The sequence below is a fragment of the Chelonia mydas genome, chromosome 24 (genome assembly GCF_015237465.2).
Source record: "Chelonia mydas isolate rCheMyd1 chromosome 24, rCheMyd1.pri.v2, whole genome shotgun sequence".
In the NCBI taxonomy this organism is placed as follows: Eukaryota; Metazoa; Chordata; order Testudines; family Cheloniidae; genus Chelonia; species Chelonia mydas.
The window spans coordinates 3,138,231-3,199,178 of record NC_051264.2 but is presented as its reverse complement, the minus strand read 5'-3'; the positions used below and the strand labels follow the sequence as shown (position 1 = coordinate 3,199,178).

Below are 60,948 nucleotides of genomic sequence, written 5' to 3'. Positions count from 1 at the left end.
CTTCAGAACTAACATTTTACATATTCGAAAACTGTTATCAGGTCTCCCCCTCAGTCTTCTCTTCTCTGGATTAAACATGCCCAGTTCTTTCAACCTGTCCTTGTAGGTCATTGTTGCTGCTCTCCTCTGGTATCTCTCCAATTTATCCACATTTTTCTTAAAGAGCGGTGCCCAGAATGGACGCAAGACTCCAACTGAGACCTCACCATTGCCGAGCAGAGAGGGACAATGATCTCCTGTGTCTTACCTACAACACTCCTGCTAACACATCCCAGAATGGATGGACGGTCTAGATAACACTTAGTCCTGCCATGAGTGCAGGGGACTGGCTAGATGACCTCTCAAGGTCCCTTCCAGGCCTATGATTCTACGATTCTGTGACATTTGCCTTTTTCGCATTGTTGACTCATGTTCAAGTTGTGATCTATTAGAACCCCCAGGTCCTTTTCTGCAGTACCCCCAAAAATCTGCAAATCTCTGTCAAACAAATCAACCAGCCCTTCACTAGAGGGCAGCGCTAAAGGCTCCCAGGCAACATGCTGCAAATTATCCCTCAAGACTGACAGTATCCCCCCAGACTTAATCCCATCCCCACAACATTCGCTCTCTGTGCAAGTAACGAGATGGCTGTAAATTCCAACTTACCCAACTCGCTAACGGGAACACTTGAGGTTGAGTGAAGCCGTTGGGAGAACACTGAGGAGCTGAGTCCTTTTATAGGGTTCCTAATAGGGCTAGGGGAAGGAGGTGCCTTCTCTGTATAGAGCCCTGATTCATCTTTAGCCAAGCCCAGCTGCACCTTTATGTCCTCAGATAGGGTGTTTGACTCATTATCCCTTCCACCTATCATTTTACCCCAGAAATAGCAGCTGCAGTGTGAGAATTCTAGTGCCGGTGGGTCCCACCTAATCTGAATTGCAAGGTCATTTTACAGGAGGGCTGTATTTTACATTTTTTTATAATGAAGAATGCATTTCAAGCAGCCAAACTTGGTAGGCAAGGACCGGTGGAACAAAGGGATTTTCTGTATAAAGTTACCCAGGCAGAAAAGGCAGCCGTTCCTAACACAGGATGAAATTCTGCTCTGCATTGCCAGGGTGTGTGTGTGTGTGGGGTTTGAAGTTGATGGAGTTAATTGAGATCGGAACCGGGACTGTACTAGAACTGTTTGTCTACGGCATGGGCCCGACACTGAGAAAACGGCAGAGATTGGTGCTTACGCACATGGTACGTCTCCACTGCAGTCAGAGGTGTGATGTCCCCACGTTAGAGCAGGAGCAGTGAAGCGCTGTCACCTGGGTTTCAGCGTGGGCTCAGGACGCTGGGGACTTACTCTGGCAGCTAACCCGTGCTGAAGTTCCTGCTGGGATGGCTTCCCTGCTGAGCTATGCCTAGCTCGGATATAGGTCTACACATGCTGCAATCACACCTCCAAAGGCGGTGTAGACATATCCAAGTGTAGTCCCATAGCACCTCGGCGCTGGAGTCAATGGACTTTGGATTTGGCTTTTCGATACTAAGGGAGGAGCACAATACTTGGCCCTGTAGATACACACAATAGCAGGTGCTACTCTTGGTAGTAAGCGTTTGCCAAATAAGGTCCTAATTAATTAGACATTATGGGCTAAATTCTCTGCCGGTATAAACTGACACGGCTTAATGGATCTGTGGGAGTTTACACAGGTAGAGACGTTGGCCTAAGTACTTGAACTCAGAGAGTCATTTCCTGCTGTAGCTCTTACCGGAACAGTCCCATTGAAACCCAAAGAGTGTAACTGAGAGGAGATTTCAGCCCCAAATTTCTTTTTTAGAAGCGTCTAACCCATGTAACGTAATGAGGCTTCTCCTCTCCCTTTCCCTAGTGCAAACTAGGAGTAACTCTACCAACACTGAAGTTAGAGCAGGGTGAATCCAGGAGACATGAGATCAGAAAGAGGGCCAGTTCGGACTGGGCGAAGAGCAGATTTCTCCGTTCACTAGCAAGTCTGAAAAAAAAATATTTTGGGTTGAACCAAAACCAATTTTTATTTTGAAATTTTTGGTGAACCGAAAAGTAAAAAAACCAAACCCATAGTTCTGGGTCACACAAAACAGTTCACAATGAAATGTTTAAATGTTTGAATGAAATTAAATGTTTAAATTCCAAAAAAATTGAAAGTTGTTTTGAATAAACCCCCCGAAACATTCAGATTTGTTCTGTTGTTTTTTTTTTCCTACCAGAACAATATGTTGAAAGTGACAAGAATTAGCAAAATATTTCAGTGTTGCCAATTCTACATTTTTTGCCAAAAAAAGTTTCAGACCAAAAGTTTCGCCTGGCTCTAAGGCCAGCATGTCGTCCTTCTTTATTCCTATTTCTAGTCAAGCACCATGTTTTCTCAATTATTTACTAGTGGTAGCACCCTCTTCTTAGAAGTTGTATGGCTGCAATCGATCGAAGATGATCATCTTTTGTTTTTGCTTCTGAGTCTGTAACATAGTGAAAGGCATTTGGGTGTACGGGGATTACTGAAGTATTTGGAAAATCATCTGTAACAATCAAAACCAGTAATGATCCTAAAACGCTGGCTGAAGTTTACAACAATGGGCTCAGACATATGATTGTGTTACTTTCATTTGTGCCCAGAGTTTGAAGACTGATGCTTTAGAAACCATAACAATCTATTTGGATCCTAATTTCTCTTCCTCTATCTGCAATATCTAGCTATATAGAGCACGCCCATCACCTTGGTATATAAGCACCTTTAATGACCTTTAAGTCTTATGCTAGTTATCAAAGGGCCTGAGCTCTGTGTAGCTCAAAAGCTTGTCTCTTTCACCAACAGAAGTTGGTCCTATAAAAGATATTCCCTCACCCACCTTGTCCCTCTAATATAAGAAGTGACAGATTTAAAAATGTGAAGAAATAAAATCAATCAGTTCCACATATCAGCTAACAGGTACCATTACCTGTGTTCGATTTTCACTAGTAGAGAGGAAAAAAGTAGAATTAAATTAATTGGCAGCATCAGAAAATACCATTCTAATACTGGGGAATGGATGATTCAATCCAGGGCTAAGATGAACTTCAAAATCCATGAGAAGAGTTTTAAAAACTCATTATGGAAGCAATAAAATTGAGGGAAATCTTCACGAAAGATTCCACCTCTGGCAACCTACTCTTTGTACAAAGTAACCACTTGAATGTGTCCTTATTAGAGCTGGTATTTTTGGCAAATAGTTCAAAGAAAATGAAAGTATTGGTATTTCTCATACAACTTTTCAGGTTTTTATTGAAAAAACAACAAACAAACAAACAAGAACCACAACAACAAAATGTTTTTTGGTTGTTGAAAACCAATCCCCCCCCCCCCCCTGCAGTTTTTGGTTTAAAAAAAAAACGCTGAAAAATGTTGACAAAAATAACATTTTGTAAGAAAATGTCCATTTAGTCCATTTTTTTTCCAATTTAACTTTCATCCACATGCTACTTTCAGTTTAATTTTGTTTGATCTTTAATTTAACAAAAAATACATCTCAGCAAGGTGAGTGAGTTATGCTTGATCCTCAGCTGCTTGTTTAAGGCAGATTTTTCTGTGATTATTTTTGGATTCTTTTGAATTTTTTTACATTAAAACAGCAAGAATAGACCAGACTAGAACAGGGCCCAGATCTGTGTCTTTGTTCACCCCAAACTCCTTTGGAAGTCAGTGAAAATTTGGCATTTGCTAGCCATGCTGTCCTTAATATCGTCATAACCGGTGGGATCTCTCTGCTTTGAGAGGAAGTGTAGGGTCTAGGAGCCAGGACTCCTCAATTCCATTTCCAGCTCTGTCACTAATTTGATTTGTGACCCTTGGGCGAGTCCTGGAAGTGGCTCCCTTCTGAGATAATACTGAGCTAACTGGGTGTTCTGAGGTTTAAGAAATTAGTGTTTGTAAGGCCCTTGGAGATACTCAGGTACATAAACGTGAAGGGTTATTACTTACGATTCTTCATTTTTAACCTGTCTTTTAAGATAAAATTATACATGTGCAAATTATACCCTGCCCAAGGGGTAATGATACCCTTGAGGAACAGTAATTTTATGGTAGATTAGTGTTGTTGTTAACATGAGAATATTGTAGAGTAGTCAGAGCACGTAGATTCAGTCTTGCATAACAGACTTTATAATCCCACCTATGGGAGGGCAAAAGAATACAGACAACCAAGTACTGTTAGGGTGACCAGTCCCCCCTTGCATTGCAACCCACTGAAAGACATGATTTGTTTAATGCATAGTGAAATAATCTTTCTTTCTTACGAATTTCAGGGCACTCATCACCGTATAAGGATAATCCTCAGCGCTGTGTAGTTACAGTGTACAGAACTTTACCTTTTCAAGGCTGCGCTACATATGTTAGCTAATTAACCCGCACAAACGCCTTTTGAACGGCAGCATTGTTATCCATCTTTTGCAGATGGGGAATTTAAGGCACAGCTGACATTTTCAGAAGCGGCCACTGATTTTGGCTGCCCTCAGTTTTGGGGAGCTCGACTCGAGATGCAAGAGGCTAGATTTTCAGGAGAGCCCACTGCCCTGGGTACTGAGCTCTTTTGAAGATCTGACTCAAGCTGTCTCAAGTTGGGCATCCAACAGTGAGACATCCAAAATTAGAGGCGACATTTGGAAATCTGGTTGCAAGTGCCTTGCCTCTGAGAGTCAGCGTTGTGTTTAGTTTAGTTGGGGTTAGAGCTCAGAAGCTCATGGGTAACTAGGCTACATTGCTTCTCTGTTACAGCACAGCGGCCTGTTGCTGTCAACTCTGATGATCTCTGGAAGAACTCACTGGATTAGCAAATAGTCAACAGATTTAAAATATGTACCCTTCTCTGCGCGTCACTCTCAGCCGGTTGCTCACAGCAAGATCTCTCAGGAGCTGAAAGCACCTTGGGTGAAATTTTTAAAAGCAGCAAAATGACTAAGGAGCCTGCATCCCATTTGCAAAAGTGACTTAGGGACCGATTTTTAAAGCTATTTGGGTGCCAGAAGATGCAGATAGGCACTGAAGAGTATTTTCAAAAGTGCCTAAGCAGGTTAGGCACCTAATCCCCACTGAAATCACACACCTTTGAAAATACCCCTCCGGACCTAAAGCCCAGATTCTCAAAGGTATTTTGGTGCTTCAGAATTCTTCTAAGTCATGTCAGTGCCTTTGAAAATGTTACCCCTTGTGTGTAAGACTCCTTACAATTTGGCTTTTACCTTGCTGTGCTGGAATGGCCACCTGCCTTTATCTAGAGATGCTTCTGCCTCTTTTGCAGGATCTGGTATTGGGGATCTGACAGGGGCTACAGAAAAGAAGAAGGAGGAGAATTTTCATCGGATGGACTTTTGACATTTAAGGGTGAGATTGTTTCTGGTTTTGCCCTGGTGCAGAACTGGTGAGAGGGACCAAAGAATCCCTCAGCTAGGTTGTGTAGCTGCCAAGGGGCAGATAAAATCTTGGCTCTTTTGCATCTAGTCTGCAAGGAGCAGGGCTGTCTAGCTCTGACAACAGCACTGGCTACCCCAGACTGGATAGCAACGCCCTCTGCCCCACGTCCCCCGGTTCTGCACAGGTCAGTGGACCAAGGCCAGGTTGGGGGAATGCACGCTACTGCACTTCAAAGGGTATCCCATCTGCCACTCTGCCATGCAGCCCATCATGGCTGCTGGTGCCATTGCAGCTGAGTCATTCAGAAGTCCTCCGGTGACTGCTTCTGGGGAGGAGCACAGCCACACCCCTGCCCTCAGTGTGGGCTCCAATTGTAAAAGCTGCAGTGGGACACTTAAGTTTGTTTTGCAAGGATTTATGACACTGTCGAAACCGCTGGCTGTGATAAGGGACACAGCAGACAAAGGATTATTTGTCATTTATTATAGGGCACAATAAAGAGGCAGGTTATTTCACAGTGTGCTAAATCAGAGAACATCCATGCCTTGCACTGGGTGTTTCTCTTTCCGCGCTGTCCAGGCTCATGTGATTTTATGTATGCACTCATTGCAGCTGTATCCTGCAGATTGCACCATAATGTGCCCATTTTAAAAATATGACCCAAATATAACACTCTGGATGGCTCAGGTGTCATTATTAGGAGTAAGGGCTGTAATTAGTAAAGATGAGGTTAGAGGCTAATTCAGCTGTATACAGGACATTCTTATTCAGCTGACTTCCACTTACACTCTTTGCTCACAACATAGAAAACCCAGAATATTTTTCTCTCCAACTCAGGGTTAATTTACAACTTTTCTGCATTTTCACATGGCAAAGAATGATGGGTGTCTGAATTGCAGGCTAATTTAGTGTTTATTTTTTTCCTGATGGCATGAGGGGCGATATAAGTTCATGTTCTGACCGTTCCCATGTTAACTAACCACTACGGTCATTTCACAGCTCATCCTCTGCCATTAAATCCAGTCACCACTGGGTGGCTCATGTACATTGTGCAATGTTGTGATGGTTGCTATATCGCTTTGTATAACCCTGGCACCGAATCATACAGGAGACTGTGTCATTCAAATCCACCTGACCAATAAAAGGCTCGTCGGGGGAGGGGGGAGAAGGGATTTGTAAAGTTTATTTTTGTGAAACCTGCTTAAGGGATCACCCAAGATACTGACAAAGATCCGTTCCATAGAGGAGGTGGAATAGATTTGTATCTGATACGCCTGGAGATGTCTTTGGACTGGTCCCTTAAGACAGCAGGTATCTAACAAGGGGGGGTCGCTTGCACAAGAGACACTGTCTTTGTTATTTCGATATAACAATAGGAGTGCAGAGTGGTTCACAGACATAGAAGTCAAGATCCTTGCCAAAAATCTGTATTGAAGTCAGGCAAAACACATGATAAACAATGACAACAGATGGGGAGGGGGCAGGGAGTGAAAAGACAATGGAAAACAATAGGAGATGGCGTTTGCTGATGGGGGAGTATTGGTTTTGTTATGTTAGATTCTTAAAAGGCCTCTACATGCTAAACAAGAATTTCAGCCAGGGAGCTTAAATTCATAACTTTGCTAGACACTAAAATTCATGGCTTCAATAAAGACACCGGACTGGTGGCTCATTGCAACAATCTGTAACCCACTAAACTCCCTTTTGTGTCCTATGACTGCACAGGTGTTAACAGGTCACTCCACCTCTTACAATATGTGTTAACTGCTTATGCTAAGCAATCCCTTCCACCTTGTATTTAGCTGTGACCCTCGGATTACTTTTCCCAGCCCCGAAGAAGAGCTCTGTGTAGCTAGGAAGCTTGTCTCTTCCACCAGTACAAGTTGGTCCAATAGTTTGAAGATATGACCTCATCTCTCTAGTATCCTGGGACCAACATGGCTACAACCACACTGCCAACAAGACTCTATTTGTATGTCTACACTGGAATTGGGGAGTGTGAATGCAGCGTGTGTAGACATCCCTGAGCTTTGATCTAGCATAGGAGGCAGCCATCTGAGTATGGTCCTGGGCAGGTCAGGCTCGTCTGTGCAGCCACAGCTTCACTGCTGTCGTTATTTGAGTTAGATCTGCTCTAGCTAGTGCAGAGCTGTGTCTACACAGGCTGCAATCACACCTGATTCCAATGAGGAGCTAAGGTGCCAGGGTGGTGGTGCATGGGGCTGGTGGGAATCTAGACGGAAGAAGTTCCTCAAAGGGAATTCTAAGTGGCTGGACAAGGCAGTGGACAGGAGGGTGGTAGTATCAGCAGGCGGATGATGTGACTAGGAGGACAGTCTCAGGCAGCCAGCAGATAGGGTAGTGGAGTCCTTCTTACCGTGTGGTCCGTGCACCATCAGTAGTGCATGAAGCCCTTTTTAGTGTACCCAAGGGCAGACAGAAAACTCCTTGGGGAAGGTTGGAGAGTAGCTGGGCCATCCTGGGACTGCTTGCTTACAAACCCGTCTGCAACTTGAGAGCCCAATGCTCTGAGGTTTTGCGTGCCTTTAACCCTTATTAAATGCAATGGGTGTCCAGTGCAATTGGTACGGCCCAGGGTCGGGCCCCGGAAGAACTGAAGAACGCTGTGTAACAGTTTGTCAGGGTTTGCCTGAAACTCCTCCCCTTCTCCCCGGGTGTTGGTCCTGTTGGGGAAGGGGTAAGCGGGTTCTCTTGACTCACTAAGGCCAGGAGCTCATTAGCCCACCCAGAGGTGAGGATGCTGGGAGTGGCTATGTGGGGAGAGAGGATCTGTGGTGTGGGCTGAGCAGTCCAGAGAGAGGAGCCCAAAGAGCAGCCGGGTCTGGGGAGCCGGCTGGAGATGGATTTTATGTTAATGTCTTAGTTAATAAAACCCAGGGACGGGGAGATGGGTGAGTTTGGATGTTGCATAATGTGTGGCCTGTGTTTGCAGAGCAGGTTGGGTTGGGGAAGGCTCCCGCTTGCACACTGGGTTGGTTGGCAGAAGGACAATATCAGGGCTGCCCGTGAATGAACAGGGTTGCAGGAAGGAGCCAGGTATTCAGCAAATGCACTGGGCTGTATCCCTGTTTCCCGCACCTTGCAAATAAGTTGTGGGGGGACGGGACTGGAGTACTCTTTTTCAAATGTGCATTGGCTGGGTTATTAATGTGGGCTCCTTTTCCAAACTCTTTCTGGGAGTTCAGCTACTTTGTCCATTTATATAGTAACTGGGGAGGTGTTTGTCAGGCTGTTTTTGGTTTGATAGGGGAATGGTGGTGGGCAAACCCCCTGGAAAATGTCTCAGTGTCTCGCAGAGCAAGGAGACAGCATGGTGACCCGGAGCACTGAAAAGACAGAGAACACATGAGGAGCAAGACACCGTTACACTGCACATTGAGTGTTGCATTCAGTTTTATTGCCTCACTTACAAAGACAACTGAGGAAAAGGTGAGGGTGAAAGTATCTATCAAGAATATTCATGCAACCAGTACATAGCCGCAGTGCAAAGCTAAGGGCCAGAGAGGAGCAAGAAGCCATCATTTAGACAAGACATTAGAAATGATAAATGAGAGCCATTGTGTTACTGGATAAAATTCATCCCTGTGTGTCCTTTAAATGTGACTGAGTCCACATTGATGTCAATGTGATTGACTTCAAACGGGCCCGGATTTCACGCTCAGGGCTTAAGCGGAACGTAAGTGGTGTACACACTTTGTGCTCACGCTCTGCCTGTCCTAACAGGAGCCCAGCAGACATGAAAGGAACCTCAAGTTATATTGGGTGTCAAAAGTAAGAGGGTTAAAAATGTACAGCAGCAAACCCCCAGTGTGGCACTGGACCAGGTTTTCCTGTCACTTGCCCTGGCATAAGTGAGAGCTAACTCCAGCCCACGTAAGATCAGTGTGAGTGAGAGGAGAACCAGGCCAGCTGTATCCCAAGTAGTGAAGTCTTAGCAGCATATTGTACAAACCAGTTCATACAGTCTCAGCCTCACATCCAAGCGCAGCACCCAGCTAAGAGTCACACTGAAGCGGGGGGTGGGGGATTCTGGTTCTGATCGGGAGATACAAATTGACAGAACCAGGCGGTAGATAATGCAGAAGGAATTGATGCTGTCTGGGCTTAAATTTCACTTCAGAAATAATCATTCCTTATCCCAGCTCCAGGCTCAAATAAATCACGCAAGGTGAAATTCACTCCTGTGTGACATAAACGTGCCTGGGTCTTGTAAGTGCCCTTGGCTGAGGGGTCAATTTTACCTAACGTCTCCATCCTTATCCCTTAGAAGAACCCATTCCCAGACCAGACAGAGCCAGATTCTCAGCTGGGTTGAATCAGAAGAGCATCATTCAAGTCAGTGGCATCAACTGTGGGTCTGGGCTAATATCAACTTAGGCCTTGTTAGATAAAGCGCTCTCAGGTTGCAATGTTTCACTTTCCTGCCCTTGACAAACCACCACTGTGCTTTCAAAATTCTCCTTGCCCAATTTCCTGCTCTCTGCTTGAGCAAAATTCTCCGACTTGAGTTGTGCTTCATTAAAGAAAATGTCTTTCCTGCCTCACACACTCATACCCGACTCGCGCAGCTCCTTGCTTTCAAGAGCCAGTATGAGACAGAAGGCGTAACTCCCTGGTCACAATTTGCAGATGACTTGAAAACTGAGGGAATGGTAAATAACAAAGAGGGGAGGTCACTGATTCAGAGCAATTTGGATGGCTTAGTAAACTGGTTGCAAGCAAAAAAGCGTGCATGTTAAAATGGCTAAATGTCAATGTATATATCTAGGAACAAAGGCTGCGGGCCATACTTACAGGATGGGGGACTCCATCAGGGAAAGCAGTGACTCTGAAAAAGTTTGGGGGGTTCTGTATTTGGCCCTGGTGCAAGTACTGCTGGAATCCCATATCCAGTTCTGGTGTCCACAGTTCAAGAAGGATGTTGATAAATTGGAGAGAGTTCAGAGAAGAGCCACAAGAATGAGTAAAAGATCAGAAAACCTGCCTTAGAATGATAGACTCAAGGAGCTCAATTTATTTAGCTTAACAGAGAAGGTCAAGGGGTGATTTGGTCACACTCTACAAGTACAGACATGGGGAACAAATATTTAATAAAGGGCTCTTCAGTCTAACAGAGGAAGGTCTAACATGATCCAATGGGTGGAAGTCAAAGCGAGATAAATTCAGTCTGAAAATAAGATGTACAGTTTGCACAGTGAGAGTAATTAACCGTTGGAACAATTGACCAAGGTTTGTAGTGGATGCTCCATCGCTGACAGTTTTTAAATCAAGATGGGATATTTTTGTAAAAGATCTGCTCTGAGGATTATTTTGGGGGCCTTCTCTGAGTTCAGCCTAGCTGATCACAACGGTCCTGTCTGGCTTTGAATCTCTATGCATCTATGAAAGCGTCTGCTCCCCCGCTGTCAAATCAAATCCCAATACATTAGGGGACAAGCCTGGGTGCTACACCAGCTGAGAGCTTGTTCCCTAATGTATTTTATAGACAGTAGCAGGAAAACACTGCAGGAGAGGTTTGGAGCCATAGCAAAGAGGCTGTGCAGAGAAAGACCATGCCCTGATCACCAGCAGTAAGTTTGCACTAGGGTTACTTGGATTTGTATTGCATTTTCTGCCTCAGTTACACAAGGAGCCATTTTGGCCCTTACTTCTTCGGTGGCCACCAGTGAGGAAAGGGTAGTGGTTTCTGATAATGCCAGGAGTACAGGCACTGAGATGATTTAGAGGCTTGTCCTGCAGCAGGTTCTCTTGGGTCCTGAACACCTTGGTTTCGCTGCTGTGTTGGTGGAAGTTCTGTCTCACTATGGTTCAGGTCCTGCTCTGGTGTCTGGGGCTCCAGGTCCTGGTGGGGGCTTGGGTTCTGCTCTGGTATCTGGGGCTCTGAGGCCTGACGGGGACTTGAGTCCTGCTCTGGCGTTTGAGGCTCCGGGGCCTGACAGAGGCTCGGGTCCTGCTCTTGTGTCTGGGGTTCCCGCACTTGATGGGGGCTTGGGTCTTGCTCTGGTGTCTGGGGCTCCGGGGCCTGACAGGGACTTGAATCCTGCTTTGGTGTTTGAGGCTCGGGGGCCTGATGGGAGCTCGGGTCCTGCTCCGGTTTCTGGGGCTCTGGGGCCTGACGGGGACTTGGGTCCCACTCTGACATTTGAGGCTCTAGGGCCTGACGGGGACTCGGGTCCTGCTCTGGTGTTTGAGGCTTGGGGGCCTGATGGGGGCTTGGGTCCTGCTCTGAAATCTGGAACTCCAGAGCCTGACGTGGGCTCAGGTCCCTCTCTGGTGTTTGAGGCTCCGGGGTCTGACGGGGACTCGAATCCTGCTTTGGTGTTTGAGGCTCGGGAGCCTGATGGGAGCTCGGGTTCTGCTCTGGTTTCTGGGGCTCTGGGGCCTGACGGGGACTTGGGTCCCACTCTGACATTTGAGGCTCCAGAGCCTGACGGGGACTTGGGTCCTGCTCTGGTGTTTGAGGCTTGGGGGCCTGATGGGGGCTTGGGTCCTGCTCTGAAATCTGGAACTCCGGAGCCTGACGTGGGCTCAGGTCCCTCTCTGGTGTTGGAGGCTCCAGGGCCTGACGGGGGCTCAGGTCCTGCTCCGGTTTCTGGGGTTCCAGTACTTGATGGGGGCTTGGGTCCCGCTCTGGCGTTTGAGGCTTCAGGGCCTGATGGGGGCTCGGGTCGTGCTCTGGTGTTTGAGGCTCGGGGGCCTGATGGGGGCTCGGGTCCCGTTCTGAAATCTGGAACTCCGGAGCCTGACGTGGGGTCGGGTCTCGCTCTGGTGTCTGAGGCTCCTGTGTGTGCTCCCCACACTTTGCTTCTCCCGGGGATGCTGAGCGTTCACCGTGGCCTGGTTGCTGACCCTGGCTTACTTCCCTGTAACAGGCCTTGGCCACCTGGAACACCAGCACAAGAAACCCGTTGAAGTCAAGTCTGCCATCACTGTCAGTGTCCAGCGGCTGCAGCATCTTGTCTATGGTCTGGAGACCCGGGGGGACCTGCAAGGAAACAACACCCCGACCAAAACCTGTTAACCCTTTGTATATTCTCCAGTTAGAAACAACACGCCAGCTCGGTGGTAATGCCTGGGTGTGCTTACACTTACGGCGGGGTGTAGATTACAGACACTGCATCCAGCTGACATGGGTCTAAAGAGCAGTGTAGCCTGTGCGGCCTGGCTTAGGCAAGTAGAACAGAGTGCCCTACACCCCTGAACCCCCACAGCTCTCTCCACACCCACGCTCTGCCTCCCACTGCTATCTCTGGCAGAGTGTCCCGCTGCCCCCCCTCTCCCCCCCACTGCTGTGGCCTTTGCCCCTGCAGTGAAAGGCACCGGCCGTGAGGAAAGGCTCCGGCGGTGGGGACGCAGTGGGGAAAGACTCTGGCAGCTCCCCGCTGCTGGAGCCTTTCACTGCGGCAGGTAGTTACACGTGTAATGCCTCTGCACGCCACCCTAAGTGCCGGCATAGTCGCAGGGCGAAATGGCCCGACAGTTTGGACTATGGAGGTGTGAATTCCCCAGAAAATCCAAGAGCTGCGCTGTAGCTCCCGTGCATGGATGCTGCAGGCACGTGCAAAAAGGTTCCTAGTTCACATCCACGTCAACGGGAAAGGGAAATGCTGAGAAAAAAATCCCTTCAGAAAATTCTGTTTCAGAGTGAAATTTTCAGTTTGAAATGTATTATATTTTTTCCTTTTTTACATTGGTTTTATGATTTGCACGTTATTTCATGACATGTCAGCAGCCGTTGTGCATAATAACGCATCTCATAGCGTGTCATGTCATCATATGACATAATGGTCAAAATATTTATTTTATTTTAAAATATATTCAGGGCAGCTGCTCCTTAGCACAGATTGAAACGTCCCTTCCTTAGCGGCTCAGCGTGTCAAACTGTTTCATTACGACACAAACCGGAGAACAGACTCTTGTGCAGTCTCTTACATCAGTTCCCAAACATGCGTCCTAGAAGAGACACTCGTTGCATAGACCTTCCCCCTCCTCACTCCTGAGCCTAGTAACTAGCACAGGGATCGTGGCAGTGCTCACCACGGTCACATCAGCAAACTCCTGGCAGATGAGCTGCCTCAGCTCCCCCTTGCTCAGCGTGGGGCAGGCGCCATCCTTCTTTGCGGACACGTAGAAAGCATTGATAATGCCTTTGATATTGCTCAGCAGCTGAGTCATCTCCCTACACGTTCTAGTGAGCCTGGAAGAGAGGAACAGACATAATTTTTCCCCAGTGACACTAAACTCAGGTTTAATCTCAGATCCCACGTGGATGTGCATGATGGAAACAACGAAGTGGCTAAACAGATGGACTAATGAACAGTCAAAAAGATGGGTAGGTGGAGAGGTGGGTGCCTGGATGAGCAGACAAATAGATAACGCCTAGCTGAGCATATGGAGAGCTAGATAGATGGACAGCCCCATGGATGCATGGCTGGAGAGACAGACAGATAGATGCCTGGACTGGTGGCCGGAGAGCTAGACAGATCAATGGATGGCTGGAGAGGTGGATGGATAAACAATTGGTGAGATGGAAGGATAGTTGGAGGGATAGACAGATGGATAGACAGTTGGTGAGATGGAAGGATAGTTGGAGGGATAGATGGAGAGATTGACAGTGAGATGGATGGAGCGTTGGAGGGATAGATAAATAGCCCCCTTTCCTCATTTATCTTTTTGCTTCTGACCACAGATTAAATACAGTCGATTGTTATTTCTAATTCATGGTCTGCTACAGTCACTGGTTGGAAAAAACAAATAGAGACATTCCTTTAAGACAGCTCGGCGCTGATCCATCCAGGAACCTATTCCTCATTTATATCGGTCCTGGTTTACTACCACCAATAACATTCAACCTCTGTGAAAATAACAAGATCCCCGGTATCCAGACTTACCTGGTCCAGTAACAAGAAAAGTGCAGTAGAGTAGTTTGGAGTGGAGCAGAGATCTTATATAGGGTTCTTAATCATACCCTGTGTATCTGCCAAAGGAGACACCCTCGACGTGCAATGGCCTGATTCATTTCTAAGCAGTTCAGCTGCACCTTTCCCCCTCTGCGGCTTTATTTATCTCTTGCTTCTGTTGTACTGATTTGCTGCACCAGTGACTGCAGAATATGTCCAACGCTAGCCCCACCCTGGACGCCTTGCCAAGGCATTTTACAGAAAGGCTACTTTTAATTTTGCTTTAGGTGTCACCCAGAAATGTCTCTGAATTTCTGTGGGGAAACCTGTTTTGCAAGGATCAGCTTCTCAAAGTGATGGGCTTTTGGTGGAGAAGCAGGGGAAGAAGCCACACATAACATAAAGGAATATGCTGTAAAATATATTCCTTAGGGGACGTTCTCTGGCCTATGTTACACTGGAGGTCAGACAAGATGATCACCAGGGTCCCTTCTGGCTTTGGAATCTGTGGAGTATTTTTTGAAAAACGATTGTGATATTAAAGTGACTGGAATCGTTTTTTTATGAGCGGGTTAAACCCAACTACTCTCTTCCCACTGCTATAGTGCTTTCGGTCTCTGAGCGCAAAATATGACAGCGTTAGTTCTTGTAAACTCTGCCTGTAGGTGCCTTGCTGTTAGGAACACACAGCTGTGTGCGCGCCGTGGAGGGGAAATGTTGTCAGTGACACTCTTCTGCATAAGTGTCTGTGTGTGTTGGGGGGTAAGTATCCTTTGGATCAGTCTTCTGAGTGCGTGTGCGTTGAGGGGTAAGTGTTAACACCCTATCTGTGCTTGTTGAGGGCGGTTAGTCTGGTTAAAAATGCTCCTCTGGGTGTGTGGTGAGTATCATTTAAAAGATTTCTTATTTGGGCTAACTTTGAACCTGCCTGAACATTGTAGATTTAAAAATTTGATGCTGACACATTGAAGAAGGAGCAGAGAGGGGCAGAATTAAAGACAAACACAGAACCACCCCCATCCTGGTAACGATATTGATTTGAAATTGACACGGCACCTCTGGCCCCCCAGGCACTTTTAAGAGAAGCTGAAATGTCAGAGTTAAGTCCCCTACTTGCTCCCTTCTGTTCTGTGAGGTCAGGTCTTCACTGAGGGCCCACTCCTGTAATGGGTTACTCAGAGTAGCAAACGCTGCTCCTGGCAGTAAGTGTTTTCAGGATCAGGCACTCTGCACTTGGATCTGTGCAGGTCGACCAATGCACCTGCACATGTGAGAATGCAGGATCAGGTCCTTTGAGTGCAAGCTGTTTGGAATAGGGCCATGCCGTTTGATGGCTGGGAAGTGCCTAAGGCACTAAATAAATAAATGACAATGATAGTAATTAATATTACAGAGGAGCGGGGGTGGGGGTGAGAGAAAATGTCTATTGGAGAACTAAATACAATCTATAGATTCCACCACATATAGGGCAGCCACTTAACATGTAGGGAAAAATCGATCCTTCATTTACAGCACTTGCCATAACAGGTAATGTGGCCTAGTGAATCAGACCCTTGCCTAAGAGATATGAGATCTGGCTTCTAGGCCTAGCTCTGCCATTACCTAATATATAATCCTCTGTAAATCTCTTGCCTTCTGGTTCCTCTCCCATCCTTTGTCTATTTAGATTGCAATCGCTTTAAGGCAGGGACTGTCTCTTGCCAGGTTTTTTTTACAGCTCCAAGCCCAATGGGCCTATGATCTCGGGTGGTTACTTTAGGCACTGCTGTAATAGAAACAATAATTACAATGTCAATCAGAAGGCAGCAGAGGTATCTGAGGGCAGAATTTGGCCAGTGGTATAGAGAAGAGTTATTTTTGGTTTAGCATTGGAGAAATAAAGGGATTATTTCACTATGCACTAGGGTTGATTGTGGAAGGATGCATCTTTCTGTCTTTCCCCTGGGAGCAGGTTATATGGTCAACCTATATTTCATGTCCCTCCCTGCACAGGTGTTTTGGGATTAGCTACATATGGCTAAAATACTTGTCATTGAATTGTTCTCATTGTAACTGTCATGAAAACTTAACATTCAAAATTACCGTCTCCCAAGGATATCATTAGCATCAAGGTGGGGTGTAATTAACACCCTGTGAGCAATTGGACTCATGTAGGTGTGTTCAAACAGTGTCATTCACCTGGCTTCTTCCCATGGGGCCTGTGGAGTATTCTGTGGTTTTACATCTGCCTTGTGCTGCATCTTCCTTGTGCCAGGACAGTCATTCTGAGCAAGGACTGTTGATCGAATAGGTGGTTAAAGTAAAGTAAAGTAACCACCCGAGATCATAGGCCCATTGGGCTTGGAGCTGTAAAAACACCCGGCAAGAGACAGTCCCTGCCCTAAAGCAATTGCAGTCGAAATGGACAAAGAATTTTGTACTGTATCTGGTTCCAGACCCTAACACTGAGCTCCGACCAACTACGAAGCAAATGTCACTCCAGGCCGTGGGTCAGAGTCTCCAGCTGGATTCTCTGATGTGTTCTGTAGGCATTTATATCATGCCCTTTAAGGTGCTGGGTTCATAGTGCTGGAGAACGAAGCCCTCTGTATAGCCACGAAGCCCTCTGCACAGCCTGGGTAGAGGGAGAGTCAACTTCCCGGACCACCGATGGGCGCAGAGAGCAACAGAATCAGAACTGAGGCCCGTCCGCTGCAAACTACAGAGGCCTGTGCACAGGCAGGGAAACACAACTGTGGCTCCGTTATTCACGCTGCCCTGACGCCAGGAGTCGTCCAACTGAAGTCAATGGGCGTCTTTGTGGAATACGGTCCTGCTGCGTGGGAATGAGGGGCTGGCCTTTTGGTAGGAGAGGGCTAAGACTGTAAGGTCTTTGGGGCAGAGTCTGCCTTTATGTTCTGCGTTTGTCCAGCACCTCACACAGTGGGGCCCTGGTCTATGAGTGGAGTTCCTAGGATAGCCCCTAGGAACACAAATAAATAAATAATGATAATATAATACATTTAATGGCTTCAGCAGAGAACAGTGATACACGTGTTGAAAAGCAAGTTAACAGAGCCCTTTTCCCTCAGGCTCAGTGCTGGGAATCTGGTGTCCAGTGGGTTCAAGGAAACAATCATAGTCCAGGCCACAAGAATAAGGGGGTTAGTGTGACTGGGTATCTCACCTCTGCCCTCTGCTGGAGAGAATCAGAACTGCTTAACTATCCATCATAGGCCCCGTTCTGCTAGCACATAGCCAAAATGCTCCTTTAGCTCAAGTACCACGGGACTGTGGCCCGGATCCACAGATGTATTTAGGTGCTTAACTCCCACTTAAAAAACTTGGTGGATCTTGGTGGCCTGTGCCTTTAGAGCAGAAGAAGTTGGCGAGCTATCCCGGAGACTCCAAGGAGCCGTGGGACGTAGCGAGAACCACGAAGGCCTAGTTACCCATGGGTTTGTTATAATAAAACATTTGATTACTTCTGGGCCTCGCTAGCAAAGCATCCTAAGCATGTTCCAATGAAACAAACACTAGTCAGACTGTAAGGATTTTAAGTCTTTTACCACACGTATTACTGAATGACGAGCATAAGGCACACCTCTTTGTTTAGCGTATCTGAAGCCAATGGTGGGGTGCAAATTATAACCTCTCTTGCTGGTGCACAGTGTGGCTGACCATAATTCAAGCGTCTTCCTGGACAGCCTTAAAGGCGGCTTTTCAAAGAGTGCCACCAGCTGGGAGTTTCGATATATAGCAGCCAGGACTTTCAGCAGCCTGGCGCACCTCAATGAGATCAGCTAAAGGCGGAGTGACAGCTGCCGACAGTGAAAAGAAATGAGGATAATAATTATGCTTATCTCTTCCCACTCAGAGATCCTGGAGGGCTGTTCAAAGAAAGATTAGTATAATTATTACAGGTGGGGAAACTGAGGCACATAGCAGGGAAGTGACTTACTCTCTCCATCAACAGCTCTGTTGTACTGTAGAGACATGGAATTCAGCTGAAGCAAGCCCACTGTGCCCGCAACGCAGACAGCAAAGACCGTGGCAATGTATCTCTTCTCCGAGCTGTTCCCTGTCCGTTTGCTACCACTCTGCCCAGGCAGAACTCCCTCTAGGAGCAAGCAGAGAATTCATTCTCAATGGATATCAGTCTTCTGCCTTTCCACTTGGACTGTCCATACGGTTGCTACTGGCTTTTATAATGTGTCCATTTGTCCGCTGGGACCTGGAGTGAGTCCCAGCAAACTTATCTCACTGGGTCAAGACGTTAAGTTTTAATAACTCCCTAAATATCTTTATTAGAAGCTGCTACAAACTAAGTGCAATTTAAAAGTTTACTATTCGGCATTTTAGGGCAAGATCCTCACAGTAGGACCCCCCATTTTAGGCTCCTATTTTTGAGTGTCTTTGCTTTAGCCAACACATGGCTAATTAGAGAGTTTTATTTTAAACACTACAGAAATACTTACAATTTTTAAGTACACATTTTTGTTTGAGGGGGAAAAAGGAATAATAATAATGATATGTATCAATAGATCTTTAGAAAGGAAGCCACTGTCTTTAGTCCCATTTTTGAGATGGGGAAACTGAGGAAAGATTTGCCCTCGCTCAGGAAGAGAGCCAAGGAGAGAATTCCTATCTCCTAGTCTAGGGTGCTACCCACTAGCCCAAATCACCTAAGGAAATTCAGCTCCAGAATCTATATTAGAAACAGCATTAGGATCAAAATGCCCCTCCAGCAACATAAAGGGTTAAATGGTTTCAGTGGGGTGGTTTGAAATCACTACAGGTGTGCCTCTTAATGACTCACGAATGAGGTAGGAGGTGAACATAAATAGGGGACACAAGAGGGTCCTCAGAGGAAAATTTGGAGGAAGGGGGTGGTGTGAATGCTGAGCCCTAGGATTCAAGCCAACACTAAGTTGAGCTGTCATAGGAGCTGCATGAATGGTCAAGGGGGCAAAGCCACGGCTGTTGTTAATGGAATTATTTGATTTATGGTAGTGTGTCGAATCCACAGCTGATATCAGGGCCCCTTTATATTTGGAGCTGTAAATACCCAGCACAAGAGAGAGTCCTTGCCCTGGCTGGCATGGCCCTAGGAGCCAAACTTGGTGAAAACCAGCACAGGCTGAGGGGATGAGAGAAGCTGAGCTAAGCTGGTAAAGCAGGACTTTAAGCCCCTGTTATATATGATACTGTTGCTGGGTTGCAACAGAACTAGAAACAAGAGCAAACTTTGCTATGGATCCTGTGTTGTGTCCCTATAATTGAAACTACAGAGGGAAACCTCTGATACTCGGCAACGCAACAGCACTCAGGATCTTTGAACGGTCACAAAGGTGCACAGCACTTGCGGCATTCTGCTTCTGGTCCCCGCCGACACTTTTATACAGCGCTCTAGTTTTAGGGTCAAGACAACGCAGAGCTTAGAAGGACAGACAGTCTCTTATGAACGAACATCGGGATCACGGTCTGGAGCTGAGACCGGTTTACATTTGCCCAAATTGTACACCTACTCAGGCCTCTTTCCTCTGTAGCATTCAAAATATTTGGCTGCCAACCTTGTCATTAAGCTGTAACGTGGGTGGAGTGTAATTGGTGAGAGTGTACTGAGACGGGAGGCGTGCTGTGACCGTCTTACTGGAGTTATTTCTAGTTAAATGCCTGGCCCACTTCTGAAGTGATTTCCAAGTGGGAGGATGAAAACAACTCGAGACAATCACACAGTTTTATTTTCCAGGGGATCTTTAATACACACCACATCCCTGAATATCTTACAGAAGCCAAATAGCGCATGGACAGAGAGAAATCATGAAACACACAGAGAGAAATTCAGGTGCAGGCAAAGGAGAAAATTCATTACAGATTTCAACTGGGTTTTGAAATGAGAAGGAGAATGTAGGATGCAGATGGAGGAGAAAGCTCTGCCATTAGTGAAATTGTGTGAAAGGGTTACAAAGGAGACTGAGGCCAGGGAGGGGAGTAGAGAGAAACACACCTGAAATCCAGGAGTAAATCCATGCAGGGTTTCTAGCAAGCCAGGTAGGGGACTTTGAACTGGGTCCTGCTAAGAATGGGAAGGCCAGCCCAGTTGACTGAGGATGGGGAAATATGGTTGAGTCTGTTGATTTGTATGAAGAGGTGAGTGTGCTGGGAGAGAGTTGGTTTCCCTGAGACTGGAGCTTTATGTTCCAGGGGCATGGAGGTAAGCCCTGATTGGAGACCCTCACGTTGTCATGCAAGAGAAGCTGCTGAGTTCACCGATTATCATTTGTTTGTACTGAGATAGCACCAGGAAGCCCTAGTTATGGGTCAGAACTCCGTTGCGCCAGGTGCTGTACAAATAGATCTCTCTCCCACAGAATGTGTCTGCAGATTAGGGCTCTTTGTGCCACCGGCACATTTGATGGTTCTGGTTTCCTCGGGTTCCTCGGGAGAACAGCACATAAGCAACATGAATTCCAAAGGGTATTTCCTTGAGGCAAATTTTTCACATTTGCTGTCAGCATAGGCCAGATTAAGTACTCCAGCTACTAGGGCAAAGTACAAGCTCGGGGGAAGCCTGTAGGTACACATTCAGCACGGATAGTCCATGCCTTTGCTGGCCGCTGCCCATGCCACCATGGCTGTGCTCCTGGTTTGAGTGCATGAGCAGGGAATCACACCCCTACCTCCCCGAGTAAACGTAGTGTGTGGCTTTAGATGATACACTTAGCCGCATTTTACAGCGGGAAAACTGAGGAACTGGGAGGTTAATGCACCTTCGGGGTGGTGCTGCTTGTGTGATCATAGAACTGGAAGGGACCTCGAGAGGTCATCTAGTCCAGTTCCCTACACTCAAGGCAGGACTAAGTATTATCTAGACCATCCCTGACAGGGGTTTGTCCAACCTGCTCTTAAAAATCCCCAATGATGGAGATTCCACAACCTCCCTCGGCAATTTATTCCAGTGCTTCACCACCCTGACAGGTAGGAAGTTTTTCCTAATGTCCAACCTAAACCTCCCTTGCTGCAATTTAAGCCCATTGCTTCTTGTACTTCCTCAGAGGTTGAGAAGAACAATTTTTCTCCCTCCTCCTTGTAACCACCTTTTATGTACTTGAAAACTGTTATCATGCCCCCTCTGTCTTCTCTTCTCCAGACTAAACAAACCCAATTTTTTTCAATCTTCCCTTATAGGTCATGTGTTTTCTAGTCCTTTAATAATTTTTGTTGCTCTCTTCTGGACTTTCTCCAATTTGTCCCCATCTTTCCCGAAATGTGGTGCCCAGAACTGGACACAATATTCCAGTTGTGGCCTAATCAGCACGGAGTAGAGCAGAAGAATTACTTCTCATGTCTTGCTTACAACACTCCCGCTAATACATCCTAGAATGACGTTTGCTTTTTTTGCAACAGCGTTACACTGTTGACTCATATTTAGCTTGTGATCCACTATGACCTGCAAACTTTATAAGTGTACACTCTGCCATTATATAAATAATTGATGAAGATATTGAACAGAACTGGACCCAGAAACGATCCCTGCGGGACCTCACTCGTTATGCCTTTCCAGCATGACTGTGAACCACTGATAACTACTCTCTGGGAACAAAGTTCCAACCAGTTTTGCACCCACCTTATAGTAGCTCTATCTAGGTTGTATTTCCATAGTTTGTTTATGAGAAGGTCATGCGAGATAGTATCAAAAGTGATGACACTTTTCAAAGCTTCTTGAGATCCTCAGGACAGGGAGGTGCTAGAAACCCATCATTATTGTTCTAATTTAGAAAATTGAGGGCAGGAGGGGAGCGGCTGTGTGTCTAATTTTGACACATACACTCGTGTTTTCCCACAGTGGACAGCCTGGCTCATGGTAAAGACAAATAGGTGGGGATCAAACAGAACTGAAGCAGGTGAGACACATTTCTAGGGCACCTGGCACTGGCCCCTGTCGGAAGACAGGATACGGGGCTAGATGGACCTTTGGTCTGACCCAGTCTGGCCGTTCCTATGTACATTCCTCTCTGCTGCCTTCGTCATGCTGATTTGTCGCTGCCATGGATGAAAGTTGCTAGGTTTGGCTGGCGAAGAAGCAAGTCTGTGTAGCAGTGGGTTGTTTACTTAGCAAATGCTACATAATAAATAGCAATGATTTTAAAGATGTATCTGACAGGGAAATGGCGTGATAATTTGGGCTCGCTGGGGGAAGTAGGTTGGGGTTGCAGACCAACTGGTTTCTCTGGAATTCTAGCTCTGCTAAGGTTTCTTAATAACCGTGGAAATATTAGTCGCTTGCTCCTCTGACTTGATGTGACAATAAATGCGACTGCTCAGCAAGGAACTTTAGGACATTGTTTAGACATGGATGCTGGAGGGGAAGTGCAAACCTGGAGGCAGATTGTTTAAAATAGAAAATTTAAATCCAAGTATCTGGCTGCAAAAGCCCTGTAGCACCCAGGAAAGAACTCATACTCCCAGGGACAGGAAATCTATTTGTTTTCATTTTACACAGGGTGAGTAAAATTTCCCAAAGCACATAAGTCCCATTGATTTGTGCCTGTCTAGTGGCTTGTCATAAATATCAAGGGAAGGGTAAACCCCTTTAAAATCCCTCCTGGCCAGAGGAAAAATCCTCTCACCTGTAAAGGGTTAAGAGGCTAGGGTAACCTTGCTGGCACCTGACCAAAATGACCAATGAGGAGACAAGATACTTTCAAAAGCTGGGAGGAGGGAGAAAAACAAAGGGTCTGTGTCTGTCTGTGTGATGCTTTTGCCGGGGACAGAACAGGAATGGAGTCTTAGAACTTAGTAAGTAATCTAGCTCGAGACGCGTTAGATTCTGATTCCTTTAAATGGCTGAGAAAATAAGCTGTGCTGAATAGAATGGATATTCCTGTCCATGTGTCTTTTTGTAACTTAAGGTTTTGCCTAGAGGGAGTCTCTATGTTTTGAATCTAATTACCCTGTAAGGTATTTACCATCCTGATTTTACAGAGGTGATTCTTTTTTACTTTTTACTTCTCTTAAAATCCTTCTTTTCAGAAACAGAATGCTTTTTCATTGTTCTTAAGATCCAAGGGGTTGGGTCTGTGGTCACCTATGCAAATTGGTGAGGATTTTTACCAAACCTTCCCCAGGAAGTGGGGTGCAAGGGTTGGGAGGATTTTGGGGGGAAAGACATTTCCAAACAACGCTTTCCTAATAAATAAACCCAGATAAACGTTTGGTGGTGGCAGTGGAAGTCCAAGGGTAAAATAGTTTGTACCTTGGGGAAGTTTTAACCTAAGCTGGTAAAAGTAAGCTTAGGAGGTTTTCATGCAGGTGCCCACGTCTGTACCCTAGAGTTCAGAGTGGGGGAGGAACCTTGACAGGGCTGATCTGTTCGATTTTGTTAGCTATATTACTGCTACCTGCTAATGGAGTTGCTTTTTAAGTTCATGCACTTGAGGTCCTTGGTGTGATGCAGAAGGTTCTGGGTTCCAATCCATGGGGGGTTCATTACAAGTGGGTCCCCAGAATGAGGGTCCAGTCCTCCAGTGGGTTACTGTGGGTGGTTCTCAGTGGGTTGTTCCATCTGTGGTATTTCTATAGCTCCTTTTCCACAACACCTAAGCACCGCCCTGTCTCAGAGCCTCATGAATGTTCCCTGTGTACCCTCCTCTAGAATCCCAGGACACCTCTCCTGCTGAGTCTGCCGGAGCGGGAGGTATAAGCGGGTGGAGGAGTCCGAGGAGGGCAAGGAGCAGGCCTGAATTAACTAAATACGTGCAGCTTGTCCACTTATTCTGAGACACAGGACACAGGTGGCCTGTGCATGAGGCTTGGCTCCAAGAACTACGGGGTTCTTAAGTCCTCCATCCATGGGGCGCGTGAAACAAGAGGGCACACTTCTGAGATGTCCCACCCACCAGCCTTGATCGGGAAGGGGCTTCCCTTGAGCAATCCAAGGGGAGTTTAGTCTTATGTGCCCACCTGACCTGCTATGCAGTGAACTGAGACCCATCGAGATACACGTCACACAGGTCGCCCACCTGCCATCATCTGGGAATGGCTTCCAGCCCCTGGGCTGGGATTTCATCTCATGAACGAGGCTTAAGTCTCTCTGATCCACGGCCATTGTTTGGGCAACTTCAATACAGGGGAGCTCAGAGACAAGGGGTAACAAGGGCAAGGATTATTATTACTACTAGGTGTATGACAGTAGAGCCTAGCAGCTCCAGGCACAGACCAGACATGGCGTTGGGTGCTGTACAAACACAGATCACAAAGATGGTTCTGGCCTCAAAGAACTTACAATCTATGTCATGCAGGACCCTCTTTCTTAAAGGAACATTTCAAACCACTTCTCTATAGTTTCAAGTTTTTAGAAACTACACAGGATTAGACAACACTGTTTCTTTCCCTAGTGTATTTGTATTTCATTATTATTATTACTAGGCAAACACTGATTTTTACATCCGCTCTCTTACTTTATCAAGCACTGAGGATAGTGAGCGGTGATCTTACCCTCCCTCTGTTGTCTATTTGTGCGTCTGCAGCATCAGGGCAAAACTCTCTCAGGAATATTCATAAACTGCAGAGGGTTTCCCACACTCTGTCTCAGGACAGCGGGCAATCTTGCTTTTGCTGGAGTGACCTTGAAAGTGTGAAACCTGCTTCCCCTTTAACGTTTAGGTCGATTCCTCGTTCCGCCTTTAACCAACAACTAGCTGCTTTTCTGTTTCAAAGGGGTTGTTTATTACGCTTATTTGCAGCCTCTTTCCCACTTCTTGTGGTTCCCCCCTCCAATTTGTCTGATCCCTTTGAAGTACTGAGCATGGTTGGTGTTAGATTTTTGTTTAGCAGTTTTAATTTTGTGTATCTTATTATTGCATCTTTCCTTCTGCATCTTTGAGGGCAAAGAAGGGAAGATAAATACAGTGTAGCTTGGGTATATAAGAAGTAGAGCACATTAGCACAGAGAACATAATTGTGTCATTATCAGGGATCACGCCAATGAGAATAAAATGTTTCTTTTCATTACTTCCTGCACATCCCAGCGGGTTATTTTTAGTCCATTGCAAGCCTTGTTATTCCTGATTCGCTGGATTAATGTTAACTGAATAATATGTTGACTTCTCTAATAAATGCACTTACATTCTTTCACGTATTAATGAGCATATTGAACATAATAAGCATACTTCTCCCAAGATAACTGGACTCAGGCCAGATTCAGCAAAGCACTTAAAGCATGCTGATAATCTGATTGCTACTCCGTAAAGCACTTATGTCTGTGGACACACTTAGGATTAAAGTTAAATCCGTGCTTAATAAGTGCTTGGTTAAAATATGGCCTTAGCGGTTAGTAGGGATTTTTTTTTTTTAGGTCTGTGTTTGATGCCTATTTTCAAAAGGAGGGTTCTCTAGAATAGTTTTTAAATAAATGCTTATCTAGCTGCAAGAATGCTTAACCACATTTCATATGCAGAGGGTAAAGATGGAGGGAGACATTTCCTTCTCACCAGGACAGGAGTCTCCTCTGTGTTACCTTTTCTAATATTCAGGGTTAAAATGCCCCATTTCATAGGCTTTCCCTCTGATCGGCGGAAGGGGGAATCACAAATGTATCTGAGGATTAGTATTTGTCTCTAGATTTGGATGGCAAAAGGGATTGGCCGTGTATATGGCTAGTAAGAATATCCAGAGTTATAATGTAGAATGGGTAATAAACCTCCTGCTTCAGGATTTAAGCCAGACTCTAACTGCTAGAGAGCAGGAACGTGGGGGGCAGATTTTCCCACATCATCTTCTGTGGGGTTTTTGCACTTTCCTCTGAAACATCTGGGTTCTTGACCGCTGTCAGCCACAGAGTACTGGGCAAGATGGACCTGTGGTCTGATCCAGTCTGGCAATTCCTGTGTTCCTAAGAGAGTCAAATATATTTGTATGTACAATTTATTGGACAATTTAACTGAAAAAAAATTAGTCAAATAACTATTATGCAGCCACCCCTAGCTTGGGAGACTTTACCAATGTTTTATAGATCATTGCACCACGAGAAAGTGATTTGTGACAGTCTGCATAAGTGATTCTTTCCTTCATTTCTCCTTTGCCTTTCCTATCTCCCTTGTAGCAGGATGATTTCTCAAGCTCTAAAGCAGGGCTTCCGGATGTGAAACCTTTTGTGTGCACATTTTTACCAGCAGAGGCAGCTGCACATCACACACAGAGTATAATGAAATATAATGAACAAATGAAATGCACAATGGAGAAAAAAACATGTACAATTCCAACCGGGACATTGTCCCTTAGACACCAGCTTTGCCATTTGAACTTTGCTACCATGGCTCCAAGCAGCACAGATTTGCATTAGTACCCCACAAGGGTTGTAAGAAATTTTCAGCTTTGAAGATCAACTTTTAGCCAAAATTCCTCTGATCAGTTTAGACCAGGTTAAATTTTCCTTGATGATGAATTAAGCCACCTTGCTGGGCTAAAATGACTTGCACTATTTGGAGGAGGGACAGGCACGCTTGGTGAGCTGCTTATGTTCTGTTTATTTTCTCTTAGCATCTCACCGGATTGCTGGGAGGCTTGCCTGATTGACATGTATAAAGTGCTCTGAGATCCTTGGACAAAAGGGCCCCAGGAAGGCCAGAGAAGAAAGATCATGATTAGTTCTTGCCTTCTGAAAGTTTCAGCCTCTGTGACATACTTGGGCAAAAAAAGCCGACTTTGTCAGACAAGTCTGTTTCCCCACTAACTTTTCACCACCAGTGTTGAGCCCTGTAGGGAGTTAGGGCCTCAGCTATGACAATATTGCTGTTGTCACAGCCCACAAACATTCTGGCCATGCTTCAGGACAAATAGAAAGATGTGGCCACTGCCCTGAAGAGTTTACAATCAAATCAGATGTCTGAACACCAAGAAGAGCCTCCGCTACCAGGGAAGGGAGAGGAGTCATGGAGTACACTGCAGACCTAATTGGCTTGGGAAGTGCATAGATACTAGGGCGGTGAGCACTGTAAAAACCTCTGATAGCTAGAATTTTAGACATGCCGCGGTTAGTGCAAGGCAACAAGGGAGGAGATGGGAATGAGGCAGGATTATGCGGTTATTCAGTTTCATCATGGGCTCGTCTTGATAGTTCAGTTAAAATGGCTGAGGTTCTCCAAATGGTGATTATTGACTCACGCCTGGTGGTCATGGTGGAAGTGAGCCAAAAGTAAGGCTTTGGAAGATGGAAATTGGAGATGGAAGGAGCTTTGAGGAAACTGGGAAAAGGCTTGGAGGTTGCTGAGAGATAAACAGGGCATGGTTAGAGAAGAAGGAGGCCGAGATGACATGACAAGAGGCTGAAGTTAATGGGAGTATTTCTGAGGATTTTACTGAGCTTTGGAGCAATCGGTAGGTGTGACATGGGGAAATTGTGACACTGAACCTTAAAGGCAAGGACAGGAAGTTTTAACTTAATGCGGCGGAGAAGGGGGAGTCAGTGGAGAGCTTCTGGTTCTTGAACTGACCTATTGCTATTACTAGTGCATTGACCAGGCACTGGGTTTCTCTAGGTCCGTGGTCATAGGACCTTAATGTTAAATATTAGAATGATCATAATGTTAAACTGCTCTGCAGAAGCACGGCTCCACTGTTTCTGTGAACAAAGGCGATGCAACATAGCGTGTGAGAGCATTAGCCCAGCACCATGTAAACACAGGTATCCAAACATGGCCTGGGTCAGAAATGAAATCAGTGACTTTACTGATGTCATCTTCATACTTCATTGCCCACACCAAGAAACTGCTATGCTGCAGGACACGAATCCGGCAAGTTGGCAGGGCTCGCACCAGGGCCAGGAGGGAAAGGCTGCTGTGGAAGAAGATTGAACAAGGCTGTTTTGGGGAATATTGTCAGCAGCAACAGGGTGGCATTTGGAATGGTGTGAATTTTGCAGGGGTGGAAACTAACTGCACAAAGCCTTGGGAGGTAGCTTGCAAGACTGGAAGCTTGGGAAAGTAAGTGAAAGTGCAGGATTGCAAAGTACTTAGGACCATCAGTGCTCTCCTTGTGTTGCAAACACAAGGCCTAAGAGTAGGGGCGGATCTTTTTTTTCAGAAAGCCCCAAATAAATAAACAAACAAAAAACCCTTGTGTTCTGTTCTACGCCTTGTACCGCCCTCATCGCTGTAACAACTGAGCATCTTCCAGTCATGCATTAAGTGATGTGACTAGCATCTGTCACTTATTGTTTCTCTCATCCTCTTCCCAAGGGGAGATGTGTGTGGAGTAGCATCTAGTTTTGGTGGTAGGGTTATTTTGATGGTTTCTTTTGAATACTAATTTGGCTATATAATGTACGTTAGAGACTGCAAAGTCAAAGAAATGCACCTTGCACTTGGAGCGGAAGGTGGTGAGGCTTCTAGTGGTCTTTAGTCCCTGGGGGAGGTGATTCCACAGTGTCTTCATTATCAACATGTTTTAATGTTGACTTCTTCACACCACGCACAGTCAACCTGTGGAACTCATTGCCAGGGGATGTTGGAAAAGCCAAAAGTAAAACTGGCCTCAAAAGAGAATTGCATGAGTTCATGGAGGAGAGGTCCACCCATGGCTGTTAGCCAAGATTGTCAGTGACACAACCCCATGTTCTCTGCCTCTAAGCATCCAACTGCCAGAAACTGGGAGTGGATGACATGGGATGGATCACTCGATAATTGCCCTTTTCTGTTTATTGCCTCTGGGGCACCTGGCATTGGCCACTGTCAGAAAACAGGATACTGGGCTAGATGACCACTGGTCTGACCCAGGAAGGCCGGTCTTATGTTTTTAATGTTCTTCATGTTGACAGTGCTATTGACATAGTACAGTGAACAAAACAGAGGTAGTCACTGCCCCAAATTGCTGACACCCTGTCATCTGCTCCTGAGGTCAGTAGGGTTCCACATGTGGGCCTGTCCTGCTCCAGTTGTTGGATTGGGTCCTGTAAGCAAGAGAGAAATGGGGCACACTGAAAAATCCAGAGGGGCATATATTTAGGTGACTTAAGTGATCATTTTTTAAAAAAAATCTACACTTCTTGCAGGCCGTGAATGAGGAGAGGGGTAGCAACTTGGCCAGCTGAGATGGGGTAGGGATCTCTCTGTCCCAGCTGCCTCTATTAAGGGATAGTGGATAGTCATTTAACTTCTTGGTGGACTTTTTCTTCTCATGTAGAACTTGTGGAAGGCAAGAGAGGAATGATGTTCTGGTGGAACCTACACAGTGGATAAATGACTCAGAATGGTAGAACGAAGTCTTCAGAACTGACATTAGGAGGGAATGCAGATGTGGAGAGATTGATTTGCTTTTAGGGTTGCTCATTGTAGTTGGATGTGCTGCTGGAAATTTCATCACATGACGTAATCTTTAATTAAAGATTAATCTTTAATTCCTGGAAACTCCAGGACAAGCCTGGAAGGTTGGCAACCCTATTTGCTTTGGATGACTGCCTTCCACAATGAGCCATTTGGCACGAAGGAAAACCACGCAGGCCTCAGGGATGGAGTTGTTGCTGGTGTTGCTGGTTAATGAATTCCAGACCCGGAGGGTTAATACCAATCAGGCTTGCATGTTCCTGTTCCTGCAGGTTGATGCATGTTTCTGGAATTAAATACTTTTGCTTTCAGTTTGGCTATGGAATTAATAGGTACAACAGCCTGTCACAGCATTGCTCACATGGTTACACATCCAGCAGGTGGATTAGCAACACACACATCCACTCTGGCCTTCTCGGACATCCTGTGGCATTGAGTTCCACAGTCTAAGTAGGTGTTGTCTTCCCTTCGCTATTTCCTTTACATCTATATTTATGGAAATTCTTATTTTTTATGACGTCTCTTATTAGAGGATGGGCACTGGGATTCCCAGCACTTTTTGAGCCACTCTCTGGAATTGCTTGTCCATTTTCTTTTTCGATTCTGCTCCTTTCCAATGGTGTCTCATGGATTTTCATGGTTCCTATGTCACAAGGAAGATAGTTGAACAATTCTTCAGCAAAGGCCTCGAGGCATGATTTTTAACAACCCAAACCTGCTCCCACCCAAACATCCCTGAATTGCTTGTTTGCATCGTTATTTTTTATAGAAACCTCCCAATTTGGCGTGAAGCGTATGGAACTATTCCTCAGCAAGTTCTGTTTGTAAGGTCTAATGTTCACTCCTTGTAATTCACATTGGCAAAAATAAGGTAATAAACAACCGGATTCTTTCCTTTAAAAATTAGACAATTATGCATTTCCTTAAACATTTTCATATCCATAAAGTCCTTCCCCAGAGTCTCACGGCCCTTTCCCTGAAGCAGCTCGTTACAGCAGATGGACAACTGGCTTGATTCACAATGTGAATTTTCATGGTCCAGTGTTCCCACTAATGTACAACATCTCCACAGAATATGCGACTCCTCCTCCTCTAGACATAAGGTTGGCCCTGGGATTACTGGTTGCCCAGTACCTATTTAGCAATCAGGTACTGTGAATACAGTCCCCTCCTCTCCATTCTAGTAGTCTTGTCACATACAGAATTCATGCCCGGTGACGCCTGGTGGCGTGAATTTGTGGTTTTATGATCTGACATGTCTTCACATACCAGTGCCACATCACTGTGTCATGTTGCAACATCATGGCACCTGAAACTAATGCGGGATTCTAACACTCCGCATTTCAGACTTTCAGGGTATTGGATGGAGCTGTGGAAACCAGGACTGAGATGTGTAGTTCAAGAAGAATGGGTGAACCTTCCATGATTATATGTGGCCACCACTAGACACGTATGGTGCCAATGGTCAAATTCTTCCCTGTTGTGAATTCATTGAACCTCAATTTGAGATTTGGCAAGAGGACATCCCGTATGTATAAAGAAGGACCCCACCACAAAATCTCAAAATCTATACTATGTTAATATAAATTAGAATGACGTTGCAGAGCAAAATGGCAAGAAGCCTCCACAAGGTGAAGACACAATGTCAGATAATAAAGACCCAAACTCCTTACCAGGAGTCACTTGACACATATTCCTTTTAGCAGGACTAACAGAGTAGAGAATGGGCTGGATTTGAAGTGTCCTACTTCTAAAAATACTAAGGAATCCATGGTTTCAGAGTAGCAGCCGTGTTAGTCTGTATTCGCAAAAAGAAAAGGAGTATTTGTGGCACCTTAGAGACTAACCAATTTATTTGAGCATAAGCTTTCGTGAGCTACAGCCCACTTCATCGGATGCATTCAGCGGAAAATACAGTGGGGAGTTGTATTTTCCGCTGAATGCATCCGATGAAGTGAGCTGTAGCTCACTAAAGCTTATGCTCAAATAAATTTGTTAGTCTCTAAGGTGCCACAAGTACTCCTTTTCTTTTTAAAGAATCCATGATTCCAATGTTGACTCTGGGTCTATAGAAGCATGGGTGGTATATTGTGGAAGGAGTTGTACCTTAGCAGGAATAGAGAAAAACCCATAGCGGGACAGACCAAAGATCCATCCAGTCCTGTATCCTGTCTCCATCACTGAGCAGTGCCAGATGCCTCAGAGGAAGATACAAGAGCCTGCAGAAGGAATGAATGGACATCCATAAAAGTCCATTTTATTAAGTGAAGAATCCAGTTATTTTAATTGCATTTTCTAATATGAATTATATAGATCAGATATTAGAACTTCCAACCTACATTTTGTCAAATGTGTCACTTGCCTACTTGAAATAATTATTACAAATAATGATGCAAACAAGCAATTCAAGGATGTATAACTGGAGAAAGCTAGGATGATGAAAATCATATCTGCATACCTCTGGGGTAGTTCATTTCCAGAGACTGGGCCATGGAAATCATATACAAAGACTCACACCTCAGTGTTCCTCAATCCACTTGGCTTCTTCACTTGCTCCCGTTGGTGAATCGGGTAAGTCTCCTTCTGGTCATTGGGAGCTAATGTTATGGCTGGGCTTAATTTTTGGCTTTCCTCTTCTTGCTGTTCACAAGAGTGTTTTGCTTAAGTGTCTGGTGATTATTTCACTAATCCCACAGCAGACCTTAAGAATGGGATTTCAGTTCATCTTCCCTCGTGCTTGTTCTTTCTGACGCGGTTTGCAATGGGAATGCTCTCCCTGGAGAAGTGTTCCAAGTGCACCAGCCTCTGATTCTGCTGAACGTTCTGGTGCATGATGCTCCTGAGAAGATAAAGCTGCTTGCCTTCATTTTGCAAACCCTGAAATCTCCTTTTTCTTTCAGTTTTGCCCACGTCCCAGGAAGATGGCTTACCAGCAGCAATGAAAACAGCCCTGCCTGCCCCCTCCATGCTGTGTGACCAGGTGCACTACCCAATGCCCTGATCCCTGCTGTAAAGTCTGTGTGACCAAGTGTGTGACTAAATGCGTGGGTCCCTGCTGTAAAGTCTGCGTGAAGACGTGCACTACATGTGTCCATTGATTTGCTTAAGCTTAGTATTTTCTCCCAGTGAACAAAGTAAACCTACGATGTGGCAATGCTGAGGATCGTATATTTAGGTCCTCGCTTCTGGGTAAAACTAATAAATAAAACCTACACCTTATGATTCAACAATACCTTTCATCCTTAAGGACCCCGAAAGGGCCTGAATCTCACATGAATATTCCAGTGGCACACAGAGACCCATCGGGCCTGATTCTCCTCCACACTCAAGGCCCCTTTGTGCCTCTTTGGCAAAATAAAGAGGTTTTAGCAAATAAATATCATTAGCATTGTTGTAGCACCTGAGACCCCCAGTCATGGACCAGCCCCCTATTCTGGTAGGCACTGTACAAATATGAGAGTCAAGCCCATTGACTTCAGTGAAGTTCCAAGCAGGTGCAAAAGTCAACATACACAGAATTTATTGCAGCACTGGGGTTTTAAAGTGAAGCAAACTATACACAGGGACCACTTCTTCCATCTGGACTGGAGCTCTATTTTTCTAGCATGTGGATTGTTCTGTAACAGAAAAGATTAAAGAGAAACTGATTACAAAGTGTTTCCCTCTCTGCACTCCATGTACCTTTGATTCTGCGCTTTTGGATGTAGCCCTGTTCCCAGTGCAATCTGTAGGAAGTGGTCTAGTTTAGCTATATATATTCAAAAACGCATAATGTTAACAAGTGAAAAGTTTCACCACCAGTTATTCCTGCTCAGGATTCTTGCCTTCCTAGGTAAAAAGGACAGCACTCAAGAGAATCACACCATGTTTTCCATTCTTGGAGCCCTTGAGGCAAAGAGTTAATTACTCAGTCTTTTCGAGCCCACATTAGGGTAATTAATTACATTGCAAGAATGTGTTTGTCATCTTTGGGAGAAAAAGGCTTTAAATATTATGCAGGGGGCAGAGCTTTCTCAGGGACAAAGTCTGAAACTGTGGCATGAATTTGTACAAGAACTAAAGACCATCACAGATGTCATCACCTTTTGCTGCAAGTGCCTGGCATGTTTGACCTTCCTTCTCTAACATAGACACAGAGCAGGGTGTATGTTTAAAAAAGAAAAATCACAGTGAACAAAACCCCCTAGCAAAACACAACACTGCTCTGCTTACACAATTCCCCTTAGAAGAGGAAGAGCGAGAAAACAAACCTCACTTGACAGAGGTTAGGCATGTTGCTTAATGCACTCCGATGGTGAAGATGGTACAGGAACCTGTATAGATAAGAGTAGCATTGTAGTGTCCTGCTATTGCTGTGGGTGGCACATTTCCATATTTAATGATGTTCATTGAATAGGCATTCCATGTCCATAATGATATTCTTATCTTAACTCTGTCCAGGTGACGTCACTTTACCTGTTAAACACCGCCAAAACAGGGGGATTTTTAAGAAAGCCTTTCAGAACGAGGAGTAGTCACGGGCTTTTGTTTCCTTTGCCCAATTTCACAGGATTATGGAGTTACTCAAGGGATGACTTTAGCCCTCTGGGTATGTGTGTCCCTAGTGGGGCTGATTTGAACCCTCAACAAAATGGACCATCTCACCTAGTCAGAGAAGGGTCTCAACAGTTGCATCTAATATGAAGATCCTACAGTCCCCCAGATAAAGACTGGTTGGTCTTATGTCCATAAGATCTTTTTCTTTCAGTTTTGCCTACATCCAAGGAAGATGTCCTACCAGAATCATCAGCAAAGCAAGCAGCTGCCCACTGACTCTTGTCTGCATTCAAAAGTGCTCTTGTAAATGTGTAGACACATACCCACCTCGGTGTGTGTGCAGTCTTGTCTTCTTATATGTCTGGACCCATGCCCACCACCTCAGTACTATGCCCTCAGGTTCAGCTGTGTGCGTAGATACATCCTCTCCAGTTTGCATGCATATCTCCCAGCGTGTGACCCCCTGCCCTCTTGTCTTCACTGATATATGCTCACACCGCTGCGTGACCCCCTGCCATCGTGTGTGGGGAAACATATCTTCCATAATACTGATCTGTGCAGCAGTGCAAGGAACGAAAGCATTGGTAGCAGCCATGTGTCCAACAGCAGCCACCGAGTGAAAAACAAATCCCATATCCCCGTGCAATTAATTCTCTTCCTCCTGTTTTGCTCATGTTCTCCTGGCCTTGCCTTTGTGAGTTATTACTTTGACGGTTCCAGCATTTTATCATCCCACTGTACGTTAATTCTTTCATCAAGTGCAGTGGGTTCAGTGTCTTCTCATGTAATACGGAACTGCCTGCTTTTGAGATATGGTTCATACCCTAATGAGTCACTTTGTACAACTGGGCTCTTGCATATTCATTGCTGGAATAATTTTAATTTCCCAGTTCCCATTCAACTTTTAATTATGGATGTACTATAATCAAGCTGGCAGTTCCTAGCATCATCTGCCTCCTGGTATTTCTGTTACCATCTTTCAATCAATTGCTTGGCTCCTGCCACAAGCAGTTCCTACATAGTATAAAAATGGAAAAAAGTCATAGCTCCCATCTGAGCCTTGGCGATTTCTTACAAATATTTGTACCTAAAAAGAGACAAAGGAGAAAAAAAACCATCTGAGCTCTTCTTATGCTGCAGTGTTCTCTGGGTGCCAGAAATAATTCCACCCAGATCAGCCAAGCCCTCCCAGCTCTTTGCCAGCCTTTCATCTAAGGGTGTGTCAGTGCTGGTTAAGTTACAGGAGAGCTATTATTATTACTTCATATTTCATTAGCTTTTCAAGGCCCCACTGAGATGGGGACCGTATTGCGTCAGGGGTTGAGCAGACACGTGGCTGGAAACCAGTGCTTGCAATCTAAATAGTGGGGAACTAACTTGCTCAAAGTCACCCAGCCGGTCTCTGACAGAGCTGGGAACAGAAGCCAGCACCTCTGTCTTCCCATCATGTGTCTTATCCACTAAGCCTCACCAAACCCCTGTGAGAGCTCCATGTTCTGTATGCTATGGCTTGCCATTGTTTCGAGGGTAAGCCACAGCCTCATTGAGGGCCACTTACTGCTCACAGCAGTAACAAACCTCGGTGGTCTCAACAGAAGGCAGGTTTGGGTAAGATAAAATCCCACCCCCTAACCAGGAGAGCAGGGATGCATGACGCTTCTCTGACTCGATACCAAACCAACGCACTGGTGCTGCACTGGGCGGTGCTGTGCGGCCGGAGGTGCCATCTCTGTGATGACACCTGCAACCAAAATCCCAAGCGTTATGGGTCTGTGAGAGCCCGTACAAGGGAGCCTTTCAGCCCCTTCCTGTTGCGTCACTTCTTATTCCAACTTAGTCAATTAACAGGCAATCTGGACTCACATGCTGCAAGGCCCTGAGGGTGTGTGATCCTCCTGTGGGTTCGCATGGCAGCAGCTGGATTCAGGACCTTGTGACTTAGCCTCTGAAGTTGCCAGCATGGGTGTATCTTTCTCTATGGAATTCCAGTGTGTTCTCATGAGCTGGGCCTCAGGGTTCCAAGAGCCAGGCCCTCCCTGGATGAGATGGGTTGGAAAATATCTCTGGATTCTTCTAATAAAGGAATCTGTCCCCTAGTGAGTCACAATAATTAAATACCTTACAGGAGGCAGAGGGATCTCCTGGATACGGCATTGCACGGGGAGTCAGGAGAACTGGACTATATCCCTGCCTCTGCCACTGACCACCTGTGTGATCCTGGACAAGACATTTCACCTCCCGATGCATCTTTCCCCTCCAACCCTTTGTCTGTTTAGACTAAGATCTTTGGGGCAGGGACTGTCTCTCACTCTGCATTTGAACAGCCCCTAGCACAATGAGTTCCCCATCTCCGTTGGGGCCTCTAGGAGGTACAGTAATTCAAATAATTAAATAATAAAAAAATTCTACCACCCTTAAATATTTCTAATGGCCTGGAATCTGAATATACTCAGAGTGACTCTCCTAAAGGCTCTGTTGTTCCCAAAAATTATTAGTCCCCTAACAATCGAATGGAGAGAGATGAGCTGTAAAATGAAAAGCACAGGGAGAAAAAGCTCTGCGATCTGGTAGCACTTCCCCTTGAATTAATTTTTCCTGGAATCAATCAGCTTGCATTACAGTTGCTGTCTCTTTAACCTTTCCTCAGAATTTGGCTATTCAGGGACTCACTGCTAGACCCTAAAGGGCTGAGCCCAGTAGCCGCGAGTGGACACCTGCTTTCAAAGTGGAAGTCCATGCAGTAGGGTCATAGAAATCCAAGGAGGAGAGCTTCAGGTTTCTCAGGTTGAAATACCATCTCACTCCACAAGTGCACGCAGGGAAATGTCTGGTATGGACTCAGAGCCAAGTCTAACTAAACGTGAGAAAAGGTGGCAGGATCTGGCCACAACTCCTCGTATTCTCGTAGAGGACCTGGATCCTATTTTGTTAGGTTTGATTCCTCTCCCAAAGACCTTACATCCTAAAAAAAAATCTCTGCAATTTTTTGAAACTGTTTCTTCTTTTGAAATAAATAAAAAGAAAGAAAGAACCGCAAGGGGTGAAAAGGGAAAATGATCTTCCTGATACCTGCATAGAAAGCTCCTCATTTTCTCCTTAAAATACATTAAAACTTTCAACCCTTGTATTTTTCTTCATAACAGTCACTGCCCTGCGTACACAGGATAAGCCGGGTGTCTTTCCCTGCCCATATTAGCATAATTACAATTCCGCGCTCACGTTGATGGCCTCTTAGATATGTGAATGTTTTGATGGAATGGAGATGGACAGGAGATGGTTCTCATCCTTGGGGGCACTGGCATCTCATACATATAAAGACGCACCTCCAGCACAAGAGTTTACAATCTATATTAGAAAATATTAGAATTAGGACAAAGTTTCAGTGGAAAATGTCAAGAAGGCACCACAAGGTGAAGACACCATGTCATATAACAAAGACCCAAGCTTCTTCTCAGGAGACACATGACCAATATTCCTTCTAGCAGGAGTAACAGCGGCGAGTGGGCTGCATTTGGAGTGTCTGACTGCTAAAAACACCAAGGAATCCATAAGCCCAGCGGCAGCTCTGTGCCCATAGAGACATGCCTGGTGTATCATGGACGGGAGATGTACATTAGCAGGAACAGAGAAATACCCCTAGTGGATCAGCTCAGAGATCCATCCAGGCCAATATCTTCTCTCTGTCCGTGAGCAGTACCAGATGCCTTAGAGGAAGATGCAAGATCCTGCGGAAGGAAGGAAGACCATAAAGACCATTTTTAAGCAAGCAATGCGGTTGTTTATTGAATTGTATTTTCTAATATGACTTATGTAGGTCAGGCGTTAGAACTTAAAACCAGCGTTTCCTCAAACATGTCGTGTGTGTCCACTTAAAATGATCATTAAAAATAATGATGCAAACAAGTAGTTGAAGGATGGATAATTGGATCGAGTTCGTTTATTAAAATAATATTTGCATACCTCTAGGATATCTCATTTCCAGATACCAGGCGATGGAAACCATATAAAAAGGCTTGCATCACAATGCTCCTCAATCAAGTCGACTTCTTCGTTCGTTCCTGGAGGTGAATTGGGTAAGTCTCCTTCTGATTATTGGAAGCTAACTTTGTGGCTGGGCTTAATTTTAGGCTTTCCTCTTCTAGCTGTTCACATGAGTGCTTTGCTTAACTATCTAGTGGTTATTTTACTAATCCTACTGCATGCCTTTAAAATGGGATTTCAGTCCATGCTCCCGCAGGCTTGTTCTTTCTGAAGTGGGTTGCAATGGCACTGCTCTCTGTCAAGGCTGATTCTCCACTCTGGCACTTTGAGTGCAGGATTCTAAAAATTAATACTGGCCACTCCAGGCTTGTATTAAACTCCCAAGGTTAGAGCTTTTCTCTGACCTTGGATGGGTAGATGCTGCCACCACCAAGTGCAAAACCCCTTTGAGGACCCAGGAAGGTGCACTTGGGAATTCCTTCCTGTGGGGTTCCCTCAGCCCTTTCAGCCGCTCCCTCCGGGCAAGAGCTCAAAAAGAAAACGAAGGAAATCAGCTATTGCCATTAGCTAATTAAACAGCATGTGCAGAAAGCTCTTAGGACACAAAAATTCAATCCTGTTCTTAAAAAAGATAAATTTTATTCAAAACAAAAAGAAAGAAAATACATCTGGAAACTCAGGCTGTTGCTAGATTTTTAAAACAACACTTACAAGGATTAAGCATCAAGGATAACGTTCTTGAGGTCCAGCTTAAAGGTTACAAGGAAAAGAAAAGCTTTTGGGGTTAGCATAGAGGAGTTCACAGGCCATAAAGAAATAAAAGAGATAAACCTCATCGCGTCTTCCTAGACATTTCCTGATCTACTTACATATCTGGGATTTCAAAGGAGTAGTTTCTAGGTATGATACTGATGATTTTTTGTACCTGGCCCCAAGTTTCTGACAGCATAGTTGCACTGTGTCTGCTTCTCCCCGAGAACAACAACAGACAGACAAAAGGGGAGTCTTGTTTCAATTTTAAAAAGTTCTAGCCTTCCCATTGGCTCTTTTGTCCAGGTGCCCACTCACTTCCTTTTGCCTATGAATCACAGTGAGACTTTTAACCCTTTACAGGTAAAGCAAGTAGAGAACAGCTACTAAGAGGGATTTTATAGCTAACCGGCTGGCTGGGTCCATAAAAGGGAGCTACCCGCCCTCCTTTGATTTATCACACTCTCTCTGGAGAGGTTTCAGAGTAGCAGCCGTGTTAGTCTGTATCCGCAAAAAGAAAAGGAGTGCTTGTGGCACCTTGGAGACTAACACATTTGTCTCTAAGGTGCCACAAGTACTCCTTTTCTTTTCTTTGGAGAAGTGTTCCCTAGTGCACCAGCCACTGATTCTGCTGGTGCATGATGCTAATGAGAAGATAAAGCTGCTTGCCTTCACTTTGCAAACCCAGAAGCTTCTTTTGTCTTTCAGTTCTGCCCACAACCCAGGAAGATGGTTTACCAGCAGCAATGCAAACAGACCTGCCTGCCTCCTCCTTGCTGTGTGACCAAGTGCACTACCAAGTGCCTGGATCCCTGCTGCAAAGTCTGTGTGACCAAGTGTGTGACTAAATGCATGGATCCTTGCTGTAAAGTCTGCGTGAAGAAGTGCACTACATGCGTGCATCCATGTCCATGCCCGGGCCCACAAAAGTGTCCTCCATGTCCTCCGTGCTTTCCAAAATGCCCACCTGTGGAGCACTGCTGCAAAGAAAAGAAGTTCTGGTAGGGCCCACGGAACCACCGACAACTAAGGAATGAGAATGAATTACAGCCCCTCGCGCAGTAGCTCTCTCCTCGCTCCGCTGGTCTGGCATTCCCCTTGCAGTGGGACGTGTTTCCACTCTCTATCCACACACTGCGCACCGCTTCTGCTTTTCCTCTCCAGAGGTCAATGCCTTCCCTTGTAACGAGTAACTGACTGTCTTTGTGCCCCTGGGATGTCAGCTGTTCCTGGGAGAGATCCTGTAACGCTTGTGCTGTGGACTCTTTAGTGTTGGAGATTTTCCCGCTCTGTTCTCTTATCCCATCATGTCTTTTCCTGTAGATGCACAGCAATAAAAGCTACGATTCACAGCATCATCTGCCTCCTGGTGTTTCATTCTCTTCAGCAGTCACAAGCGCTCAGAGCCAGATTCTCTTTGCTTGGGTTTCGTTTTAAAAAGGCCCTTCCCGAGAAAGTGGTTGCAAGTGCCCAAAAGAAATGATGGGGCCAAAAGAAATGATGGGGCCAGAGGCAGCAAGGAGGAGCAGAGGCAGCTGGGTACATGTGGGACAGGCCGGTTCTCTGCCTCTGTGGGACTGAAACAGTCAGACAGCAGCTTGTGTTCCCTGCTCAGCGCCTCCCCCGTCTGCTGTCTGTTGTGTGTGTGCGACAGGGCCTGAATTCCCAGGGGGCATCCAGGCATAGACGCCCCCTCCGTGGGTGCTCCGAGGTTCAGGCAGGTACCAAAAATATGGGGGGTGCTTAGCACCCAGAAGCAATAGTGGTTCCTGCTCCCTCCCCTCGAGTTTTGTGCCCGAGGTCTGCTCACAGGGCCTGCCCTGGCCTAGCCCCACAGGGAGCTTGAGTGTGGAAGGTGATAAGTTCTGTGCTGCTTACAGCTTCTGCCCCTGGGGCAGGGAGTTTGTTTATAAACAGAGGCAGGGTGATTAAGATAACAAACGGCTTGTCATTAAATTGAGTTAAGGATTGTTACATCATCCTGAAAGCTTTGCCAGGCACTCTAGTGAAAAGATAGGAAACAAAGGATTCCATCTGCAGAATGGGGAGAGGTAAATATTGGCATCCCCCAGGGGTCTGTACTGGGCCCAGGCCTATTCAACATCTTCATAAATGATCTGGAAAAAGGGGTAAATAGTAGGTGGCAAAATTTACAGATGATACAAAACTAGTGAAGATAGTTAAATCCAAAACAGACTGCAAAGAGTTACAAAAGGATCTCACAAAACTGGGTGACTTGGCAACAAAATGGCAGATGAAATTCAGCGTTAAAGGTGAGTAATGCACATGGAAAAATATAATCCCAGCTGTACATACAAAATGATGGGGTCTATTTTAGCTGTTACCCGTCAAGAAAGAGATCTTGGAGTCACGTGCAGTACTCTGGAAGCACTGTTTCCAGAGAACTGCAAATTTATAAGAATCCTTCTCACTGTGCCGGTATCATCCTGAACTGCAGAACCCTCATTCTCTACCTTCAGAAGATTTTAAAAATTATCTCCAGCCATCGATGGGACAGACACAAGTGAATAATGTATCTGTCCTTTACATGCATCAAGACTGGGACGTTAGTGAAGACAGCTTGTAGGTGATTGCAATGATTTTAATATGCTGTAATTCATGATAATGCAATGATGTAGTTCACAACAATGGAATCATTATTAAAATCATCAAGATACCAAAAATAGACACATATTCAATAACTAGAACATGAAAGAAGTGTATAAATATGCTGAAAATAGCCTCTGCTCTAATCTGGGAGAACACCTCCCTCCCCACGCCCCCCCGCCGTCCCTCCAAACACACGCACCTCTTCAAAAGCACCCACTGGCAAAAACAAAAGTCAAAGCCTAGGCTTCCATGTGTGGAGGCCAGACCAGCTGACCCCAGCTGTCAGAGGGGTTCTGCCTGCTGCAGCAGCTCGGCCGCAAAACAATTTAGTTTTTCGTAATTTGAAGTGCATCAGAATGTATCACTTTTATGAATCTCATGACTTTGGGGGCCCCACTGCTGCCTTTTTAACACTTTGGCCTGACAGTTCTGCTGATGCCCACAAACTGGTATCCTAATATTCTGCCACAGTCAACTCCTGCCACCAGCTACCCGCCCTGCGCTGTAACTTCCCAATACAGGAAATCATAAGAACTCAATATCTTGAGATTCACTAAAGCGTCTCTACCAGAAAGGTCTTGATCTGAAGAGTTTTAGTGATGGAGAATCCTCCCCCTTCCCTTGCAATGTTTTTTCAATGGTTATTCAACCTCCCTGCCAAAAATTCATGCATCTGACCTCCTTTGGCAAGTTTTCTCCTCCTTTCGCTTAGCTCATGTTCTCCCAGCCTTGCCTTTGTTAGTTATTTCACTGAAGGTTCCAGAGGTTTATCCTTCCCCAGACTATTAATTCTCTTATGGGATCAGGACCTTCCCATGTGGGATGTAACTGACTGTATATGTACCCCTCAGATATTGCTCACATCTTAGACACTCACTCTGTGCAATTCCACCTTCACGTGTTCAGCACTGGAATAATTTTATTCCCCAGCCTCCATCCAACCTTTAATTATTGTCGTGTTGAAACCTAGCTTGCAATTTCTGGAATCATCTGCTTCCTGGTGTTTGCTTTGCCCTCTCTTTGTCTCTTTAATCACTGCTTGGCTCCTGTCTCACCTATTTCAAGCTCTCTTGTGTTTCACTTTAAAAGACCCACATAGGATGAAAAGTGGGGAAAGAAAAATTCTAATATAAGTCTTGGCGACTTCATAGAAACACATGAACCTAAAAAGAAAAAAAAGGAGAAAAGACCATCTAAGCTTTTCTTATGCTGCAGTGTTCTCTGGGTGCCAAAAATAATTCAACCCGCATCAGCCAAGCCCTACCATCCCTTTGCCAGCCTTTCATCTAAGGGTGTGTCAGTGCTGGTGAAGTACAGGAGAGCTATTATTATTACTTCATATTTCATTAGCTCCTTGAGGCCCCCCCTGAGACTACGGCCACATTGCGTCAAGGGCTGAGCAGACATGCAACAAGACACAGTCCCTTCTCCTGAAGGTGATAGAATCTGGGGCATAATCCTGGAATAGAGGTAAGGCCAAGGAGCGTCATTAGTGGCCCAGGACCCCATTGTGCTAGGGGCTGTACAAACACATAAGGAAACTATGGTTCTGGTCTCAAGTAGCTTACAATTAAGGAAATCTCTGCAACAGTCTCTCTTTTGAAAGAAAGAAAGAAAGAAAGAAAACCACCCTATGATAAGTTAAAAGGGAACCTGAGCTTCCTGACACATGTATGGTAAGTTCTCATTCCATGATTTAAATCAATTAAAACTCTTGTCATTCTTGTTCAGCATGCTCACCACCCCTGTATAAAAAGGATAACATGGGTGACTTTTCCAGTCCATACTGGGGGTAATTATAATTACAAACTCAGACTGATGGCACCTTAGATATGTAAACATTTTTATCATAATGGAGATAAACGAGATATTGCTCTCACCACTGGGCACACTGACATCCAATATGTATAAGGATAGACACCTGCCCAGCACAAAGGTCTTACAAAAGAGGATGTTGAAGAGAAGGTATTAAATTTAGACATTTTTAAAGAAGGAGGTCCAGATAACTCAAATCCAAGAGTTTTATAAGAGCTGGTTGAGGAGGTCACTGGACCATGGCTGGAAGCTGAAGCTCGAAAAATTCAGACTGGAAATAAGGCGTAAAATATTAACAGGGAGTGTGATTAGGCATTGGAACCATTTGCCAGCCATGGTTGTGGATTCTCCATCACTGAGAAGTTTTAAATCAAGACCGGATGTTTGTCCAAAGTCTATGCTCTAGAAGTTATTCCGGGTTAGTTCTGTGGCCAGTGTTGGACAAGAGATCAGATGAGATGATCAGAGTGGTCCCTTCTGGCTTTGGAATCGATGAATGTTGAGTGTATTCGATTGGATTCGAATGAGAAAGAAGTTGCATCACAAAATAGCAGGAAGCCACTACTAAGCGAAGACACAATGTCAGATGATAAGGACCCCAGATATGTCTTCTAGCAGGACTAACAGAGTGGAGACTATCCTACCGCTAAAATACTGGGGTATTCATTATTCCAACATCAACTCCATGTGTATAGAAGCGTGGAGGGGAGCCGCACATTAGCAGGAATGGAGAAATACCCATCGCAGGTCAGACCACAGATCAGCCTAGGCCAGGATCGTGTCTCTGACAGTGACCACTACAAGATATCTCAGAAGAAGGTGCAAGAACGCCTGTGAAGGGGAATTTATGGAAATACATAAGAGTCCATTTTAGAAAGCAAATAAGCCAGTTCTTTGTTGAATTGTTTTTTTCCCATTGGAATTACGTAGGTCAGGCGCAAGAACTTACAAACAGCATTTGCTCAGACACTGTCACGTGTGCCTCCTTAAAATAATTATAACTAATTCTTAAAATACTTATTAAAAATCTTGATGCAAGCAAGTAATTGAAGGATCTATAGGTGGAGGAAGTTTGCATTGTTAAAAATCACATCTGCATATCCCTAGCCTGTCTCATTTCTGGGCACCCAGCCCTGGTAAGCATATAAAAAATCTCCCACATAATGTCTGATCCATGCCAGTGTTTACGGGTAGCATCAGTCATCCCTGACTGAAGGGGGTGCGAATACTGTGGAAAATCAAGATCTTTTCTCGTCACGGTTTCTTCTTTTGCTCAACCGGACATTGATGTTCTAGCACGGCCAAGCTCCTGTGAGCTCTATTTAGTACCCACAAAAATAAAAACTGAATTGGAGGCGGGGTTGGCTAACTTAACAAGGCCTCATTTCAAAGCTTTGCCCCGCCCCGCCCCCAGTATGGTGGCTTTTACAGCAGGTCCTTTCCCAGCTGAATCAGAGCTCGGGGGTACCTCACAGTCCTTTCCCTTGACATACTGATTAGTTGTTAGAGGCCAAGGAGACCAATGATCCCCTGTTGCTCTCCTCTCACAATTGTCACAGTCATGGGTGGGTTGTATCCCTCTCTAGTGGCTCAACAGAAAATCGAATTTCAAGGTGACAGGCTACTCTAGGTAATGGTGTTACCACTTAGTTCAGGTGGCTGAGGTCTGAGTTATAATCCTGATGTCCCACGATGAAAAACCGTTCCAGATCTGTTGTGGGCGTGTTGCATCAGCCTGTGCCCCTCATTATCATTTTTCTGATACAGGTTGCCACTGTCGGACTCATGGTCCACCCCTTCAAAGACTGTACTCCATGGGCATGGCATGAAAATGAACACGGGGCATTGCCTACATCTCGTTTTCCTGGCCCAGTCTGACATTGGAATCAAGGGAGTTACTCCAGAGATGAATTTGGCCATCAGGTTGGAGCCAGCGGTGGATGGGAACACTCTAAATGGATGGCCAAAGATAAACTCCCAGTCCCTTCTGAAATGACATTATTATTATTTATTGGAATTGTCATAGCAGCTAGGTGTCCTCTGAATGGACCTAGACCCAATTGTGCTCGATGCTGTACAAAAAACACCTGGACCTGTCCTGATTTTCACAGCTGCATCCAATGTGCTAGAAGACGGTTACTCAGAAATCCAGAGTCTGACTAGATTGACCAGAGAGTAAGTGTGAAAAATCGGGATGGGAGGACGGGGGACGAGTATAATGAGGAGGTAATAGGGTCGTATATAAGTCAAATCACCAAAGAATCAGGACAGACCCGATAAAATCAGGATATCTGGTCATGCTAAGCCTGACGCATCCTTCAGATGTGGGCATATTGGGAAGTTGCAGCGCAAGGCGGGTAGCTGGTGGCAGTAGTTGAATATGGCCGAATATTAGGATACCAGCTTGTGGGCATCGGCAGGACTGTCAGGCTGAAGTGCTAAAAAGGTATCAGTGGGACCCCAAAATCATGAGAATTAAAAAAAACGAAATTGTTTTGCGGCCGAGCTGCTGCAGCAGGCAGAACCCCTCTGAGAGCTGAGCTGGTCCGGTCCCCACTGGTGCAGCGCACCTGGATACCCCCTGGGAATTCAGGCCCTGTCGCACACACACAACAGACAGCAGACGGGGGAGGCGCTGAGCAGGGGACACAGGCTGCTGCTGTCTGACTGTTTCAGTCCCACAGAGGCAGAGAACCGGCCTGTCTCCCCTGTACCCAGCTGCCTCCGCTCCTCCTTGCTCCCTCTGTCCCCATGACTTCTTCTGGGCACCAGCCACCACTTCCTCGGGAAGGGTCTTTTTAAAAGGAAACCCAAAGAAGGGGAATCTGGCTCTGAGCGCACATGACTGCTGAAGAGAATGAAACACCAGGAGGCTGACGATTTCATGAATCGTAGCTTTTATTGCTCTACTTTAAAAGACGGATGGGAAAAGAGAACAAGGGGGAAAATCTCCCACAGGAAAGAGTCTACAGCACAAACTTTCCAGGATCTCCCCCAGGAACAGCTGATATCCCAGGGGCACAAAGACGGTCAGTTACTCGTTACAAGGGAAGGCATTGACCTCTCGATAGGAGAGACAGAACAGTGCGCAGTATGCGGACAGAGACTGGAAATGTTCCTAGAAACACGTCCCACTGCAAGGGGAATGGCAGACCAGCGGAGCGAGGAGAGAGCTACTGCGCGAGGGGCTGTAATTCATTCTCATTCCTTAGTTGTCGGTGGTTCCGTGGGCCCTACCAGAACTTCTTTTCTTTGCAGCAGTGCTCCACAGGTGGGCATTTTGGAAAGAACGGAGGACATGGAGGACACTTTTGAGGGCACGGGCATGGACATGGATGCACGCATGTAGTGCACTTCTTCACGCAGACTTTACAGCAAGGATCCACGCATTTTTTCACACACTTGGTCACACAGACTTTGCAGCAGGGATCCAGGCACTTGGTAGTGCACTTGGTCACACAGCAAGGAGGAGGCAGGCAGGTCTGTTTGCATTGCTGCTGGTAAACCATCTTCCTGGGATGTGGGCAAAACTGAAAGACAAAGGAGATTTCAGGGTTTGCAAAATCAAGGCAAACAGCATCATCTTCTCCTGAGCATCACGCACCGGAACATTCAGCAGAATCAGAGGCTGGTGCACGAGGAACATTTCTCCAGCGAGAGCATGGCCATGGCAAACCACTTCAGAAAGAATAAACAGGAGGGAGGATGGGCTGAAATGCCATTCCCATGGCCTGCAATGGGATTAGTGAAATAGCCACAAGGTAGTTAAGTTGTGAGCAGCAAGAAAAAGGAAAGAGAAAAATTAAGCCCAGCAATGAAGTTAGCTCCCAGTCATCAGAAGGAGACTTACCCAATTCACCTGCAGGAACTAATGAAGATGTCGAGTCGTTTGAGGAGCATTGTGATGAGAACCTTTTTATAGGGTTTCCATGGCCTGGTATCCGGAAATGAGAGATCCTCGAGGTATTCAAATATGATTTGCATAAAGTAACTTGCTCCAATTAAACATCCTTCAAGTATTTGTTTGCATCATTATTTTTAATAATTAGTTTAAGTGGACACACGTGTCATCTTTAAGGAGATGCCTGACATCCAAAATTCATATTTGAAAATATAATTCAATAAACAAATGTGGTGTGATCTTTATGGATTTCCATTCCTTCCTTCTGCAGGCTTTTGCATCTTCCTCTGGGGCATCTGGTACTGCTCACTTGCAGAGAGAAGATAGTGGCCTGGATGGATCTCTGAGCTGATCCACTAGGGGTATTCCTCTGTTCCTGCTAATGTACATCTCCCGTCCATGATACACCACGCATGTCTCTATGGGCACAGAGCTGATGCTGGGCTCATGGATTCTTGGTAGTTTTAGCAGTAGGACACTCCAAATGCAGCCCACTCGCCCCTGTTATTCCTGCTGGAATGAATATTGGTCAGGTTTCTCCTCATAAGGAGCTTGGATCTTTGTTCTGTGACCTAGTGTCTTCACCTCGTGTTGCCTTCTTGCTATTTTGCACTGAACCTTCATCCTAATTCTAATATTTTCTAATATAGATTGTAAACTCTTGTGATGGAGGTGCGTCTTTATACGTATGGGATGCCAGTGCCCCCAAGGGTGAGAACTATCTCCTGTCCATCTCCATTCCATCAAAACATTTACAGATCTAAGAGGCCATCAACGTGAGTGTGGACTTATAATTATGCTAATGTGGGCAGGGAAAGACACCCGGCTTATCCTGTGTACGCAGGGCAGTGACTGTTGTGAGGAAAAATTGAAGGGTTGAAAGTTTTAATGTATTTTAATCAGAAAATGAGGAGCTTTCTATGCAGGTATCAGGAAGATCATGTTCCCTTTTCCTCCTTAAAGCCAACACTTGTGGGTCATTAAGAGCCCATCCTAGGGCATCTTGCAGACCCTTTCTTCGGTGTCACTTGCTATTCCTGCTTAGTCAATTAACGGGCACTGTGGAGTCTCATGCTGCAGGGCCCTGAGGGGGTGTGATTCTCCTGTGGGTTCAGATGGCAGCAGCTGATTCAGTACCCTGTGACTCAGCCTCTGACGCTGACGAGACGGGTGTATCTTCCTCTTTGGAATTCCCGTGTGTTGTTCTCACCAGCTGGGCCACAGGGTTCCAAGAACCAGGTCCCCCCTGGAAGAGGTAAGGGCTGGAAAATATCTCTGGATTCCTCTAGTAAAGGAATCTGTCCCCTAGTGAGTCACAAAAATTAAATACCTTACAGGAGGCAGAGGGATCTCCTGGATACGGCATTGCACGGGGAGTCAGGAGAACGGGACTATATCCCTGCCTCTGCCCACCTGTGTGATCTTGGACAAGTCACTTCACCTCCCTAAGCCTCTTTCCCCTCCAGCCTTTTATCTGTCTAGATGGAAATCTTTGGGGCAGGTGCCATGTGTTTGTACAGCACCTAGCAATAAGTTCGCTCTCGTAGTGGGGGCCTCTAGGAGGTACAGGTTTCACAGTAGCAGCCGTATTAGTCTGTATCTGCAAAAAGAACAGGAGTACTTGTGGCACCTTTGAGCCTAACAAATTGATTTGTGCCTAAGCTTTCGTGAGCTACAGCCCACTTCCCACAAAAGCTTATGCTCAAATAAATTTGTTAATCTCTAAGATGCCACACGTTCTCCTGTTCTTTTTCTAGGAGGTCCAGTCATTTAAATCATGAAATAAAAAAAATCATCTACCACTCTTTTGTAATATAATGGACATGGACAGGAGATTGCTTTCCCCTCTGGGGGCGCTGGCATCCCATATACAGCAGGATGGACCCTGCCACAGCAGCTTACCATCTGTATTAGAAAATACAAGAACTGAAAGAAAATTTGAGAGCAAAATGGCAAGAAGCCACCCCTAAGTGAAAACGCAATGTCAGCTAATAATGAGCCAAACACCGTGTAATTAGGAATCACCTGACAAATATTTATTCTAGCAGAATTCACAGAGTGGGCTGGATCTGAAATGTCCTCCTGCTAAAAATACTTGGGAATCCATGAATCCAAGGTCACCTCTGTGTCTATAGCAGCCTGGGTGGTATATTAGGGAGGGAAGTTGTACATTAGCAGGAATGAAGAAATACCCATAATGGCTCAGAGCAAAGATCTATCCCACCCAGTGTCCTGTCTCCTACAGCAACCAGAACCAGATGCCTCAGAGGAAGATGCAAGACAGTCTGAAGAAGGAATTTATGGAAAAGCAAAGAAGCCTGGTGTTAATTGAAATTCCTTTTTCTAAGGTAGAGGATGTGGATCAGGCAGAGAACTTCCAAACAGCATTTCTTCTAATATGTAACGTGCATCCGCTTAAAATAATTATTTAAAGTAATTAGCAACATTAGTGATGCAAATGAGCAATTGAAGGCTGTGTGATTCGAGCGAGACATACCTGTGGGGTGCCTCATTTCCGTGGAGCAGGCCATGGAAACCATATAAAAAGGCTCGTGTCCCAGTGCTCCTCAATCCACTCGGCTTCTTCATTTGCTCCTGTTGGTGACTTGGTAAGTCTTGTTCTTATTATTGAGAGCTAACTTCATGGCTGGGCTTCATTTCTGGCTTTCCTTTCCTTGCTCTTCACAAGAGCGCTTTGCGTAAGTATCTTGCTGTTATTTCTCTGATCCCATTGCAGGGCTGCAGGAAGGGATTTCAGTCCATTCTCTGTCAGGGTTGTTCTTTCTCAAGTGGTTTGCAATGGCAATGCTCTCTCGACAGAAATGTTTCGCACGGCACCAAGCTCTGTTTGTGCTGAATGTTCTCCGTCCATGATTTACGCAGACCTTTCTAAATCAGGAGATTAAATTAGTGGGTGTGACAGGGAATTACAGAGCGGGGCTCAGTGTTTCTGAAGAGAGAGGTGGGAAAGGGAAACCTCTAGGCGGAGGGAGCGGTCGGAGACTTGAGGGCAAAGGCGTAAGATGCGTCTGGAGGTAACTCAGACTGACACGATATGGAGGGGATATAGCCCCTGCACTCTCACTGCCCGATTCCTCACGAGCGAAAACCTGCTCAATTCTGTGGCCATCAATGGAGCTCCACTGATTTACAGGAGCTGCGGAGCTGGAGGGGAACAGAAGAGAATCTAAAGGCCTTGCCTGCGCACACATCCTCCCAATGAAAGGAAGGCAGTAAGTAGATTCAAGGAATCACTGTTAGCCGATGGCCAGGGATGTTTGGTGAGGTGCCAGCTATGCCCGTTTATACCATCCGTGACTTTAACCGCTAGGACGCACTGTCTCTTCGCGGCGGGCAGCCCGGGCTAGGCTGACGGATGCCCCAAGGTCCTAACCACCCGTGACTTTAACTGCTAGAGCTCAGAGCTCCTTCGCAGCGGGCAGCCAGGATTGACTGACAGGTGCCCCAAGAGTTTGCCCCGTGGAGGCGGCACAACTCAACGCTAGGCTCTTAGTACTCTCACCTAATGGCCAGGCTTTATAGCCAAAACGGCTGAGGTTCTTTAATTGTGTTGGCTGCTTTACAGTAAACCAGAGAAACAAGTCAGGCTTATGCACAATGGTTACCAAAATTTATTAAACTAGATTCTAATCATGTGGTTACAAAATTGCTAGTGCCTACTTATTTAAATGTAGAGATGTTACACACACAAACAAGTTACAAAACTGAAGCCACAATCCCAAAGAAAGAAAACAAAGTATAGAGCTCTATTTCAAAATATGTGTACACTAAAGATAGGAGATCAGGTGTGGGTGCTTCTTACCCTCCTTGCATCTCTCGATTCCAGCGGTGCCAAGCCAGGATCGGTCACTCAATTCCGCGGAAAGACGAATAAGGGACAAGGCTTAGGGACCCTCTTAGCTGCAGAAGCCTTGGGAGGCTGTCACTTATCTGACCAGCAGATAGATAGTGAAAAGCACTCAAAAATCGTGGTGCTGTAGGTCCCCTACTTATACCTCTGTACTCCTTTATTCTCTTTCTCCTTTCTATGCTAAATTGGGGCTGGTCTGTCGGGGTGACGCCAGCTCTCGCAAGAGTAGTTCACACTTGCAAGGGAGAAACAATAAGTTTCGACTACTGGACACTTCTTTTATCAGGGTAAATATTTTCCCACCTAGGATGTTGGTGTGTGTGCATCATGCTGTTTTAGTAGGGGCTAAGAGCCATGTCTGTCACAGCGCCTCTGCCTGCTGTGAGCCTAATCGTTGTATACGTTCCCAGAGGCACATTGTCGCAGCACACCTGTGCTTCTCACAGCTTCAAAGGCTGTGCTGGAATTTATGTTGAGTGCCCTGTTACGTGTGTTTCCAGCAATGCTGGTCTGAGGGGGGAGGCTGGCTGTCTGGCTACAATCACCACCCATAAAAGTCAAATATTTTTATGGGTGGTGAATCCTTGAATCTACTTACTGCTCTGTACTGGAAATGCAACTCCAGATGCATTCGTGCAGCCTCAGGACCTGGGAAGAAAACATTTGCGCAAATACACTTCCATTCTGGACTATTTAGTTCAGAACACAAGAGGCCAAAGGAACTGACCGTTCATTTGGGGCTTTGGAAATGTTCAGTTGAAAAGTCGACTCTTGGATCAGTTGTTTTGGGCTCAGTCAGCCCTACAGACTGTGATAATGACGGGATTGTAGAGAGTATCTTTACCAGTGCCACCTGCCACCTGCACTTTCAGAAGCACTGAGTGGTTTATTTAACTCTTCTAGCAGAAAAACATTTGAATGCAGGAATGATCGATGGTTCAAAATACAGACCTTTAGAATGGGATTTCAGTCCATCCTCCCCCATGTTTGCTCTTTCTGAAGCGGTTTGCAATGGCAATGCTCTCTCTGGAGAAGTGTTCCCAGTGCTGATTCTGCTGAATGTTCTGGTGCATGAGGCTAATGAGAAAATGATGCTGTTTGTCTTGATTTTGCAAACCTTGAAGCCTCCTTTGTCTTTCAGTTTTGCCCACGTCCAGGAAGATGGTTTACCAGCAGCAATGCAAACAGACCTGCCTGCCTCCTCCTTGCTGTGTGACCAAGTGCACTACCAAATGCCTGGATCCCTGCTGCAAAGTCTGTGTGACCAAGTGCGTGACAAAATGCGTGGATCCTTGCTGTAAAGTCTGCGTGAAGAAGTGCACTACATGCGTGCATCCATGTCCATGCCCGTGCCCTGAAAAGTGCATTCCGTGCCCTGAAAAGTGCATTCCGTGCCCTGAAAAGTGCATTCCATGCCCTCAAAAGTGCATTCCGTGCCCTGAAAAGTGCATTCCGTGCCCGGAAAAGTGTCCTCCGTGCCCTCCATGCCCTGAAAAATGCCCCCCCGTGCCACACTGCTGCAAAGAAAAGAAGTTCTGGTAGGGCCCATGGAACCTCCGACATCTACAGAATGAGAATGAATTACAGCCCCTCGCGCAGAAGCTCTCTCCTCGCTCCGCTGGTCTGGCATTCCCCTCGCAGTGGGACGTGTTTCTAGGAACGTTTCCACTCTCTATCCGCACACTGCGCACCGCTTCTGCTTTTCCTCTCCAGAGGTCAATGCCTCCCCTTGTAACGAGTAACTGACCGTCTTTGTGCCCCTGGGATGTCAGCTGTTCCTGGGAGAGATCCTGTAACACTTGTGCTTTTGACTCTTTTTCCTGTAGGAGATTTCCCCCCTTTGTTCTCTTATCCCATCATGTCTTTTAATGGAGACGTGCTACAATAAAAGCTGTGATTCCTGGCATCGTCTGCCTCCTGGTGTTTCATTCTCCTTTGCAGAAGGACCTGCTGCAGAAGTCTCCATACTGTGGGCCAAAGCTCTGAAATGAGGTCTTATTAGGTCAGCTGAACCTACCTCCAATTTATTTTTTATTGTGGTAGATACCGAGTATATCCCACGGGGACTTGGCTGTCCTAGAAAACCAATGGAAGTCAAGGAAACAAGGCCTCTTTTAAGAGACTAGACCTTAATCTTCCACAGAATTCATGCCTCCTTCAATAGGGGGTTACTGATGCTATCCATAAGCACAGACATGGATTATACATTATGGGGGAGACTTTTGCAAGCACCACCTGCAATCAGGCATTGCCTTTCAAAATGTACACCTCTGTTTCACATTTCCTGGAAACTCGATTGCTGTATTCCCCTTTCTACATTTTCACCTTTAAATTGCATAAGGTGAGAAGAGACCATTACCATCTAGACTGACACCCTGTACGATAATGCACAGAGAATTTCACCCACTCACCCCTGTATACTCCTACCCCATATCTTGTGATTCTCTAAGGCGTCTCTGCCAGAAAGGTCTTGATCTGAAGACTTTTAGTGATGGAGGATCCTCCCCCTTCCCTTGCAATGTTTTTCCAATGGTTAAGCAACCTCCCTGTCAAAAATTCACACATCTCACATCCCTCTGCAAGTTATTTCTGCTCCTCTTGCTTAGCTCATGTTCTCCTGAGCTTTGTTCCTTATTTCACTGACGGTTCCAGAGGTTTATCCTTTCACAGACTGTTAATTCTCTTATGGGATCAGGACCTTCCCATGTAGGTTGTAGCTGACTGCATAGGTACCCCTCAGATATTGCTCACATCTGAGACACTCACTCTGTACAATTCCACCGTCCTGTCTTCAGCACTGGAATAATTTCATTCCCCAACTTCCATCCAACCTCGAATTAGTGTTGCGTTGACACAACAATAGCTCTTTTGTGTTTTGCTTTAAAAGACCCAGGTAGCATGAAAAGAGGGGAAAGAAAAATTCCGAGAGAAGCCTGGGTGACTTTGTAGAAACCCGCGAACCAAAAAAGAAAGAAAGGAGAAAAGACCATCGGATCATTTCTTACACTGCAGTGTTCTCTGGGTGCCACAAATAATTCAACCCGCATCAGCCAAGCTCTCCCAGCTCTTTGCCAGCCTTTCATCTAAGGCTGTGTCAGTGCTGGTGAAGTACAGGAGAGCTATTATTATTACTTCATATTTCATTCGCTCCTCCAGGCCCACTGAGACCGGAGTCCCGTGCGTCAGGTGCTGAGCAGACACGCAGCAGGTCACAGTCCCTTCCCCTGAAGAGCTGGCCATCTAAACAGACTGAAAATGAGGAGGGGACGGACTCACCCAAGGTCACACAGCAGGTGTGTGATGGAGCTAGCAGAGAACCCAGCTCCTCTGTCTGCCTGTCAAGGGTTTATCCACTAGGCCACACCACCCCCTACCACAGCTCCAAGTCTGTGCTATGGATGGTCTCTATGCTGTGACGTGACATTTTTCTTGGGTAGCCACTTAGTGCCCACAGCAATAACAAACATTAGTGGTCTAAAGAGAGGGCAGGTTTGGATGATCTGAAGCCCACATTCCAAAGAACTCAAAAAGCTTTGGTCCTATGGATGGACATATGCACCAGACCCCAGTGGAGGCTTCCACATTTACCCCTGAATCTCACACCTTACCCTGTGGCACACTCTGGTTCCTCAGATATCCCCGGAAGAGATCTTTAGTAACATGAGTCTTTCAGAGCGTTAAGAGCCTGCTAGGGAATAGGGGGCTGAGAGGAAATAGGATCTAATCTATCGTATTCGGGTTCTAATACTGTGCCCCTTGCTGCCGTATCCAAACATGCTGAGGTCCTAAGCAGCATGTTGTATGTAGAGGGAGCAGAGAGACAGAAGTGGAATTGGTGGGAGTTGGGGAGACTATTGAAGTGTGAGGAAAATTGACAGGAATGTAGGGAAAGGGGGTTCAGGAGCAAGTTGCAGAAGACTGTCTGGAAGGCGGGGAGCAGTTACTCAGCGCTGAGGCCAGTATAGAAAGGATGTAGAGAAACGGGAAAGGATCCAGAGGCGAGCGACAAAGATGATCAGAGGGATGGAATGGAAGCCACAGGAGCACCTCCATCACAAGAGTTTACAATCTATATTAAAAAATGTTAGAATTAGGAACAAAATTTCAGTGCAAAATGTCAAGAGGGCACCACGAGAGGTAAAGACACCATGTCATATAACAAAGACCCAAGCTCCTTATGAGGAGACACCCGACCAATATTCCTTCTAGCAGGAGTAACAGCGGCGACTAGGCTGCATTTGGAGTGTCCTACTGCTAAAAACACCAAGGAATCCATGAGCCCAGCGGCAGCTCTGTTCCCATAGAGACATGCGTGGTGTATCATGGACGGGAGATGTACATTAGCCGGAACAGAGAAATACCCCTAGTGGATCAGCTCAGAGATCCATCCAGGCCAATATCTCTCTGTCCGTGAGCAGTACCAGATGCCTCAGAGGAAGATGCAAGATCCTGTGGAAGGAAGGAAGACCATAAAGACCATTTTTAAGCAAACAATGCGGTTGTTTATTGAACATAAAAGCAGCGTTTCCTCAAACATGTCGCGTGTGTCCACTTAAAATGATCATTAAAAATAATGATGCAAACAAGTAGTTGAAGGATGGATAATTGGATAGAGTTCGTTTATTAAAATAATATTTGCATACCTCTAGGATATCTCGTTTCCGGATACCAGGCGATAGAAACCATATAAAAAGGCTTGCATCACAATGGTCCTCAATCAAGTCGACTTCTTCGTTCGTTCCTGGAGGTGAATTGGGTAAGTCTCCTTCTGATTATTGGAAGCTAACTTTGTGGCTGGGCTTAATTTTAGGCTTTCCTCTTCTAGCTGTTCACATGAGTGGTTTGCTTAACTATCTAGTGGTTATTTTACTAATCCTACTGCATGCCTTTAAAATGGGATTTCAGTCCATGCTCCCGCAGGCTTGTTCTTTCTGAAGTGGGTTGCAATGGCAATGCTCTCTGTCAAGGCTGATTCTCCACTCTGGCACTCTGTGTGCAGGATTCTAAAAATTCATACTCAAATCCAGGCTTGTATTAAACTCCCAAGGTTAGAGCTTTTCTCTGATCTTGGATGGGTAGATGCTGCCACCACCAAGTGCAAAACCCCTTTGAAGACCCAAGAAGGTGCACTTGGGAATTTCTTCCTGTGGGGTATCCTCAGCCCTTTCAGCCCCCACTCACTTCCTTCTCCCTATGAATCACAGTGAGACTTTTAACCCTTTACAGGTAAAGCAAGTAGAGAACAGCTACTAAGAGGGATTTTATAGCTAGTTCTCTGGGTGCCAGTAATAATTCAACCCGCATCAGCCAAGCCCTCCCAGCTCTTTGCCAGCCTTTCATCTAAGGGTGTGTCAGTGCTGGTGAAGTACAGGAGAGCTATTATTATTACTTCATATTTCATGAGCTCCTTGAGGCCCTCCCTGAGACCGGGGCCACATTGCGTCAAGGGCTGAGCAGACATGCAACAGGACACAGTCCCTTCTCCTGAAGTGATAGAATCTGGGGCATAATCCTGGAATAGAGGTAAGGCCAAGGAGCATCATTAGTGGTCCAGGACCCCATTGTGCTAGGGGCTGTACAAACACATAAGGAAACTATGGTTCTGGTCTCAAGTAGCTTACAATTAAGGAAATCTCTGCAACAGTCTCTCTTTTGAAAGAAAGAAAGAAGGAAAGAAAGAAAGAAAGATAACCACCCTATGATAAGTTAAAAGGGAACATGAGCTTCCTGACACATGTATGGTAACTTCTCATTCCATGATTTAAATCAATTAAAACTCTTGTCATTCTTGTTCAGAATGCTACCACCCTGTCTAAAGAGGATAACATGGGTGACTTTTCCAGTCCATATTGGGGTAATTATAATCGCAAACTCAGACTGAGGGCACCTTACGTATGTAAACATTTTTAACGTAATGGAGATAAACTAGATATTGCTCTCACCACTGGGCACACTGACATCCCATATGTATAAGGATAGACACCTGCCCAGCACAAAGGTCTTACAATAGAGGATGTTGAAGAGAAGCTATTAAAGTTAGACATTTTTAGAGAAGGAGGTCCAGATAACTCAAATCCAAGAGTTTTATAAGAGCTGGTTGAGGAGGTCACTGGACCATGGCTGGAAGCTGAAGCTCGAAAAATTCAGACTGGAAATAAGGCGTAAAATATTAACAGGGAGGGTGATTAGGCATTGGAACCATTTGCAAACCGTGGTTGTGGATTCTCCATCACTGAGAAGTTTTAAATCAAGACCGGATGTTTGTCCAATGTCTATGCTCTAGAAGTTATTCCGGGTTAGTTCTGCGACCAGTGTTGGACAAGAGATCAGATGAGATGATCAGAGTGGTCCCTTCTGGCCTTGGAATCGAGGAATGTCGAGTGTATTCGATTGGATTCGAATGAGAAAGAAGTTGCATCACGAAATAGCAGGAAGCCACTACTAAGCGAAGACACAATGTCAGATGATAAGGATCCCAGATATGTCTTCTAGCAGGATTAACAGAGTGGAGACTGTCCTACCGCTAAAAATACTGGGGTATTCATTATTCCAACATCAACTCCATGTGTATAAAAGCGTGGAGGGAAGCTGCACATTAGCAGGAATGGAGAAACACCCATAGCAGGTCAGACCACAGATCAGTCTAGGCCAGGATCGTGTCTCTGACAGTGACCACTACAAGATATCTCAGAAGAAGGTGCAAGAACGCCTGTGAAGGGGAATTTATGGAAATACATAAGAGTCCATTTTAGAAAGCAAATAAGCCAGTTCTTTGTTGAATTGTTTTTTTCCCATTGGAATTATGTGAGTCAGGCGCAAGAACTTACAAACAGCATTTGCTCAGACACTGTCATGTGTGTCTCCTTAAAATAATTATAACTAATTCTTAAAATACTTATTAAAAATCTTGATGCAAGCAAGTAATTGAAGGATCTGTAGGTGGAGAAAGTTTGCATTGTAAAAATCACATCCGCATATCCCTAGCCTGTCTCATTTCTGGGCACCCAGCCCTGGTAAGCATATAAAAAATCTCCCACATAATGTCTGATCCATGCCAGTGTTTACGGATAGCATCAGTCATCCCTGACTGAAGGGGGTGCGAATACTGTGGAAAATCAAGATCTTTTCTCGTCACGGTTTCTTCTTTTGCTCAACCGGACATTGATGTTCTAGCACGGCCAAGCTCCTGTGAGCTCTATTTAGTACCCACAAAAATAAAAACTGAATTGGAGGCGGGGTTGGCTAACTTAACAAGGCCTCATGTCAAAGCTTTGCCCCGCCCGGCATGGTGGCTTTTGCAGCAGGTCCTTTCCCAGCTGAATCAGAGCTCGGGGTTACCACACAGAGGTCCTTTCTCTTGACATACTGATTAGTTGTTAGGGTCGTATGTAAGTCAAATCCCCAAAGCTTGCGGGCATCGGCAGGATTGTCAGGCCGAAGTGCTCAAAAGGCATCAGTGGGACCCCAAAATGATGAGAATTAAAAAAAACTAAATTGTTTTGCGGCCCAGCTGCTGCAGCAGGCAGAACCCCTCTGAGAGCTGAGCTGGTCCGGCCCCCACTGATGCAGTGCACCTGGATACCCCCTGGGAATTCAGGCCCTGTCGCACACTCACAACAGGCAGCAGACGGGGGAGGCACTGAGCAGGGGACACAGGCTGCTGCTGTCTGACTGTTTCAGTCCCACAGAGGCAGAGAACCAGCCTGTCTCCCCTGTACCCAGCTGCCTCCGCTCCTCCTTGCTCCCTCTGTCCCCATGACTTCTTCTGGGCACCAGCCACCACTTCCTCGGGAAGGGTCTTTAAAAGAAGGAGAATCTGGCTCTGAGTGCATGTGAGTGCTGAAGAGAATGAAACACCAGGAGGCGGACGATGTCGTGAATCGTAGCTTTTATTGCTCTACATTAAAAGACGGATGGGAAAAGAGAACAAGGGAGAAAATATCCCACAGCAAAGAGTCTACAGCTCAAATTTTACAGGATCTCTCCCAGCACAGCTTTTATCCCAGGGCACAAAGACGGTCAGTTACTCGTTACAAGGGAAGGCACTGACCTCTCGATAAAAGAGACAGAACAGTGCGCAGTATGTGGACGAGACTGGAAACATTCCCAGAAACACGTCCCACTGCAAGGGGAATGCCAGACCAGCGGAGCGAGGAGAGAGCTACTGCGCGAGGGGCTGTAATTCATTTTCATTCCATAGTCGTCGGTGGTTCCATGGGTTCTACCAGAACTTCTTTTCTTTGCAGCAGTGCTCCACAGGTGGGCATTTTGGAAAGCATGGAGGACATGGAGGACACTTTTGAGGGCACGGGCATGGACATGGATGCAGGCATGTAGTGCACTTCTTCACGCAGACTTTACAGCAAGGATCCACGCATTTTGTCACACACTTGGTCACACAGACTTTGCAGCAGGGATCCAGGCACTTGGTAGTGCACTTGGTCACACAGCAGGGAGGAGGCAGGCAGGTCTGTTTGCATTGCTGCTGGTAAACCATCTTCCTGGTAAGTGGGCAAAACTGAAAGACAAAGGAGATTTCAGGGTTTGCAAAATCAAGGCAAACAGCATCATCTTCTCCTGAGCACCATGCACTGGAACATACAACAGAATCAGAGGCTGGTGCATGAGGAACATTTCTCCAGAGAGAACATGGCCATGGCAAACCACTTCAGAAAGAATAAAGAAGCGGGAGGATGGGCTGAAATCCCATTCCCATGGCCTGCAATGGGATTAGTGAAATAGCCACAAGGTAGTTAAGGAAAACACTCTTGTGAGCAGCAAGAAAAAGGAAAGAGAAAAATTAAGCCCAGCGATGAAGTTAGCTCCCAGTCATCGGAAGGAAACTTACCCAATTCACCTGCAGGAGCTAATGAAGATGTCGAGTCGTTTGAGGAGCATTGTGATGAGAACCTTTTTATAGGGTTTCCATGGCCTGGTATCCGGAAATGAGAGATCCTCGAGGTATTCAAATATGATTTGCATAAAGTAACTTGCTCCAATTAAACACCCTTCAAGTATTTGTTTGCATCATTATTTTTAATAATTAGTTTAAGTGGACACACGTGTCATCTTTAAGGAGATGCCTGACATCCAAAATTCATATTCGAAAATATAATTCAATAAAGAAATGTGGTGTTTGCTTAAAAATGGTCTTTATGGATTTCCATTCCTTCCTGCTGCAGGCTTTTGCGTCTTCCTCTGAGGCATCTGGTACTGCTCACTGGCAGAGAGAAGATAGAGGCATGGATGGATCTCTGAGCTGATCCACTAGGGGTATTCCTCTGTTCCCGCTGATGTACATCTCCTGTCCATGATACACCACGCATGTCTCTATGGGCACAGAACTATGCTGGGCTCATGGATTCTTTGGTAGTTTTAGCAGTAGGACACTCCAAATGCAGCCCACTCGCCCCTGTTATTCCTGCTAGAAGGAATATTGGTCAGGTTTCTCCTCTTAATTAGCTTGGATCTTTGTTCTGTGACCTAGTGTCTTCACCTCGTGTTGCCTTCTTGCTATTTTGCACTGAAACTTCATCCTAATTCTAATATTTTCTAATATAGATTGTAAACTCTTGTGATGGAGGTGCGTCTTTAGAGACGAGATGAGGTGCCAGTGCCCCCAAGTGTGAGAACTATCTCCTGTCCATCTCCATTCCATCAAAACATTTACAGATCTAAGAAGCCATCAACGTGAGTGTGGAATTGTAATTATGCTCTTATGGGCAGCGAAAGACAACCGGCTTATCCTGTGTACACAGGGCAGTGACTGTTGTGAAGAAAAATACAAGGGTTGAAAGTTTTAATGTATTTTAGTCAGAAAATGAGGAGCTTTCTATGCAGGTATCAGGAAGATCATGTTCCCTTT

The 60,948-nt window shown here is 45.7% G+C and overlaps 1 protein-coding gene across 1 annotated transcript; it reads right to left on the bottom strand.

Annotated features, from left to right (window-relative positions):
- Positions 1–11,061: 11,061 nt before the first annotated feature.
- Positions 11,062–13,592, bottom strand: LOC102944400 (pollen-specific leucine-rich repeat extensin-like protein 1). Its single transcript, XM_043535573.1, has 2 exons — positions 13,455–13,592; positions 11,062–12,402 (listed from the first exon to the last, which is right to left on the bottom strand). The coding sequence occupies exons 1-2, from the start codon at positions 13,590–13,592 to the stop codon at positions 11,062–11,064; spliced, it is 1,479 nt and encodes a 492-aa protein (XP_043391508.1).
- Positions 13,593–60,948: the final 47,356 nt, after the last annotated feature.

Excerpts from the sequence above, each read along its gene's own strand:
- LOC102944400 (XM_043535573.1), bottom strand. The coding sequence starts at position 13,592 with ATGACTCAGCTGCTGAGCAATATCAAAGGCATTATCAATGCTTTCTAC. Across the intron at positions 12,403-13,454 it reads AGTTTGCTGATGTGACCGTG|GTCCCCCCGGGTCTCCAGAC; the intron begins GTGAGCACTGCC and ends GTTTCCTTGCAG.